Source organism: Castor canadensis, chromosome 14 (genome assembly GCF_047511655.1).
Source record: "Castor canadensis chromosome 14, mCasCan1.hap1v2, whole genome shotgun sequence".
Taxonomy (NCBI): Eukaryota; Metazoa; Chordata; class Mammalia; order Rodentia; family Castoridae; genus Castor; species Castor canadensis.
This window is the reverse complement of record NC_133399.1, coordinates 38,616,080-38,688,168: the sequence shown is the minus strand read 5'-3', so window position 1 is coordinate 38,688,168 and position 72,089 is coordinate 38,616,080.

Here is a 72,089-nt window from a genome sequence, read left to right as displayed (position 1 = left end):
CATCACTCTATTAATAACAGAATTGCACAATTGATCCAATGGAAGTTCGATTATGAACTGCTCAGAAAAGGGCATTGACATTTCTGTCTCTGGGATTCATATCAGAATGTGACACCTGAATCTTGCACATTTACTTGGTGAGCCTGACGAAAAACACCCACAGAATGATACACCTCATGGAAACTGAATGAAGCCCTGACACATGTTTCAGTATTTTTTCTAATTATGAGAGCCTTGTAATGAAATATAACTCTCCATATTGTTTTGGAATATTAGACTTTGAGTGACTCTATATTGGAAACTAAAATGTTGTCACTGATGGAGTACAAATATCTCACAATTTCCTCAAAAATTGAGGTAATTTATACTAAAAACATGGACACTAGTGTTGCCTTAGAAGAATATGATGTACCAGTGCCTAGTCTCATTCTAAATTTTTGCACTGTTGCCCCCTCTGGGGTGCAACTGACATAGTCTTAATCATGCAATGAAGGAGAGACTCTTCTTCCTACATATGAACCTCATGTGTCTTAATCTGATGTTTCTACCCTGTAGTCTTTTCCCATTTCTGAGGCTTATCCCTAAAAATGTCATGAAACATATATAAAATATACAAGGAACTCAGCATCAAAAAGCTAATATTCCAATTAAAATGATCAAGTTACCTAAATAAAAGTTCTCAAAAGTAGTTATACTACTAATATAGTCAAGAGGATGTTTAAAAGCTACAGGGGTGAAGTAGCATAGAAAAAATAATTTCTACCATAATACAGCACAGTAAATTAATGACAATTAAAAATGATTGTATATTTCAAAATGAGAGCACTCTCAAATATCTCCAACAAGAATGAGGTAATAAATGTTTGAGGTGGTAGCTATGCTAACTACCCTATCTCTTAATTATTCAAGCATACCTGAACCTAATAAATATTTATAATTTATACTTATTAATAAAATAATAGAACTATGCATTTGTATTATAAATCACAAACCTAGAACTCCCAGCTCTCTTTCTGATTCTATGAACTGTTTAGAGAATTGAAACCATTATTCAAACATCACAAGTCTGGAGAGAAAAGCAAAGTCAAGCAACAAATCCAAGATGAAATATATTTAGTGTTAGTACCATCAGACATTTTAGAAGAACATGGGAATGAAAGAGTCAGGCATTCTGACTCACTGTGCTTTATGCTAGAAATTGATCCCAAAGCAAATAATGCATCAAAACATAGAGGGTATCCCACCAATGAGTTTCCACAAGGCTTCCTCCATATCCCTGTTCCTCAGGCTGCAGATAAAGGATTCATCATCTGAAGGACCACTGAGTACATATCTGAAGCCACTGCAGTCTTCCTGAGTGAGTCAGTAACTGCAGAGCTAATGTAAACTGCAAATCCTACTCCATAGAACAAGGACAGCACTGAGAAGTGAGACCCACATTAGAAAAGGGTTTATACCATCCTCTCACAGAGGATGTTCTCAAAACAGAAGAGACAATTTAGAGTAAGAGAAAAGTATTCCAGAGAGGGGAATACCACCAAATATGAAAGTTGCAGCATATGTCAGGATGTTATTGATGAAGGTATTAGATGAGGCAAGCTAGATGACCTGAGCAAGTTCACAGAAAAAGTGGGGGATTTCAGAAGGGCAGGTGCAGCACCATCAGACCAAGAAGAAGAGTGCTCACAATACTAATGAGTAGGGAGAATAAAATGAACAGGCCCCAGAGGTGTAGTTTCATGATGAGTGTGTAGCTCAGTGGGTGACAAATGGCCACAGAGTGGCCATAGGCTGTTACTGCAAGGAGACAGCTTTCCAAGAAAGTAAGACTGACCTGAGTTAGACAGCTTGTGTAAGTGATGCTTTGATCTTGGGCTTGAATGTTACCATCATCTTTGGGACTGTGATTGTACTTAAACAAATGTCAGCAAAGGACAGTTTAGAGAGGGGTTTGGAGATGGAATTCAGTGGTAACAGTCATAATGATAACCAGGTTTCCAAGGATGGTGACCAGTTATATTGACAGGAAGATGCTGACCACCAGAGGCTGAAAGTCCGTATCATCTGTCATTCCCAGTAAAAAGAAATGAAAAACTGTTTGGTTTTAAGCTTTCATGCCACTGATGAATCTGGTGGAAATGTGGATTAAAGTCAAATGCATAGACCAGCAGCTGGAGCATCACTTATTAACATGCTACAAATACAAGTTATTCATCTGAAATCCAAATTTATTCTACTTAAATTCTGGGGATGAGAACCAGTAGTCTATTTTTTAATGATCCTTCCCCATGGTTTTTATGTATGTGAATTGTGAGGAAATGTATATTAGATTTGCAATTCCCCTCATGTGCGCAGTGACTACAGGTCAATATGCAAATATTTTTCTCTGATAGTTTCTTCCTCCATCCTATTTTATGAGTCTTTCTTCTACTTTCTTTATAGGAAGCATTTTTTATGGAACATCAGGACTGTTTTCAGCACTATGAATTATTCTAGAACTTGCACAAACAAAAAAGATGAGAATAAAGTTATGAAATCTACTCTGTGAAGAAATTGTCCCCTGTGCAGAAATTTAGCAAAAGTAATGCCATGATCTAAGCCTTAAGGACAATCAAAGTCACTAAGGTCCCTGAAGATGGCTACAAATATTGAATTGAAAAAGGAAAATCCACAAACTTTGGCTTGCTCAGAAACATAGGAATGTCTTGCCCAATTGAAGATATGTTAGTTCATACTACCACCCTACTTACCCAAGCAGCTACTGAGGTTAGGTAAAGTTACATCATGGTGGTGAAGTAAACACTTCCTGCTTGGCATGGACAGAGTCATTGCTGAGATTGTGGTACCATGGAGTTGACTCACTTGATCAACCTCTGTTCACACGCCTGGATTTTACAGAATTAGAAATCCTAAATGAACACTTATATCTCTTAACTTCCCTTTATCAATTTAATATTTATTCCTTAGCAAAGCCCTATTTTTCCATACCTTCAAATATGACTACCACTACCTATTAAATTTGATATAGGAGTTGAATGGCATCCTTATAAGTTGACCTGAGCAAAGGTTAAAAAATGATAGCTCTATACTTGAAGTTGATAAGACAAGTCATCTCCTTTAGCAATTAATTCTAGGAGAATCTGAGCAATGGTATGCATTAGATTCTCTGTGTCATCCCAAGAGAGTTCTTCCATAAGATGAGATGTGGAATATCATTATCAAAGTAAAACAGGTGAATGCAAGAAAGAATGACATTCATAGACTTCTAAGGTAGCAGATAAAAAAAATCAAACAATATGCTGGTATTCAGAAAACAGACATTTGCAACATAAGATACTGGTAATTAATTTATAAATTAATGAGCATCCTACTGGGAATGTCCCTGTAGAGAATTTTTCTTTGTCTTGAGGGGGAAAGAGAAGTTTCTGTGCTACGAGTATGATTTACACTGACTGCCTCACTCAGGTCTACTTCCTTTGGGATTTTGTTTTCTTAGAAAATTTTTCATGACTGCTATGTAAGTGCTGTAGCTGCATTTATTATTTGATGTGCTTTTAGACTCATAGACTATAAACCTGATCCAGATCCAAGCATATGCTTTGTAAAGGGAAAATCAACAAGTATATGAGATTATATGTCCTATTTGCACAACAGGAAATGCATACTGGATATGTTAATTAGCTTGATATTAATAATCATTTTGAATGGATATGGATATCCGCCTACCATTCCATACACCTTGAATACCAATATTTTTTCCAATTATAGTCAGTGAAGCTGAAAAAATCTGTGGGAATATTCCATAAGTGAGTGCCATACAAATACTCAGCACAGAGCTTGCCATATGGAACCCTCATACTAATATTTATTACTGGGTTCTTTTTTTATTGTCATGAATACTGTCACGTATGGCAGTATTTGTTCCTCAGAAAGATGCAATGTGTCAGGGCAATTGAAGAAATAGGAAAGAAAAAGGACATTGCTGGCATGATCGATGCAAATATGAAGTGTTTACATGCTGGACTCTCCTGGTAATGCTGGTGAAAATGGGAAAAAACATAAACAATATCAACATTCATTGGGCATACATACATGATGAAATGTACAGCAACTAAAATGAATTAAGCAATAAGTGAAATTGATGCATCACACCTGACCTCACTACCAAAGAACTAATAAAGGGGCTTTGGTTTGTTTGGTTTCAAGAAAAATGATGTTCCACATCTCATCTGAATATGGAAATTTTTTTCTCCTGAAATGCAAAGAGATGAACAGAGTCAGTGGGTTCTGGTGTAGAAGGATCATCTCTAGAATGAGGCGCAGTTGTTGCTTCGTGACTAGGGTAGGGATGTTAAGAGACTGGGTTACAGGATGATACCTACAATTTCTGCCTCCCCTGTCAGACAATATCGTAAGGACTTCATTAGGCCAGATAGTTCACTGCCATTCTGATCTTATTTGTCCATATCCTGAGAGAGGAAGAATAGAAAAATGAGGAATTCAGGGCAGTTGATTTTCTGATGGCTGAGCTCATTATTGCTTCATTCATTTCTGTTATTTCCCATGATTTATCTGAATGAGGCTCATTTTCAAAATATAGATAAGACCATTACTAACAGATTAGAAATTAATTAAATGCTTTTCTATTCAATATTTTATTAAAAAAGGGGACAGTATATTGTAATTATAGTTCTTCATAGTTAATTGAGGTATGAATTTAATTTCAAAGTCACCAGTATGCAGTAATATGCAGAGGTATCCAGACTCAAGTTATTTGCCCATATTTTAATCATCATTTCATAGGTACAGATAATGCTCCATATTGGTGTTCACATCAAAACATTTTGTTTTGATGAAATTCAATATTTTCAGGTAGTTGTAAACATATTTTACACTGTTATTATATGTGAATTCATAACTTTCAAAAGTGCCTATAGAATTTCAGGCTAGGGTGGCACACTATGATGTATTTCATCACCATCTCAACCCTATCCAATTTTTAAAAAAGCAATGTGAGAAAAATGAATGAAAGGCATTAATTGGATTATTTGGAAAATGTAAGTCTTTCCAAGAACCACAAAGAAAATTGTAACAAATACTAAGACAAATTTTCCCTTTTCTTACCCTCCCAAACCTGTAATCATGACATGGTGATTGAGCTGAAGGGTTCTATGAAATTGTCTTTATAAGCAAAAAATGAGTCCCTTTCTAAAATAACATTTGCACATTGTTGGTGGGAATGTAAACTGGCAAACTGGCACAATGACTATGGAAATCAGTATGGATGCTGTTCAAAAACATACAGATAAGTCTACCTATGACTCTTGAAGGGGTGTAAATCATATGTAAAAGAGATACATGCATACTAACGTGTATTGCAACTCTCTTCACAAGAACTAAAGTCTGGAATCAGGAAAGGTAACCAACAATAAATTAAAAGATAAAGAATAGGAAGGGATTGTGTCTCAAGTGATTGAGGGCCTACATAGCAAGTATAAGACCCTGCACTACCAGAATATTTAGATAAAAATTCCAAGAAACAGCAAAAAGAATATACACACACACATAGATATATATATATACAGATATATGTATGATATATTTGATAACAAAAATAAACGAAAGACATAGACTATCAAAACTTTTTCACAGACAAAAAATAGACAATTAGAACCAGATGTGGTGGTACATGCCTGTGATCTTAGCTGCTTTGGAGGTGGAGGTAGGAGAATCACCAGCCTTAGCCAAGTTCATGAGACCCTGTCTCATGCACAAAATAAAAATCAAAGGACTGGGGGCTTGGCTCAAGTTGTAGATCACTTGCCTAGCCAGTTAGAGGGTCTGGGAATCAATCTCCAGTACCACACAATAAATTAATTAATACATGAACAATCACCATAGACCTATGTGTATATTAAAAAAGTTAAATTAGTAAAGAGAAAGCACCAGACACTGGACACCTCATGATAAAAACAAAACAAAACAAAACAAAACAAAACATTAATTAAAGTGTCCTTTGATAGTCAACCTCTTCCTGGCCCCTGATCCTATAAACCTAGCAACCTAGTCTCCATACTGAAACATGGCCTTTTCTAGACTGTTACATAAATGGAGTCATATAGTATTTAGTAGTTGAGTGTTGCTTGAAGGAACTTAGCAAAAATGTAATTGAGATGCATCCATTTGTTTGTGTGAACTAATAGTTCTATTTTATATCTGAGTAATATTGTACAGTGTGCTCTTTTTGTTTATCCATACTGCATGAAGGACATTTGAGCTCTTTCTAGTTTGCAGCAGTTTTAAATAAAGCTGCTATAAACATTCATATTTGGGTGCATGACTGTAAATATTCTTTTCTCTTGGGTAAATATCTAGGAAAGGGTTGATCATATCACATAATAAGTGTACATTTAAATATATAAAAATCGTCAAATTGTGTTCTAAGGAGGGAAATAAAACTGACCAGCTGAAATCTACAGAAGCAGTTAGGGCAAGACTTTGGTAGAAAAGAAATGAAGACACCCCAGGAATTGGTAACAGAAGGTATGGTTTAATTCCCACTTAGAAAGGCGACTTGTCCACTGCTTGCATATATCTTTAATTACAATGTGTAATATATTTAAATGGATTAAAGATTATTTTTCATGACAGACATGTATGATTTCTCCCTTTTTGTTGGAGAGAAGAATGGGGCTTAATATGATAACAATGCATGTGACAATTATTATCCCTCCACCTTCCCCTTTTCCATGTTTAATCTGAGAAGGGGAGAATTTAATCAACTGAATTGAGTACAATTATAGCCTAATAGCATAATCAGTGTAATGAAGGGTCATTCTGTCTCAAACAGATGAGATGAACTCTTTTAATAAAGAAAAAGTAGGCCTTTGACCTAAATTTTTGCATTTAGACCTTTTAAACATTCTATTCATAATATTTCAACCTTTGTGTTAAAAATTGGAGAATTAAAATTATAATTTTGACCCTATTGAGTTAGGATAAAATCTCATGATCTGGTTGAGTGCTACCTTCTAATCTAAAATAAAAAAAATAAGTTACAAAAATACTAAAGTAGGACTATTTAAATAATCTAATGAAATATTGCCTTTTCCATATCAAATAACTCAGTCTATTATAGTTTTTCAAAATTGGAATATGGTAATATAAGGGTTATTTTGAATCAGCATTTTGATTTTGGTTTCCTTTGCTATTAACGTTCTCCTTGTCCATGATAGTAAATAGGATGGTATTTGATGCCACTGCTTTATCATATTCAAGATAAGTTTGGCATCGAGATTATAGTTCCTAGTGATATCATTATTCAAAAAGGAGAGAACCAAAAATGTATTACCAATCACTTACTTAGTGTGAGCAAATGTATTTCCCGATCTCTTTCAATGGTATTCTGTTTCACAATGCATGTGATAAAACAATGTTCCTTCTTGGTACATCCATCCTACTACCAATATAATACCATAGCCAGGCCCTTACTGCTTGGTTATCTAACATAACCCCATTATACACCGAGTGTTCTAGGCTTCTAGCTTTGAAATTCTCTAGTCATTTAATTCCAGATCTTCTGTGTATTATTTGGTACAGTTTTACTTGAACATCACTCAGAAGTTTTATTTAACTAATACAACATGAGCGATACATTTATTTAAATTGTTAAGTAAGAAGCCTAGTGTGGTAGTGCACACCTGTAATCTCAGCACTCTGGAGACTGAGTCCAGAGGACTGTAAGTTCTAGGTCAGACTGGGCTACACAGCCAGACCCTGTCACAAAAACAAAAACAAAACAAAACAAGTAATTAGTGAGTACTTTAAAGCTGAATAAAGAATATAGAATACCAGATGATTCAGAATTAAGGGAACTAATAGTGTAACTTGGGCTCTTTCTTTTGTGTTAGAAATTAAATGTTGACTCTCAATACAAGAAAACTTTCACAATGGGCATTTGTCTATGGCAGTATCATACTAGCTGTCTGCTTGAAACATCTTCTACAGAAGGATCCATTCATGTCCTCTAAACTGTATTAATTTTGTTTGCCTCTTAGAGAAGGCATCCTATCAACTGAGGGAAGCTATAACTCTTCTATAATAAAGTTATTCTGTGCGCATTTGGAAGTGCAAAGATAGATCTAATTCATTCCTGCAATAATTCATCCAATTCATCTGCTTATAATCTAGAGAAAGTGAATGCCAACAGAAAATACGTGCATATGTTTTGTGGATAGAAAAAGTAGCATATATGGGATAGTACACAAAAGTATAGACAAATTAAGGAAATTTCATGCCTCTTTCTGTACAATTAGAATGGTACAGATAATTTATCCTTTTAATTGTTAATGCTGAACTCTGTAAATAAAGTAATAAAAAGATAACCTTAGGGTCTTTAAATTATATGTTATCTCTCTCAATATTCTGATAATGAAAAAGTTATATTGTACTTGGATTTTAAGTTAATGTACAAAGAGGAGCTGGAAATGACTATAAGGCCAAATTGTTTATAAAGCATCCAGTACACTTGGTTGATTCACTGCTCCAGGAAGTCTATCTTGAGTCTATGCCTTTGTTACCTAACATGTTGGTTATATTCTATTGCATAAAAAATCCAAAAGTTATGTTTAAATAACATAAAATCAAGTCTCTGAGATTTCAGTGGAGTCATCAATGGATTTCTTACCTTGTGTTCTCGGTACCATTGAAGTCAGATGGCAGCCCAAAGTGGAGATATCTGTAGACCAGGCTGAGTTAGAATTCAAGACAGCATCCTCACTCACAGTCTTGCATGGGATATTGATGAATGGAGCAGCCTGGAGCTGACTAAGCATCTTGTTCTCTTCCTGTGGCTTCTATTTGTGCTTAGCCTCACAATATGTTGATCTCAGCAAACTCAGACTTCTTCCATGCTGGCTGGTGTTCTAATCATGTATTTCAAGAGCTCCAGATGGAAGCTGCAAGATGTACCATGACATAGCCTTGAGAAATTTAGCATCACATTTTTAGTGTCTTCACACTAGTTAAAATCCAGCTAAAGAGCCAGTATACCTGTAAGGAGAGGTGATATGTGAATACCAGGAGGGGGATTCATCAGGAATCCATCTCTAGAGAGTAATAAAAGACCTCCTTAGATCATGGAGCTTGTGTATAGAAGGTTAAGGAAGGCATCGCTTGAGTGAAGTCAGTGAAGTGCCTTGGTCACAAAGGTAGATTTTGGAAGGAATTCATTCACAACTGATTCTTCATATAGAGCAATGCATAATAATTAATGAAACAAACAAGAACCTGCATCTTGTGCATTTCCTGGGTAGATTATCATAAACTATATTTCGTCAATTCATATGAAGGTTTAAATTAAAATGTCTTTCTATTGAAACAAGTGATGCTGAATATTTAATATTCATAGTTCATAATTCATACTTTAAATTTGAAAGCAACAAAGGCATCTTTCAGTAATGAATGGATAAATAAATTGGTTCATCCAGGAAACAAAATATTATTCAATGTTTAAAAGACATGAGTTATCAAGCCATGAAAAGACATGAGGGAACTGAGCTAAGTAAAAAAAAAAAAGCCAAACTCAAAAAAAGGCGATATACTGTATGATTCCAACTATATGACATTCAGGAAAAGATATGAAGACAGTAAAATATTGATTTCCAGAGGTTAAGTGGGAAAGGGGAAGATAGGTAAAGGATGGGGAGATTTTAGGTCAGTGAAAACATTCTGTCTGAAGTTAGAAGGGTGGATATATGTGATCACGCAATTTTCTACACCTATAACATGTTGAACACCCACAGTAAAACCTACTGTAAACAGTGGATTTTTGGTAATAATGATGTGTCAATGTAGATTCATTAATTGTAGCAAATGTGCCACTCTAATGTGCCTCATTGATAAATGAGGGAAGACATGTACAGATGGTGGTAGGGGGTAGAATGAAATCTCTGTACCTTTCTCTCAGTTTTGCTGCGAACATGAACCTGTGTTAAAAATCAATCATTTCAAAAAATGGGAAATTTTTGAATAGATGTTTCACTAATGAGTGAATTAAAACAACTGATAAGCACATGAAACGATTGGTCAGTTTTTTATAGCGTTAAATACAAACTTACCATATAACCCTGAATTTCTAATAAACTATCCAAGAAAAGTAAAACATGGGTCCATACATCAAAGAAATTTATCAGATTATTCATAGAATTATATATATAAGAGCTTCAAATCGGGAAGTAATCTAAATATTTGTCAGCTGGTGAGTGTATAAACAAAACTCATTTAGCTATAAACTCATCTGGTACTATTTAGTAATGACAGGAAGTAAACTAATATATGCTACAATATGAATAAGCTTCAAAAACATTATAATTGACAGCAGTCAGATAAATGAATATACTAAATAATTCCATTAATATGAAGTATCTGTAAAAGGCAAATTTAAAGAGACAAGAAGAATATTAGTGGTGTCCTAGGTTTTGGGTTTTGAAGGAGGAAATGATGTTAAAATCTCAGATCCTTAACAGTTCTTGATGCTTTGCTCACAGTGTATTTTACTGAAGCATGTGGAGAAGACAAGTCTAAACTATAAAGCCTGATCTCCATTACTCCTTCAGGGTTTTTATTACCAGAATCATATTACTTGGTCCCTATGACCAAGTCTTATAAAGGATAAATTTTTATGGCCATGTGGTCTAGAGCAGTGTGTCATAAAGTTAAAAAGATGCAAAGGTTGAAAATACTAATTACAACATTAATTCTGTACTGAGGAAATGTCAGTGTGTTGTATGTGTTAGGCCTTCCTTTCAGGTATCTCTATCTGCTGGGATGTGATCCAATCTTGGAGAGAAAGGAGCTGGTGTCAGCTCTCAGAGTCATTGTGTGGAGAGTACTTCATTGTGGAAAACTTTAAAGGCATTTCATAAACCTGACACTCTGAACAGTCATCATCATCATACTTGTCAAGGCTTACTGCGGGTTAATTATGCACAGGCACTGAGAAAATGCTTAACAATGGATTATGTCATTTATTGCTTTCGACAGCTCCATGGGACAAACACCTGTATTCACATAGGCAAGAAACAGGCACAAATGTGTAAGGTCATGCTGTGTAACTACAGAAGCACAATCTGAACCCAGTCGCTCAGACTTCAGTACCTCATGGCCCTATGCCATATTCCTAGCAGAGGTACATGAAAGAAGAGACAATGAGGTCTGTGGTGAGTTGAGGACATGGCCCAGAGAAGAGGCCCTTTATTCCACATGAGGAAATGCACCATGCCAGGCTAAGCACAGGGACATTCATTCATAGGGGACGAGCACCCATGTCTTGTGAATGTCTTAGCACAGTCTACCTCATCTTAAGGATTCAAGAAGAATCAACTTACTATGTAACACATATGTACATGAAAGCAATGTGAGGCATCTCCCTGTATAGCTATCCTTATCTCAACTAGCAAAAACCCTTGGTCCTCCTTATTAATGTTTATACTCTCTCTTCAACAAAATTAGAGATAAGGGCAAGACAGTTTCTGCCTGGAAGCGATGGGGTGGGGGGTAGAAGGAGGGGGTGGGGGGGAAGGGAAGAGATGGGGGTAGGGGGGAGAAATGACCCAAACACTATGTACATATGAACAAATGAAAAAAATTTTAAAAAGAAAAGGATTATGTCATTTCAAAACTGAAGAATGATACAATTGCTAGTGCATGCTGTGAGATGACAGGATATGAAATTATGCAATAGCTATTGATTGTGGACCTTTGAGAGGTAAAAGGAACTTACATATGGGTTTCTAGTAGGTCACTAGATAATGATGGGATCACTTTTTTTTCCTTACAGGGTCTTCTGAGCCTCTACTACCTCATCACTGAAATGCTGCTTTCATTTGATGAACAAGAATAGAAAGAAACTATCCTGCTTTGTTTCCTATATTTTTGATAAGTTTAGAAAGTCTGTCAGAGGAAAGCTCTGGGGTACAGTCTAGTGATTGGATCCAGTTAATGGAGTTGGAACAACACACCTTACTTATATTTAAGTGGCATTAAACAGAACAATGTTTGAAGTGCTGAGAAATTCCCTTTATTTCTTGGTCATCTCTGATTAATGCTTTGATACAGCTACATGGAAGTGAATGCAGTTCCTAGATAGGTTTCAGACTTCCTTGTCTTAAGGCCATTGCCAATTCCTTACCCTTTTACTGGACCTCCCTGTCCTCTCCCACATTTATAATTTATCCGTATGTTAATTAGCTTTCCATCACTATAACAAATATCGGAGATAATTTTTTACACAGAGAAATCATTTATCTTGGCACATACTTTTGGAGAACTTGGGGAAGAATTGGGCAGCCTTCTTGCTTGTGGACCTCATGTGAGGCACTACATTACAGCTAGAACTTGTGTTGGAGTAAATTTTCTCACTGCATTGCCCAGAAGTCAAAAAGGAGAAGTGGAAGGGTCAATGATCTTACTTTTCCCTTCAAATGCATTGCCTCCAATAAACTAAAGACCTCCCACCAGGCCCAATTCTTAAAGGGTATTACTACCAACAGCACCATGCTTTTGGGACAAAGGCTTTAGCACTTTGGAAGAAACTTACCCAAACTAAAGCAACCCCTGACACCCTTCCTAATGACATACCATGACCATGAGTGGCTCAAGCTATAATAAACATATACACATATGTTTATATGCATATACATATGCATTGTTTATTTTATATGTATATATATTATATATATATATATATATACACACACATATATGCTGATAGAAAAAGCCTTAATGGAAATACAATAAAAGAAACATATATAGTAGTTTTCAGATTATAAGTGAATGCTAATATTATTTTGAATACAATTGTTTGTAAGTTTTAGCGAGGATTTATTTTAGTGTAGCAGGATAAAGTATAGAAAAGGGGGGCGGGGAGAAATATATAGAGAAACATCTCCTGTTCCCCACAGGAAATGTGAGCAAATACCCCTGAAAACAATTTTAGTGTTAAAATTTGCATAATTCTCAATTTGACAAATACAAATGAATCTACCAAAAGATAAATGTCTTCTTCCTATGAAATTCCACTTATATTCCACACCCTCATTATAAAATGGTGACATCAGAACAATTTACTAGTTTATAGAGTCTGTGTGGCAAGTTCTGAAGTTAGTTTCTGGAGGAACTTTAACAGGTTCAAATAAGTTTCCAATTTCACGTGCAATGAGTATCTTATTTTAAGACACTGACATAGTATCAATATTTCTATTACTCATCAATAAGAGTGTTAGGTTTTTCCACCAGGGCTAAGGCTATGGAGAGGTTCCCTTTGGTTTCCCCAGAGTAACTGGCAACAGGTCTGTCCACATGAGTTTTGAGATGTAAGTGCCTCACAAGTTCTGTGGCCACTTGTAAAGAGCCACTGCCCATGATCACACCACCAGTAACAGCCCTGACTCCCATTCCTTCCTCCCCTCACACAGATAGTCAGGTACATCTCCGGACCACTTTCCTTCATGATACAGGAACCAACGGAGGAAGAAAAGAATGCAGTGTTCTGTGCCTGAGGTCATAAGATCTGGAGCTCAGAGAATAAGTGGGAAAGAAACAGGGCACCAAGACTGGGTCCAGATGAATATCTACATTAAGGAGAGCAGAAAAATGAGAACCAGAAGAAGACTGAAAATAAACTGTATAGAAATGAAACCAAGGAAGTGAAGTGCCAAAAACTCAAAGGAGAGGAGAATTGAAGGGAGGAATTTGAAGTCTTATTACAAGTAAAGAAATAATCCCCTTTACATTAAGAAGACATTGATAGAGTTTATGGAATCAGGGTTGGGGTTATAAAGTAATGTGAATGCAAAGAATGGGGAAACATTTCCTACTCACAGCTGCTGAGGACTGTTTTATTAAGTCATGCACATGGTGATTTATTCACCAAATCTCAGATCTCAGTCATAGGGGAATTATGACACACCTCCATACAACCTCAGGCTCACAGCTTCTATCCTAGAACCTGGCCATCTTCCACCTGGCCATCTTTTCACACACCCTGAGAGCCCAGCTCCTCTCCTCACCTCTTTAGGGTATCAGGTGTGTATTAGGGTTGGCACAACCCACTGTAATTTGCAGAACTGTTTCCGGTTCTGTCTGTTATGCAGAGTCCAAAATAATTCAATTTTTTTGTTTCTAGCTGTCAAAAAAATTTCATTTTTTTCAATAAACTCTTGTGACCAGAGAGGAATTAATTCAGAACAGAGATTCATTTTTGTGACATGATCATTAACATAACTGGCCAATATTATACCTTAATTTAAATATAGGAAATGGAAAAAACTATCAGAATATGAATATGAATTAATTATTGTACATCCGAAAGATCTGAATGGAACATAGCTTTAAAGCTAATGCACATACTTTTTATACAAATACAAAAAGCTGAGATAATATTATGTTGATAATTTCATTCATTAAACCCTATGTACAATTAGAATACATATGTTTTCCAATTAAAAACTCACAACATAAATTATTCTCTTCATTTAGAAAGTGAACTAAGAGGCTCAAAGACTGGTCTTTGTGATCAGAAAATGTACATGAAGAAAACATAGACTTAAAGGCCCAAAAGACTCATGAAGATGGAATCTTGAACCTCCTATGTACCCGACAATGTCATCTCAAGGCCGATCCTTCGTCATTTCCCCAGATTACTTTATACGAACCATTCTGTCCAATTATTTCAATTAAAATAGCTTGAACAAGTTTATTCACACAAATTTTTAAAATCAAGCAAGCTTTTTAATCCAAACAAGCAATCACATATATTAATGGGAGTGTTACATGAATGAAAGAATAGAATATATGTCACTGCAGGAATTAGAGAAGGTATAGATGTTAATGTTGGTCCACAAAATCTTTTTTTCAAGAAGACAAATATGACAGACTAGTCCTGGGTGACAATGAAAGATGCAGAAAGTGACCCAGGGTGGCTGCCTGGAAGAGGAGACCTAAGAGTATTGTAGACAGTGTTGGGAAGAAATGTCTTTTGGACACAGCAAATACTAACAGCCCTGAGGCCAACAAAAGTAACAAATTGGGAAAATGCAAATTTTGGTGATTTTTAGGCACATAAAATTACTAAAAAATAAAAATATAATGTATCCATATTAGAATTTTATTTGCCCTCTTGCATTTCAATAAAAACTAAAAAGATGAAATTTAATAAAGAAGATGGATTAAAGTAGTAACAAAAGCTTGGTTCTATAGAAATGTGCATGAGAATAATAAATTTTGAATAAATTTGCTACAATATTATTGCATATTTTTATGAAACCAGGAAATGTATATAATGTTTTCCAATTTCACAAAAGGTAAATTGGGGCACCCACAAGCCTGGACTGGGTAATCATAGGAAAGAGTCCAGAATGTACAGAACCAAATATATCAAATGTAATACTCTCTGAATGTCACTGTTTCAGCTAATAACAGGAAATGGCCTAAGGATTGTTTTATTGCTGTCTTTTCTACACTAAAGAGCCATAAGCAATATAAAGGCAGACATGATTCCCCAGTAATGGTGGGTAGCTAAACACTGTCTGCAGCCCAAATGTCATAAGCTGCAGAATTTCCATTCTCCCAAAGCAACAAAATGACATATTCCAGAATCCTTTTTCTTCTCAGGGAGTTCTACAAATTGTACCACACTTAAAATAAGAGATTGGGATACATCCTTCTTTAGATCTTCCATGGTTTATCACAGTGGCATGTGAAAGGACTTTTATAAGCCTCAATGAAGCTAAAACAGATTGCCAAAGAGGCATACATTCACTTATTGGGTTACAAAGCCAAAGATATCCACTAGTTATATATATGATGAGTGCAGCGATATTTTCCAAAAGAATCAAGACCAAATGAGTAGTTATGTAGAAAAAAGGAGGTAAGGTTTTCGGGTAGAAATGGCTGTCTTCTGCTCTTGCTCTATCAATCTCCTCCTCACACTCATTCTTCCCATCTACAGCTTTTAGCTACTTGCAAATCTGATTCTGAATGAAAAACAAAGAAACAAGCACAAAGAACTATGAGACAAAAGTCATGTATCTAGAGAAAATATTGGAAAGCAATCCACTGTACTTTTCCCTGGTATGGATTTGAAGTCTTACCAAAAACAAGGCAGGAAAGGAACCTACTTCTCCTATCTCATGGAAAACTAAAATGCAGAATTTTCTAGTTCTTATTTCAATGAGAAGTGTTATTTGGCCTTTAGGTATGGTATTATTCATGAAATCACTAACTACCTTCAAATTCTTTTTACACATACTCTACAACCCCAGGCTGTATGGTCTTTGTTCTGGCTATAAATTGCTATGAAATTCTTTTTCTATTTATTTATTTTTAATATCATATTTCTGTTATACTGGGAGTACAGTGTGCCATTTACAAAAGTGTTTACAAGTGTTTCAAGTGGTAAAATGCCTGCTTTGCAAGCATGAAGCCCTAAGTTCAAAACCCAGTCATACCAAAAAAAAGAACAAAAATACTTGCAGTATAGTTCAGATAAATTCACCCCTCCATCATTCTACTGTATTCCCCTCTACCCATTCTTAGAATAGTTTAAAAGGCCAATTTTTCCCAATTTCATACATGAGCAGATAATATTTCCACATACCTACCCTCCTACACCTTTTCCTTATATCTCTCCCCCTCCCACTGGGACCAACCTCCAGAGAGGATCTGTTTCATCTTCCTGTCTTCTGTTTTTTGAACAAAGACAATTTTGTTTCTTTAAGGTATCTATACAGGGAATGTCATGACATTTCCATGTATACGTGTATTATATCCCAAATTGGTTCATCCCCCCCATTTTTCTCCTTTTTATTTGACTCCCATTATTATGATGATTTCAACAGGTTTAAAAATGCTATATTCATTATTATATACAAAATATATCAAACATACTTTATTTACTTCCTTCTTTTACCTTCCCCTTCCCTAATAGTGTCTTCCCCTTAGTGTGACTTGTTTTTCATTCTTGTACTTTGTTGTTTAGGTGTCTGTCCATTTTTCATTGGAATTGTGCCTTGACATTAAACCTGTACATGCATTATGCTTAATTCAGTCTAACCTCCTAGCACTTCCTAGCCATTTCCTTCATTTGGGGATGAAGACACAGATACAGCACACCTGGAACTTCCCCAAGGTCTCTTAGCTCAGACCAATATTATCTGCCTGTGCCTCTTCTTAATTTTGCCCTTCTCCCAGGTTCTAGAACACTGATTTGGCTTCCTACAATGTGTTGTTTTTGTGTCACATGCATGAATTTTTCCAGTGATATTTCTGGTGACACAATCACTAATTTTATGTCTCATTTTTGTGGTTGTGCTATGGTTTGAGCACAGGGATTTTTGCATATTAGGCAAATACTTTACCCTTGAGCTACATCTCCAGCTAGACATTTTTTTTATCTTAGTTAGAAATTTTTATCTTAGCTAGAAAGATTCCAGTAAAATAATATAGCCACTTGGAAACTTTTTAGCAATTACTTAGAAAAACAAAAAGTTCCCATAAGATGCAGGAAATCCTCTTCAAAACTGAAGAAAAAAAATTTCTGAAAATGTCCACACAAAGATCTATATGTGAGTGCTCAGTGCTGGATCCCTCATAATATACAAAAATTGGTAACACTCCAAATGCCCATTAACTGATAAATAAACAAAAATGTTGAGTATTCATAATATAGAATAGTACCCATCAATAAACTGCAAAAGATTACTAATATGTATTACAATATAGGTTGTTCCCTATACATTAGGCTAAGAAAAAGCAGCTGTATGCAAAAACCATCTATATATGCAACTCATTAAGTGTCCAGGAACCATAAATTTAAATTTAGAAAACAGATCCAAGGTCACTCATGATTAGATGTAGAAGAAAGTTTAACAGAAAATGGGAATGGAAAGATTTTCCAGAAATGAAAGTGTTCTAAAATTAATTTGTGATGTTGATTGAAAGGCTATAAATTTGGTAAAACTCATGCAACTTTTACTCACAAAGGATGGATTTACTTTAAAAAATAATACCTCATTGAAGCTTTTAAAGGATAAATGTTGAAGATGGCGAATAGAGGGAGGAAGCAGAAAGCGTGCTTCCTAATGTAAACTCTTGGAGAGACGCTGCAGATACACCTGGCAGGAAAAACCACTGAGAAGAGGCAAAACTCCAACACCTCCACACCCCCAGCCCGTGCATAACATCCCCCCTCCACATTTAATGGAGAAACCAGGAGGGCTCCTGTGCTGTCAGACGCCAGCGCCTAACCTGCCTGGGAGACCACCAGGTGAGCAAATAAGCAGCACAGCCTCCTAGACAGACTGACCCCTGCCCAGGATAAAAAGAAAAAAAAACCTGAGTAATAAACAAGCAGCTGAAAAAAAAGACACGTAACAAAGAGGGCAGGGCACCCTGAGCTCTGGAGACAGGGGGAGGGGCACTCCCCCGACCCGAACTGTAAATAAACAAGCCAGCCAGAGAAGGCAGGAGTGGCGGCACCCGCCCAGCAACCTTGGAGCAGGGAAAGCTTGTAACAGTGGCTGTCTTGAGGAAAGCTCCCCGGGAGAGGGGGAGGAGGGACGCTCCTCTACCTGAACTGTAAATAAACAAGCTGGCCTGAGAAGGCAGGAGTGGCACCACCTCCCCAGTGTGCTTGGAGAAGAGAAGGCATCCAACAGCAGCTAAAGTGTGGCATGCTCCACTGGAGAGTAGGGGAGGGGCACCTCCCCACTCGGATTCTAAATAAAAAAGGACTGCAATTGCAACAGGTGAGTAGGGCTGTATACTGGAGAAAACAAAAGGGGCATGCATCCAGGAGAACTCTAAATTAACAAAGCCTGCAGGGCTAGGTGAGAGTAAAGCTCATTCCTGAGATCTGCAATAAATAAAGCCTGGAGCAGCAGCTGGCTGACAGTAGGTGACAGGTGAGCTGCAGCCTCAGATAGACATTCACAAAGGTGTCCCCAGACTCCATTTGTTTTTTCCTTTGATGAGACTCAAACTGTATTGCATTTGAACTTGGGATATTTTTTTCCCTTTGATGAGATGACAGAACCTCTACTCAGACACCAACACCAGGACTGGATGCTGAAGGACTAAACCAAATCTATTAAGACTGAAACTTTATTGCATTTGAACTTGGAAAATTTTATTTTATTATTATTATTATTATTATTATTATTTATTTATTTTATATGCTCTCTCTGTCTCTCTATCGTCTGTTTAGCTCACTGTTGATTAGTACACCATCTCTCCCTGTTTATTTCTTCAGCTCTGTTTTTTGTTTTATTTTTTTCCCTTTTTCTTTACCTTCTTTACTTTCCCTCTCCTCTCACCCTTCCATTCTACAGATCATCATCATTACTATTATAAGCTAAACAATACTGAATTACACACAGTACAGGGACAGCAACAGTAGCAAGGGCAATGATGGGAAGATGGAAACAAGAGGGAAAACATTTTCCCAACAATAATAAGTTAGTACAGGAACCAGAAGGATACGAAGAAAACAGATGCCCAGATCCAGACCCCAACAAAACAAAGATAAACTATGCCAAAGAACCCAATGAACAAGAACCATCTGAAAGAAGAAATCTTGCGAGTAATCAGTGAGAATTTTATAGAGATGATACTGGATATGGTCAACCCAAATGTACAGGAGACACTCAAGAAATTCCAAGACAACAAAAATAGAGAATTTGAGAAAGAACAAGAACAAATAAAAGAAACTATAGAAGCACTGTATAAACACCAAAATGAAACAAAGAACACGATAAATAAAAAGATAAATGAACTCAGGACTAAAATACACAATATTAAAGAGGAAGCAACTCAGGATATGGAAAACCTCAGAGAAAAGAATGAAACAGAAAAGCAAAACAAAATGGGAGGCCAATTCAGCAGAATAGAACAAGCAGAAGACAGAATCTCAGAACTCAAAGATGAAATGGTAATTAAAGGAAAAACTGATCTATTAGTTAAACAACTCAAGACCTGTGAAAAGAAAATGCAAGAACTTAGTGACTCCATCAAAAGACCAAACTTGAGAATCATGGGCATTGAACAAGAAGAAGAGGTGCAAGCAAAAGGAATGTGTAATATATTCAACAAAATAATAACAGAATATTTCCCAAATCTAAAGAAAACTATGCCCACAGGGTACAGAAATCCTCCAGAATACCAGACCTGACCAAAATAGAACTACCCCACAACAAATTATCATAAAAACAACAAGTAAGAGAGAAAAAACAAATAAACATACAAAGGTAAACCCATCAAAATCACAGCAGACTTCTCAACAGAAACATTAAAAGCAAGAAGAGATTGGGGTGAGGTCTTCCAGGCACTGAATGAAAAGAACTTCAACCCCAGGATACTCTACCCAGCAAAACTATCATTCAAAATAGATGGAGCAATAAAAGTCTTCCATGATAAGCAGAAACTAAAACAATATGTGACCACAAAGCCACCACTACAAAAGATTCGTCAAGGGATTCTGCACACAGAAAGTGAAACCCAACATAACCGTGAAAGGGCAGGCAGCACCCAATTACAGGTAAAGAAAAAGCAAGAAAGTAGAGAGTAACATCGATTTAGCTACACACAATCAAACCCTAAAAGAACTAAGACAACTAAATGACAGGAATCACCACATACCTATCAGTACTAACACTTAATGTTAACAGACTTAATTCATCCACCAAAAGGCACCGTTTGACAAACTGGATTAAAAAAGAAGATCCAACAAATTGTTGCTTACAGGAGACCCATCTCACAATAGAAATAAGCATGGGCTTAGGATGAAAGGTTGGAAGATTTACCAAGGCTATGGCCCCCCAAAACAGGCAAGAGAAGCAATACTTATCTCTGACAAAGTAGACTTCAAACCTACATTGACCAAATGAGATAAAGAAGGACATTCCATATTAATAAAAGGGAAAATCGACCAAAAGGAAATAACAATTATCAACCTATATGCACCCAATGTCAATGAACCCAATTTCATCAAACATACCCCGAAGGACCTAAAAGCATAAATTAAGTCCAACACAGTGGTAGTGGGAGACTTTACACCCCACTATCATCAACAGATAGGTCATCCAAACAAAAAATCAATAAAGAAATCCTAGATCTGAAACATAGCATAGATCAAATGGTCCTAGTTGATGTGTACAGAACATTTCATTCAACTACTACACAATATCTATTTTTCTCAGCAGCCCACGGAGCCTTCTCCAAAATAGATCATATCCTAGGCACAAAGCAAGCCTCAGCAAATATAAGAAAACAGAAATTATACCATGCATTCTTTCTGATCACAATGCATTAAAAATAGAACTCAACAACAAAAATAAAGACAAAAAATATGCAAACAGCTGGAAACTGAACAACTCATTGCTTAATGAACAATGGGTCATTGATGAAATAAAAGAGGAAATTAAAAAGTTCCTGGAAGTTAATGAAAATGAAAACACAACCTACCAGAACCTATGGGAAAAAGCAAAGGCAGTCCTGAGAGGAAAGTTTATAGCCATGAGTGCATATATTAAAAAGACTGAAAGATCTCAAATCAATGACCTAATGCTACATCTCAAACTCCTAGAAAAAAAAAGAACAAGCAATCCCAAAACAAATAGGAGAGAAATAATAAAAATAAGAGCCAAAATCAATGAAATAGAAACCAAAAAAACCATACAAAGAATTAATAAAACAAAAAGTTGGTTCTTTGAAAAAAATAAGATCAATAGACCCCTGGCAAACCTGAGTAAAATGAGGAGAGAAAAAAACCCAAATCAGTAAAATCAGGAATGCAAAAGGGGAGATAACAACAAACAACATGGAAGTTCAGGAAATCATCAGAGACTACTTTGAGAACCTATATTCAAATAAATTTGAAAACCTTGAAGAAATGGACAGATTTCTAGTTACTTACAACCATCCAAACTGAACCAAGAGGACATTAATCACCTGAGTAGACCTATAACAGAAAATGAAATTGAAGCAGCAATCAAGAGTCTCCCAAAAAAGAAAAGTCCAGGACCTGATAGATTCTCTGCTGAATTCTATCAGACCTTTGAAGAAGAACTAATACCAACCCTCTCTAAACTGTTTCATGAAATAGAAAGGGAAGGAAAACTGCCAAACACATTTTATGAAGCCAGTATTACACTCATCCCAAAACCAGGCAAAGACCCCTCCAAAAAGTAGAACTATAGGCCAACCTCCTTAATGAACATCGATGCAAAAATCCTCAATAAAATAATGGCAAACCGAATTCAACAACACATCAAAAACATCATTCACCACGACCAAGTAGGCTTCATCCCAGGAATGCAGGGGTGGTTCAACCAATAAACATAATAAACCACATTAACAGAAGCAAAGACAAAAACCACTTGATCATCTCAATAGATGCAGAAAAAGCCTTTGATAAGATCCAACACCATTTCATGATAAAAGCTCTAAGAAAACTAGGAATAGAAGGAAAGTACCTCAACATTATAAAAGCTATGTATGACAAACCTACAGCCAGCATTATACTTAACGGAGAAAAACTGAACCCATTCCCTCTAAAATCAGGAATGAGACAAGGATGCCCACTATCCCCACTCCTATTCAACATAGTGCTGGAATTCCTAGCCAGAACAATTAGGGAAGAAGGAATAAAATGAAGACAAAATAGGTAAAGAAACTGTGAAAATATCCCTATTTAGATGACATGATCCTATACCTTAAAGACCCAAAAACTCTACCCAAAAGCTCCTAGACACCATCAATAGCTGTAGCAAGGTAGCAGGATATAAAATCAACATAGAAAAATCATTAGCATTTCTAAACACTTAATAATGAACAAAATGAGAAAGAATTTATGAAAACAATTCCATTTACAATAGCCTCAAAAAAACCCCAAATACCTAGGAGTAAACCTAACAAAGGAGGTGAACAACCTCTACAAGGAAAACTATATGCTCCTTTTTTTTTAAAGAAAATTCACATTTTATTTAGATTGAAATAAACTATACAAAATTGATTTTTTTCACCAAAAATAACAGCAATCTTTTCTGTATTATTTCTAAACAAACCACAAAACATTTATTTTTGTAGTTTTTTTCTAATAAGTCAAGATGAGGCAGTATATATAATCATGGAAAAAAGACAGCACAGACAAGCCAGTTGCCTGTCGGGATGGCATAAATTCTGTCTTGAAGCAGAAGTGTCCTCCAACATTGACCTGATGAAAAGCTTATGAAATGTAGGCTCAACAAAGGAATGTAAACAGCAACAACCACGTATAGAGCAACAATGCAGGCCCTTCCAGTCCAACTTGAACTGCAACTGTTCCTTTAAGTTCATTTGACAAAGACAAAGTCTACACTGAATTTTTGTTGGGTGAGCTCACAATTCACTCTCTGGTAATTCTCTTAACTGTTCATTACAGATTTTATCTTTTTTTTTTCATTGCTGGGATGGAATCTAGAGCCTTGTGCATGCCAGGCAAGCACTCTACCACTGAGCTACCATCCCAGTCCTTGGTTTTTTTGAGACGGGGTCTTGCTATGTAGCCCAGACTGGGCTTGATATATACTCCTGAAGAAAGAGACTGAGGAAGACTATAGAAAGTGGAGAGATCATCCATGCTCAAGGATTGGTAGAATCAACATAGTAAAAATGTCTATACTCCCAAAAGTAATCTACATGTTTTATGCAATTCCCATCAAAATCTCAATGACATTCATCAAAGAGACTGAAAAATCTACCATTAAATTTATTTGGAAACACAAGAGACCACGAATAGCCAAGGGAATACTCAGCAAAAAGAAGAACGCTGGAGGTATCACGATACCTGACTTCAAACTATATTACAAAGCAATAACAATAAAAACAGCATGGTACTGGCACAAAAACAGACATGAAGACCAGTGGAACAGAATAGAGGACCCAGATACGAAGCCACACAACTATAACCAACTTGTCTTTGACAAAGGTGCTAAAAATATATGATGGAGAAAAGATAGCTTCTTCAACAAAAACTACTGGGAAAACTGGTTAGCAGTCTGCAAAAAACTGAAACTAGATCCATGTTTATCACCCTATACCAATATTAACTCAAAATGCATCAAGGATCTTAATATCAGACTCCAAACTCTAAAATTGGTATAGGAAAGAGAAGGAAATACTCTGGAACTAATAGGCATAGGCAAGAACTTTCTCAATGGAACCCCAGCAGTACAGCAACTAAGAGACAGCATAGATAAATGGGACTTTATAAAACTAAAAAGCTTCTGCTCAACAAAAGAAATGGTCTCTAAGCTGAAAGACCACCCACATAGTGGGAGAAAATATTTGCCAGCTACACATCAGACAAAGGACTGATAACCAGAATATATAGGGAAGTCAAAAAACTAAACACACCCCAAATTAATGAATCAATAAAGAAATGGGCAAGTGAACTAAACAGAACTTTCTCAAAAGAAGAAACTCAAATGGCGAAAAAACGCATGAAAAAATGCTCACTAACTCTAGCCATTAAGGAAATGCAAAGCAAAACCACACTAAGATTCCACCTCATCCCTGTTAGAATAGCCATCATTAGAAACACCACTAAAACAGGTGTTGGTGAGGATGTGGGGAAAAAGGAACCCTCTTACACTGCTGGTGGGAATGTAAACTAGTACAACCACTCTGGAAAAAAATTTGGAGGCTTCTTAAAAATCTAAACATAGATCTACCATATGATCCAGCAGTACCACTCTTGGGGATATACCCAAAAGACTGTGACATAGGTTACTCCAGAGGCACCTGCACACCCATGTTTATTGCAGCACTATTCACAATAGCCAAGTTATGGAAACAGCCAAGATGCCCCACTACTGACGAATGGATTAAGGAAATGTGATATTTATGCACAATGGAATTTTACTCAGCCTTGAAGAAGAATGAAATTTTGTCATTTGCAAATAAATGGATGGAACTGGAGAATATCATTTTAAGCAAAGTTAACCATGCTCAGAAGGCCAAAAATCTTATGTTCTTCACGCCAGGCTTTATTGTGTGATGTGTTCATTGGTTGATCCATTGACATCTAAATTTTGTTTTGTAAAAGAACAATGGGTTACATTATGAAATTTTCAATCATGTTTAACATGCACTTTGACTTTGAGTTTGGAAGGCATGCTGGGGTGGGCTCGGTTGTTTTGACATCCCAATAGGTAGGGACTGGCACATGTGCAGTTGAGCATCGCAGACTACCAGCTGTCTGAGGCTGGTGCTCCACTGAGATTTTTTCCTCTTTTGTATTACAAAAACATGTTTAATAATGACATTTTGATAGATGTATATAATACACTTTGAAATTAGAATGCTCTTCAGCCCTCCATCTGTGATTTGATAGGCTGGGCCTGGCACATGCGCAGTTGGGCACTGTTGGCTGTGGGCCGGTTACAGCTCTTTGACACGCGCATGCGCATTGGCATTCACCAAACGCACTTGCGTTTATTTGTGTTGCTTGGCGACGACCGTTAAGCCAATTGTTTCTGCCACTTGACAGTTACTCCTCACAGAGCTCTGTGATGGGACGCTGTGGTGAGAGTTGCTTCGCTAATCCGGAGACAAAATTATTGGATTCCGAAGTCCATGAAATCTGATCGGGAGGGAAGGGGCCTGTGAGGCCGGCCGCCTCAACCATGAAGAAGGCCTTTGGTTACGGGGTAAAGATTAGAACACCACTGGGCTTCTGCGACAAGCAGAAGCCCTTGCTGGGTCTTGGACATCACCGCCCTAAGCCTTATAAGCTCACTTACACAGGTGAGCTTGGAGATTGCTTCATCGATGCGGTGTATTGGGGTGACCCAAAGGCCATGAGGAAGATCGTCTACCTAGGGTTGCACGACGTGGATTACACAGACAGGAAGCAGAGGTAATAAGGCCAGCGAGAGAGGGACAGGGAGGCGGGGACACCCTCCCCAGCTCGCCCCAGGGCGAGGAGGCCAGGCTGTGCTGCACGCAGGTGCCGGCTCTCTTCCCACCGCAGGCTCCTGGGCACCTGGGACCTGCACACCTGGAGGGGCCGGCGCCAGGCCATCTTCACCAGGAGCAAAACAAGACCAAGGCTTTAGCTGGTTTCCTCTCTCCTGTAGCTACCCTTTTAATCTCTTTATCCACTATTTAAAGTGACTTAACTAACAAAATTAAGTAATACTGCATTTTATTTTAATGCACACAGTAAAAATCATTGTTAAATTAGTGGTAGAAAAGTGCACAATGAGGAAACTGTCTCCCATAGTGTATCAATTTCACACAAAAATTACAATATGATAATCAAAATCCATTTTATGTCAATGTTTACCCATGTATGTATGTTCTTTAATGAAGGACCATACAAGGAAATCTGAAGCGGAGAGATTTATCTCCCCCTCCTCCTTTTTTCACTTATGTCACAGCTGTTTAGTACAAATGCCATTTTCACTTCTCAGTACATATTTGTATTTCTCACCTATTTCTTCACTCATTAGTTTATGTATTTCTGAAGGGAGAATCTGCATAACTTACTTCCTCCGATAGAGGAGAGTAGAGCTCACAGGCAGTTATCCCACTTTCCATGCACCAAGATCATGTTACTTTTTCAATTGATTCCTAAATTTAGGCAGGCTACAGTCAACAGCATCATCCAACTTCGAGTGCAAAATTTCTGAGTCTCACTGTCCTTACACCCTTGTCTATGGGTATGCATTTAGGATTCTCTGTGACTATTTGCCCTGAGAGCAGAGTGTCTAGCCACACTCTGTCTAGACACTCAATGTCTAGTTCCCACTGCCCTCCAGGCCAGGGCCCTGATTTGCAAGCTGCCGCAGACTTTTAGCCTGTGTTGAAATGCTCCATGGTAGTCACAGCGTCTTGTTCTCAGAGTAACAAGGCCCATCATTCTGTGCCCAGACCCTGGCTCTGTGTTCTTGAATAAGAAAATTCAATGATCTCCAACTATGCACTCTTGTTATGAGGATCAATTTTACATGAATCCTATAAAAACCAAAGATCTGACCTGGGTGCTGGAAGCTCATACCTGTGATCCTAGCTACTCAGAGGCAAATATCAGAAGGATCGAGATTCAAAGCCAGGTTGGGCAAATAGTTCGTGAAAACCTATCTCAAAAAATCCATCACAAAAAAGGACTAGTGGAGTGGCTTAAGGTGTAGGCCCTGAGTACAAGCTCCAGCACAGGACAGAAAAAAAAAAACAAAAACCAAAATTTGTTTAAATTGCAATGACATAGGAGAATCTCATGTTACTTAATGTGAGGCAACATGGGTTGTGTGAGAATCACTCATTTTGTATATTTATTAAGAAAATTTAAAATCTTCTGCCAGCTAGTTGTAAGACATCATGAATTGTAATTCACATTTCAGAGAAAACATTCTGTCAAGCTAGGCACAGTGACACACACCTATAGTCCCAACTTCTTGGATACTGACATTCAAGATCCGAGGTTTGAGGCCATCCTGGGCCACAAAGTACAAGGTGTCTCATTCTTCTTGAAAAAAATAGCACCTTACATTCATTGAAATGCATAATCCTTAAAAATATCTGCAAAATAGGAATAATTGTATCATTCCAATTAATTCAAATATTGTTTGCTAAGTAATAGAAATAATATTTAAAACTTGTTGAGCTATTATGTGCAATAAACTGTTGTAAATATTGTGTACGATAGATTCTCATTGCAACATCAGAGTTGTGTGACCAAGATGAGAAGTGTTTTTGATTCCCATTTTTTGGATGAGGAAATTGAGGCCTAAAAGTCCTTAGCTCGATGGATTTGAACCGAGGGAGAGTTAGATGTAAATGTCATGTAATTTTTTTTCAATCAGCTTCTCTGGATGGAGGGTTATAGAGCTCAGTGGGAGAGCACTTGCTTAACTCGCTAGAGGCCACATGTTCTACTTCCAGTGCCAAAAATTATTGTTCAAATACCCTGTGTTTTCTTTAATGTAGTTAGTTAATAAGAGCTAATAAGTGTTTTCTTTTCTTAGAAGAAAGAAATATTTGTTTAGAATGCAGAGGAATTATAAGCAATGTTTACAATTACATGAATGATTGTGTAGCTTGAGATATCGCTCTATAATTTTGTAAAAATCCCTTTCATTTCCACAGGACAGTTCTGCATTATGCCAGTTTCTATGGACACACACAGTTCGTGGATTTCCTACTGCAGAATGGGAGTCAGATTAACGCCCAAGATAAGGATGGAAGTACACCTATGATTAAGGTAGACCACAGCCACCATTTTGGCATGAGCGGGATTTAATTTAAATACTCAGAATGAAAGTAAATTTACCTTCCTTAAATATAACCAATCAGTGAAATCTGTAGAATGTTTTATTTGAGTTAATTGAATTGACAATCTGTATTTTGGTACACTACCCACAGGCTGTACAATCCCAGAGTGAAGGATGTATGACCGTTCTTTTACAAAATGGTGCAGATCCAAACATTACGGACTTGAAGGGCAACACTGCTCTCCATTATGTCCTGTACAAAGGTCCGGAGACAATGGCTCTCAAACTTCTTGAATTTAAAGCAGATACTGAGATGAAAAACCAGGTATGCATCAGTGAACTTTAATTCTAAACTATTTGAAATGCATGTTTTTGCAGTGTCACAGATAGGGTCAATTTTCAATGCTTGGAAGTTTAAGCATTTCCCTCCACGATAATATTTTGAAATAATTTAATTGTTCAAGATGCCACTCTAAATACTTATGCTTTGAAAGATGCAATAGCAGGGACATTATTCTTCCCTTCATTCAGGACAAACATGTGAAAGCACTTACTTTCTAAGGTAATTTTTAAATTTTCAAATATGTTCTCACCAACATTTTGTGAATCAATGCAAAACAACATGGAAAACAAAATTTGCTTTAGAAGGGAATTTTATCTTAAAACTTTTTAATAGTATCTTTCTCTTGTTTCTTTTTTTTTAGTTTTTTTAAATTGTTTTATTATTCATATGTGCATGGCTATTCTAACAGTGGTGAGGTGGAATCTTAGTGTGGTTTTGATTTGGATTTCCTTTATGGCCAGAGATAGTGAGCATTTTTTCATGCATTTTTTGGCCATTTGAATTTCTTCTTTTGAGAAAGTTCTGTTTATTTCAATTGCCCATTTCTTTATTGTTTCATTGATTTTGGGGGAGTTTAGTTTTTGTGAGCTCCCTGTATATTCTGGTTATCAGTCCTTTGTCTGATGTATAGCTGGCAAATATTTTCTCCCACTCTGTGGGTGGTCTCTTCAGTTTAGAGACCATTTCTTTTGTTGAGCAGAAGCTTCTTAATTTTATGTAGTCCCATTTGTCTGTCATTTCTCTTAGTTGCTGAACTGCTGGGGTTCTATTGAGGAAGTCTTTGCTATACCTATTGCTTCCTGAGCATTCCCTGCTCTATTCTGTACTAATTTCAGAGTTTTGGATCTGATATTAATGTCATCGATCCATTTTGAGTTGATACTAGCACAGGGTGATAAACGTGGATCTAGTTTCAGTTTTTTTGCAGGCAGATAACTTTTCCAGCAACATTTGTTGAAGAAGCTGTCTTTACTCCATCATATGTTTTGGGCACCTTTGTCACAAATAAAGTGGGCATAGCTGGATTCATATCTAGGTCCTGTATTCTGGTCCACTGGACTTCACATCTGTTTTTGTGCCAGTCCCATGCCATTTTTATTGCTATTGCTTTGTAATATAGTTTGAAGCCGGGTATTGTGATACCTCCAGCATTGCTCTTTTTGCTGAGTATTGCCTTGGCTATTCAGTCTCTTGTGTTTCCAAAAGCTTTTTTTTCCCAAGAACTTTGCAGTAGCTTTTTCAATCTCTGTGATGACTGTCATTGGGATTTTGTTGGGAATTGCATTAAACATGTAGATTGCTTTTGGTAGTATTGCCATGCTTACTATGTTGATTCTACAAATCTATGAGCATGAGAAATCTTTCCACCTTCTGTAGTCTTCCTTGATCTCTTTCTTCCGGGGTTTGTAGTTTTCCTTGTAGAGGTCATTCACATCCTTTGTTAAGTTTACTCCTAGGTATTTGATTTTTTTCAGACCATTGTAAATGGAATTGTTTCCATATATTCCTTCTCAATTTGTTTATTGTTGGTGTGTAGAAAATCTAATGATTTTTGTAAGTTGGTTTTGTATCCTGCCACCTTGCTGTAGCTCTTTATGGTGTCTAAGACTTTTTGGGTAGAGTTTTTGCATCTTTAACATATAGGCTCATGTCACGTGCAAATAGGGATATTTTGACGGTTTCTTTACCTACTTGTATTCCTTTCATTTCTTCTTCTTGCCTAATTGCTCTAGATAGGAATTCCAAGACACTGTTGAATAGGAGTGGGGATAGTGGTAACCCGTGACTTGTTCCTGATTTTAGGGGAAATGGCTTCAGTTTTTCTCCATTAAGTATGATGTTGGCTATAGGTTTGTCATATATACCCTTTATAATGTTGACATACATTCCTCCTATTCCTAATTTCTTAGAGCTTTTGTCATAAAATGGTGTTGGATATTATCAAAGGTTTTTTCTGCATCAATTGCAATGATCAAATATTTTTTGTCTTTGCTTCTACTAATGTGCTGTATTACATTTATATATTTGTGTATGTTGAACCACCCCTGCATCCCTGGTATGAAGTTGACATGGTCGTGGTGAATGAACTTTCTGATATGTTGTTGGATTTTGTTTGCCATTATTTTATTAAGGATTTTTTGCATCAATGTTCATTAAGGAGATTGTCCTACAGTTCTCCTTTTTGGAGGTGTTTTTGTATGGTTTTGGGATGAGTGTAATACTGGCTTCATAAAATGAGTTAGGCAGTTTTCCTTCCCTTTCTATTTCATGGAACAGTTTAAGGAGGGTTGATATCAGATCTTCTTTAAAGGTCTGATAGAATTCAGCAGAGTATCCATCAGGTCCTGGACTTTTCTTTTTTGGGAGACTATTGCTGCTTCAATTTCATTTTGTTATAGATCTATTCAAGTGATTAATAGAGTCATAGCTATCTAGAAATTTGTTAATTTTTTAAAGATTTTCAAATTTATTGGAATATTGGTTCTAAAAGTGCTCTCTGATGATTCCCTGGATTTCTCTTGTGTTTTTTGTTATCTCCCCTTTTGCATTTGTAATTTTACTGATTTGTGTTTTTTCTCTCTGCATTTTAGTCAGGTTTCCCAGTGGTCTGTCAATCTTGTTTATTTTTTCAAAGAACCAGATTTTTGTTTCATTGGTTCTTTGTAGGTTTTTTTTTTTGGTTGTTGTTGTTTGTTTGTTTCTATTTCATTAATTTCAGCCCTTGTTTTTATTATTTCTCTCTTTATGCTTATTTTGGGTTTTGTTTGTTTTTGTTTTTCTAGGAGTTTGAGATGTAGCATTAGGTCACTGATTTGAGATCTTTCTGTCCTCTGAATATATGCACTCATGACTATAAACTTTCCTTTTAGGACTGCCTTTGCTGTGTCCCATAGGATCTGGTAGGTTGTGTTTTCACTTTTGTTAACTTCCAGGAACCTTTTAATTTCCTCTTTTATTTCATCAGTGACCCACTGTTCATTGAGCAGTGTGTTGTTCAGCTTCCAATTGTTTGGATATTTCCTGCTGTTGTTTTTGTTGTTGAGTTCTAGTTTTAATGTATTGTGATCAGATAGAATGGATGAGATTATTTCTATTTTCTTATATTTAGAGAGGTTTGCTTTGTGCCCTAAGTTATGATCAATTTTGGAGAAAGTTCCATGGACTGCTGAGAAGAATGTATATTGTGCATTCTGAAATATTCTGTAGACATCAGCTAGGTCCTTTTGATCTATGGTGTGATTTAGTTCTAGAATTTCTTTATTTGTTTTTCGATGGATGACCTATCTCTTGGTGATAGGGGGTATTAAAGTCTCCCACAACCACTGTGTTGGAGTCTATATATGCTTTTAGGTCCTTCAGAGTATGTTTGATAAAATTCGGTGCACTTACATTGGGTGCATATAGGTTGATAATTGTTATTTCCTTCTGGTGTATTTCTTGTTTTATTAGTATGGAGTGTCCTTTATCTCATTTGATCAATGTAAGTTTGAAGTCTATTAAGTCTGAGATAAGTATTGCTACTCTTGCCTGTTTTTAGGAGCCATTGGCTGGGTAAATCTTCTTCCAGCCTTTCACCTTAAGCCAGTGCTTGTTTCTGTCAATGAGATGAGTCTCCTGTAAGCAACAGATTGTTGGATCTTCCTTTTTAATCCAGTTTGCCAAACGGCATCTTTTGATGGGGGAGTTAAGTCCGTCAACATTCAGTGTTAATATTGATAGGTATGTGGTGATTCCTGTCATTTAGTTGTTTTTGTTGTTTAAGGGTTTGATTGTGTGCAGCTGAATCAGTGTTGCTCTCTGATTCCTTATCTTTTCTTCTCCTGTGGTTTGGTTCTGCCTGACCTCTCATGGTTTTGTTTGCTTTTATTTTCTTTGTGCGGAATTCCTTGAAGAATCTTTTGTACTGGTAGCTTGATGGTCATAGAATGTTTTAGTTTCTGCTTATCATGGACAACTTTTATTGCTCAGTCTATTTTGAATGATTAGTTTGCTGGGTAGAGTATCCGAGGGTTGACATTTTTTTCATTCAGTTCTTGAAATGCCTCACTCCATGTCTTTCTTGCTTTTAATGTTTCCGTTGAGAAATCTGCTGTGATTTTGATGGGTTTACCTTTTTAAGTTTTTTGTTTTTTCTCTCTCACAGCCTTCAATATTCTTTCTGTATTCTCTGTGCTTGTTTTAGTTCTATTTGGTCAAGTCTGTTTTGTGTCCTTCCTGTACCTGAATGGGCATAACTTTCTCCAGGGTTGTCACATTTTCTATTATTATTTTGTTGAATATACTACAAGTCCCTTTTGCTTGCACCTCTTCTCCTTCTTCAATGCCCATGATTCTGAAGTTTGGTCTTTTGATGGAGTTGGCGAGTTCTTGCATATATTCTTTTCACAGGTTTTGAATTGTTTGACTAATAGCTCTTTAGTTTTTCCTTTAATTTCCATTTTATCTTCAGGTTCTGAGATTCTGTGTTCCACTTGTTCTACTGTGCTGGAGTGGCCTTCCATTGTTTTGTGTTTGTTTCATTCTTTTGTTCTGAGGTTTTAAATATCATGGGTCACTTCCTCCTTAATATTGTCAATTTTTGTCCTTAATTCATTTATCTCTCTGTTTATAGTGTTCTCTATTTCACTTTGGTGTTTATTTAGGGCTCCTATGAATTCGTTTATTTCTTTCTGTGTCTTCTCATATTCTTTATTATTGGTGTCTTGAAATTTCTTGAGTGTCTCTTGTATATTTTGGTTAGCCATCTCTAGTAACAAGTCCATGAAATGATCAGTGATTACTTGCAGGATTTCTCATTTGAGGGTGTCATTGTGAGCATCGTTGGGTTCCTTGGCATTGTTTTTCTTTGTTTTGTTGATGTCTGGAACTGGGTATCTATTTTCTTCATTTCCCTCTGAATCCTGTATTAAATTATTTTCTGGTGGGAGAAATGTTTCCATCCCTTTTTCTTCTTCCCATCACTCCACTTGGTACTGTGCAACTATGTTCTTGAAAGGGTAGTTGGTGGTTTCAGTCACCTGTTTTCTTCCCCTTGATTTAATTTTGTTTTGTGGCTGTATTGGGTTTTTAGCTAAGTGTGTGTGTGTGTGTTATTTCTGTCCCTGGTCTGGGTGTAATTTAGTATTAACTAATTGACAATAATAAAACTAACAAAAAAACCCACAAAGAAATCAATGGGGAGAGATGAACAAACAAACAAACAAGAAGCAAAACAAACAAAAAAACCCTCCAGGTTCAGGAGCAATGGAATTTCAGTCTTATTTTCAGTTCTGGTGTTACTCCTCCATCATCATCCTGGTGTTGGTATTTAAGCCAAAACTCTATGGTAGTCTCACCAAGTGGTTGGGTTCTGTTTTTTTTTTTCTTCTGTTTTTCAGAAGCAGCTGCTTGGTCAGCTCCTCCTTCAGTGGAATGTGGTAGTTTAAGTTAGTATGTTGTCCTCAGGTTCTGGAATCAGCTCTGTAGCCCACCAGCTGTCCTGCTTTGGAGTTGGGTTTTCACTGTGCTTGATTACAGGGGGCTTGTTTCTTTGCCTTGCTCCCTTTCTCTGGGGCAAGGTCAGTGATCCATCAGCTGGTCCCCTGCTGTCAGCATGTTGTGATGGTTTGCTGATTGTTTTTCAATTTCACAGTGTCATTTGACTTTGGATGTTGCTCCCTGGCTTCCTGAGCCAGGAAGTCTTATCACCTGCCCACTGTCAGCCTTCCTGCCTTTCCAGACATTTGTTTACTGAAAGTTCATGCAGAGAATAGCTCCTTGTCCCTCGCCCCTTCTCCGGTGTGCTTTCAGCATTTCTGCCCCCTCAGCTGTGTAGTAGTTCTCAATTCCTTGCTTATCCAATTTTTGGGGTTTTTTTTTTGCCGGGGGTAAGTCTGCCCAGCGGGCTATGCTGGCTTATCCCAGGAGTGGCTGGGGGAATACTGCATGATGCTTGGTGATTACCTATTTGTTCTGTCAAATGTCTCCCAAGCAGGTTTGGAGCTGGCATCTGGCAGCAGTGGGAGCCCCCCTGTTTTCTCAGTGTAACGTGGCATGGAGAAGCTTTCTGTGGGCTAAGGGTTCAGTGTGTCCAAGATTTGATTCTCCTTTGTGCTTTATTTCTTCCAAGTGTGGTTTCAGTCTCAGCAAGTTTCTTGACTCATGGAGCTCACGCTGTCTGCTTCTGAACCCTACTCTCCATCTTGAATCCTCTATCTTAAAGTTAATAAAAAAAATAAGGATTTTAGTGTGTCTATTAAGTTCATTCAACTTGGTCATAATCAGGCTGGCAGTTGTAAACACTAAATTTTAGTAAAAATAAAGATGTGAATTATTTGAATAATTTAGCTTCTATAATCCCATGCAATTAATTATTCATATAAATAATACTCTGGAAGAATTGAATACAAATGGAATATAAATCCTTAAGTGCTGGAAAAATTTTTGACTTGGTATTATGAATCCATTTAATTTCCTTTGGGGTTCTGACTTTTTGGTAATATATGGTATCAATAAAAAAAAGATTTCACATTCCGATGCTTACTTTTTATGCACTCTTTGGGAAACATCAATGTCAAAGAGAGAAACAAAGGGTTGTGACTTGATGTGACATCCAGAAATGGTTTCTCCATGAATTTAGCCCACAGCTAAAATTCAGGGCAAACCAGAAATCTGTATTTAAGATGTTCTTAAAAATAGTATTCATTCTCATTTGACCCCAATTGACTGTTGTGTGTCTGTGAAGAGGGTGCCCTCCTTACTCAAAGACCAACTGTCTTCTAGCTTGCTACTGTTCCTTATCATCATTTTCTCATGTCATCTACTTTGCCTATATGTTTTTGAATCACACACTCCTATTTATATAGTGTATTGTGGTACAGATGGCAGAGATTTCAAGATTATATTAATTTTTAGGAATATGGTCTTTAGTTTATATTAGTCTCTTAGAAATGGGATTGAATTTTAGAAGTTACAAATTAGTACTTTAAACATTTTCTTCCCACTCTAAATAATGACATTCCCATTGGAATATCGTAGGTTAATCACCATTATTAGAAAAATAGAAGTTTGCACATCTTCCAAAAAGCATTCTGTCTTTCTCCTCAACATTGTCTGTTACTAATTGAAATGAATTAGTGTCTTTCATTATGATAAAATAATACACTCAAATCATATTAGAATTTTCATTGATAAGACATTTTATTTCTCATTAATGATTTGAGTGAAATAAAAATAACTTATTAGTAATTAAAATGCATCCAGAGTACAAGTGAATTAAAAGCAGTAGATGAGCCAGCATGGTCATGGATGCCTATCATCCCAGCACTCAGAAGACCAAAAGCAGGGGAACCATGAATCCTAGGCTGGCCTGGGCTATAAAGCTAGAGTCTGTTTCAAAACCAAGTGAAAACTAACAAAAAGACAGACATGCACGAGGGCGACAGCATTATTATAAGCGAGAATCAAGTTTTACATTGAATTTTCTAACAGGTAAGGGTGGAATATTTCATCTTATAATGGTAGAAACCATATGTAATTGCAATCAGAATAACTTTGAGATTTATTTCATTTGGAGCAGGAGCTTGACATTCGTATCTGGGGTCCTGATACCTCAAATAGATGAGAATCAAGGCAGCTTCCTCCATGACATGCAGGAAACAATTTCTCCGCACAGTGATACTGAATACAGATCATCAAATGCTAGTGCCTGCCACAAGAAAGCACTATCAAATGACAATTTAACAAAACTAAAGAGATTTCCTTAATACCTGACACATAATTCACAGATGACCATATATTTCACAGATGGTCATGTATTTCTCAGGTGACCATGGAAATCTTCCTGTTAGGTACTGATAGTTTTTGAAAGTATGTATTATTCAGAATATAGACCAAACCCCTGATCTATACATGAAAATTTCACTCTTCCTTTCAATAAAATACTGAAAATCTTTGCTACTGTGTTTGGGTGTAAGGCTCTTGTGATAAAGATATTGCCCTGTCCACAAGAAGCTCTTTGTTTAGGTGGGAGTAGTCACATGACTTCAGAATACCATGGCATATAGATTCTGTGGTAGGAAGAAAGGTTCACAGAACCAGTAAATGCTTACCGTGAGTTAGGACAGGACTGGGCTTCAAGTGACAACTCTAGGGACGGCATGGCATTTCCAGGAGAAGTAGCAGCATGTGTGAAAGCAAACTGAGGTGAGAGAAGAGAACACAGTATAATTACTCTGCATTTTATGATCATGCTCATTGGGTCTTTCATGAGATTTTCAATTCAGTTGAGAAATATGTAATTTTTGAATTATCAAGTAACTTTGTTGTTTTCCAGGAAGAGCTCACACCACTTTTGCTTGCTCTGAAGGAAAACAAAATAGGCATGGCAAAGTTATTGATACATAATGGAGCAAATATACATGCAGCTGATGATCTTAACAGGTATAGTGCCTTCGACGTCTCTGAAAAATATCCTAGTGCTGTTCCATAGTGGTAGTAATTGCTCGACTCAGAAATATTAAACTGAGAGGAAGATTAACATATAGTGACAAATATCAACACAAACTTCAGTAAGGTAAAAAGCAATTATTCATAGTGAGCAGCACAAAGAATTGTATACAGTGGTTCATATCCCCTTTGAATATTGATTGGTGTCAGAACTTTACAAGCTTATTTTGTCAATCACATGATTTTATGTTAGCTACAGAAGCTCCATATTAGTTTATTTTCTTTAAAATACATGGACTTTTACTTTGTTTTGACTGAAAATTAAACTCTGAAATCATAGTATTTTTCAATTGTGTTTCTTATATAGTTTTATTCAAAATGATTTATTAAGCACAAATAGGAGTTGAAAATCATAAAGTACTGAAGGATCCTTGCTTTAAATGACTTTCTCTGAAGAGTGTTTTTAGGTCATCCCTTAGTGACTATTAGTTGCTATTACCAGGTGTTGCTAGTTTCCCCCCTTTTTCCTCCAAATTTTCTTAGAGGTTTTGAGTTTTAATGGAATGAGCAAAGGAAATAAAAATAGGTTTAATTGAATAGCTTTAATGAAGTTAAGTCATGGACTGGTGATAAAGACAAGGCTTTATATACATGAGGCTGTTTACTCCCCGTTTCCTCACTTGCTTGGAGTGTGGCTTTGAGAACATTACTTATCACCTAATTTCCCTGATATGATGAGGAAGACCCTACAACTGAAGGGTGGATGTAAGTTTATGTATAGTGAATTTAGTTCAGTGTCTAGCACATGGTTAACCAGGTCACTAACTGAAACTACTAAGACTATTATTATCAACATATAACAGTGATATTTTCTCTATTATTGTTTTAATTAGGCAGATAGTTAAGACCTTACCCTTAGCTAGGAATTTGAATATATCACACCATACAAGGGAATAAATGGACAATTCTTTATTTAAATCATTACCTTACGTACTTCAGGAAAATGACCTCAGCACATTTGTTGTCCATTGAATGACATTAAATTAGGAATTCTGTAATGTAATTCCCTGTAGTTCAAAATAATTCTTATTTATTTTCTCCATGTACCCTTAGAAAAAGTTTACAATGATGAGCAGTAGTGCTTCTAAGATTTGCATTTCTGTTCACAAATGGACAATTCTACACAGACAAGCAAGATTCTACATTGGTAAAAATGTCAAATCATTTGTTAGGTAAATGTATTGAAGTACATAAGGAAGAACTTATCTCTCTGTAATTTTAGAAATGCCCTCATGTATGCTGTAAGATGTGATTCAGAAGATTTAGTAAAGCTTCTTCTTGAGAAAGGTGTTGATTTCCATTTTCAAGATGCCCATAGATGGACTGCATTAAAATACGCTATTGAAGGTCGTTGTAAGGTGTAAGTTTTTACGTTAAAATGGTAATTATCATAAAATTAGGTTCAAAATACTTACAGTTTTGCATTTTATACATCCAGTGGAGTTTAATTGTTTAGGAAGTTTTGGAATGACAGGAATGCAAGCGAGTTAGTTCATTTCATTAGCAAGAAAAGAAGCAAAAGGATAGACTATTTAGAAGTAGCAATGGTCACAATATTCTTTATCTCAGGACTTTTTATTAGCAATTATGGGGACAGCATCCAGGGCCTTACCTGTGTTAGGCCAGTGTTCTATCACTGAGTTTCATCCCAAGCCTGTCTCAGGAATTTTATGTTCCTTCTCCTATGGATCCCAGCATTCTCCATTTCTCGCTAAGCGTAAGCACTATGTATGTGGTACAAATGGTGTCCCATCTTTCATTTTTCTACTTAACTGTTTGGTTCATGTGTCTCCTGTGCTAAGGAATTAAGAGAGGATTTTTTCTTTCAAGTCAGTTGGAGATTAACGTGGAGATTAAACATCTTTCCAATAGTGATCTTTTGGTTCAGAACTCAATTAGGCAGAGAAAGACTAGTAGTAGTTCAAGCTGGGATTAGTTTCCTACACCTGGTGCAATAGATTAATTCAATAATAGTGAATGGTTTCTTTAATTTAAAAGTTTATATATTAATGCAAAGTAGTTACAAATTGTTAAATAGGTGATTTGCTGTGAAGTGCAAACTCCAAAGAATTGAACACCTAGTAATCAAAATTAGAGCTTAGTATATTCTGACAGCTATACCAGTAAAATATTAAACCTTGAAAAAACACATTGTATTTCAATTGATACTTTAATGCAGTTGAGCATTAAAAAGCAAATTATTCCACTGCTTATCAAATCTTCCTAGCAAACTGGTGAAGTAAAATGATAAAATCCTTAGGGGTTAGAAGACTTTGTGCCTAAAGAACGGCAACTTGTCAAAGAACAAAGAGCTGTTGGTTACAGAGCTAGGACTTCTTCTGGGAACAGGTCATTTCCCACACAGCAGCTAATCCAGTGCATATACATGCTCTTCTGCCCTTGATTCATGACCATTTCACCTTATTCTTCCTTCATTATTTAGAGGCTTCATAAAATGTTGTAGAACATCCAATTTGACCAATATGGTTAAATCTCTGATACTTCTGCTAACATTGTCTGAATTGTTCTTAAGAATTTAAAGCATGTGTTAAACATTCTTCCTATAAATATTACAGTAGTAATTTTATTTTTTTTTTGTGTTTGACAGTCGTGAAATGCTTTTGAAATATAGTGAAGAGGAATTTGAAAGTATTCTAAGGAGCACCAAAGGTAAGAATTGTGATCATGAATTACTCTTGACAATCTTATCTAATTTTAAAAAGTCTGACAATAAAATTGTGCTTCCAAAAGAGTGGTTTAAAACACCAAGTGTAAATTGTATTTGTATTATTTTCTATTCTCTTTCAAAGTAGCCTAGAGTTCAGAAATACTTAAGAGATTAAATACAGGTAACACTGGCTAACACCTTTAATTGAAGCTCCCTGGGAATTGGAGATTGGGAGCATCATATTTTGTGGCCACCCCAGGACGTGGGGGGAGTTCATGAGAACCCATCTGAAAAGAAAAAGCTGGGTTTTGAGGTCTGTACCAACCTCCCAGCTACTGCAGGAAGCACAAATAAGAGGATCACAGCCCAGACCAGCCCAGGCAAAAGCAGGACCCCATCTTTAAAAAAACAGAGCAAAATGTTGGAGGTGTAGAAAGTACAAAGCCGTGAATTCAAAACCCAGTACTTGCAAGTATTAACTTATGAACTTTATGAGCTGAGGGCTGAAGCTGTGTCTCAAGTGTTTGACTGCCTATGTAGCAACCATGAGGACCTAAGTTCACTTCCCAATACCACCAAAAAAAAAAAGAAAAAGGAAAAGAAACTTACAATCTGAAATTCATGCCCCAAAAAAGTGTTGGCTCATTTATTTAATTACCTTTTTATAAATTAGAAAAATATGTTTAAAATTAGTGTATTACATTTTTCTCATTAGTCACATAATAGTGAATTGGACTTACTATGATAATGGATATTTAAATTTAATTCTTGAGTGAATATTATTGCATTTAATGGGTATTATTACATAGCTATGTGTGTCTCTAAAACATGATATGTGTCACTAACTTGACAAATTATTAAACAATGTAATTAGTCATTACTTACATAACCTCAAACTTAAAATAGTATGCTCTATGCACTTCGAAATTCTTCAATTTAACAATGCTAAATTCTGTTACTGGGACACTTGTCTTCAATTTGAAAATGACTACTCTTTTCTATCATATAAGGGAATAGTTGGTTCATTGAATATATTCTTGAAAAATTAATAACTTTTTTGATGGTCTTAGCTATTAAACCCAGGCTCTAGGCATTTTAGGCAAATGTATAATAGCCATATGACTATTATCAGACTGACAGAAAATGGTGTCATTAGTAGAATCTGTATAACATTCTATGCCAACAATGTCCACCAAGTAACTACACCAGGAATCCTTTTTCCTTTTGGGTTTGTTCATCAGTATAGCATATAACGGAAATGCTTTATGTGCTAAAAAAACCCCATTATTTCTATTGAGTTTGCCACATAATAAGAAGTGTGAGAAATGACATCATTCTGTACTACACACCACTAACTGGACCATTTTTACTCTATTTATACTAAATAGGTGCTTTAATAATGGAAGGTGCTGATCTCCAGAGGTTTTACTTTGAAAACTTTTATCACAAAGTGTGTCATACCTACTCTGCTGCAGGAAATGAGAGTAGAGTTTACTGTAGATGAATCAGTATGGTTCTCTTCCTTTGAGGGATGAGTAGGAAAATAATCTGTGGCTTTATAACAAGGCTGTTATTCTTAGTATTATTTGTGGTGCTGAGGATTGAACTGAGGGTTCTCCCTCATGCTGAGAAGCATTCATTACTAAACCACAACCACAGTCTTCCTTATTTCAGGACTAACACTACCACAGACATACACCATCACCCTTCACCTTCTATGGGTAGATTCTGTATAAAGGTAAATATATATTGGGTTTCATTGTTTTCATACTTTATACGAAGTGAAAATGATTTATTGCTCTCACTAGGGAGAACATCTTTATGTATATGTATTTTTATTCATATCCATATCTAGATATCATCTATGGAAACTTGTTCCTAAATCCCAAGCCCTTTAAAAGCTTCTCTCTGATTGTATTAGTTGAGGTTCAGAATAGAGGAGCTCTTAAGGAAGTGATCTTCTCAGAGATGCTTTCCCTGGATAAACTTGAAGGTACATTTGATCCCTGTGTGCACTACAGACAAGAATGAGAAAATAGATAGAAATAAGCTATCAGCATCTTCCCCAGAAGAAGATTAGTGAGAGTGAGCAACACAGTGATTTCTCTGGAGCTCTTCTCCATGGAAGCTGGAAAGTCTTTGCAAGGACACTTATCCCTGGTCTTTCCCCATGCTGCAAAGTATGAGGTCATATACAGATTAATCTTCCATATGATTGGGTGTTTCCCTCTAAAGTGAACATTTTTGATGGACTATCTGGAGAATTTGTGCTGTGTCATAACAAGGTAAGTATACTTAGAGTTGTTCCTTGTGCCATCAGTCCAGAAAATCTCATGCTACTGTTGACATTGTCAAATGTGATATGATACAGATTCTGCTAATGAAACAATTTCTGTCATTCTGATAATATTTGGTTAGGATTGTTGCCACTGGACACAGAGGTTTACTTTTAGATGTCAAAGTTTGATGAATTTAATTGTTCCTATTTGCATTTGATCAATTCAATGTAGAAGAAAAGTTCTTGCATTAATTGCCTAACACTGGTGTATGTATTATTTAGAATATTGTTTAGGTATGGTCCAAAATATTTGCTAACAGTACCAAATTCTTATATTTTAAATATTTTATATTGTGTGCTCTCAAATTAAAAATGAATTTTACTTTATATAGATAATGGGAATGCTGAAGACTTATCTTTAGCCAGGTAAGATCTTATACATTTTTTTAAGAAAAATTGTATGTTAACTAATCGTGAAGGGCAGATTTACGAAAATAGTTTTGTTTTTGCTATGTCCTGGGCTACATATTCCTTTATATATAGAAAGAATAAAAAACACAAGGGTTTTAAGGACTATAAGGAGCCCTAGAAACATATGAAAATACCCTCTAGTATTTCACCCTGTGTTTCACCAGTGGAAATGGCTGTTCTGATGGAAAATCAGACACTCAAAGGTATTAAAGTCATCACTCTGTATATATTACTTGGCAAAGTGAGATTTAATCTTTAGCTCCTTCGTTTAATTGGCAGTTATCCATAAAATAACTATCACTATCTAGGTGGTAGCTTGAGTAATAGAATGGGAAACTGAGTCTAGAGGTCCTAATGGAAGAGGATGAGAAGGGACTTAATAGCGGACAAGGGAGTGTTTGAAGAGCAAAAATATTGGGTTGGATAGGAATAAGTGACTTGGAGAAAGATCAGTATACTTCAGTTTACAAGTTTGATAAAGACAATGTAAGAAACAAAAATGTAAGATAGTTAAGTTATGCAGAAAGGCATACATATTAAAATTGGGTGTACAAGTGAGTTTGAAAAATATGTTGCTTTTTGTTAACTGTAACAGAAAACATAAAAATTTCTGTTGGAATATGTTAACAATAATTTGAGGGAATGGAAAGAATCTGTAGTAAAATGTAATGTGGCATCATCTTCTTCACCTCGATTTACAGAGGGTGACCTAGCGCCTGTTAAGTTTCAGGGGAATGGAAGCTGCCTCATGACATGTATCTGTGCCCTAATCACTGAGATCTTTCCTGTGTCTGTATAGGTAGGGGAGCTATAGAACTGTCTGGCACAGCAGGGACACATGTTCTCTGACTTTTGCACAGTTAGATTTGAAACACAGTAAATGTTTCAGTTTCAGAGGACTGTCTTTCCTGTTTTGTTGAAGGAAGAAATGGATTCTTTAGAAAAGATGGTTTCTATGAAGCAGAAAACAGGGCTATTATTTCTTTATATTTGCACAGGTGGATATTGGAACTGAGAACAGACAATAGAGAGGGGACAGTATATCTTTCAAATTTATTTAAGTCATCAGGTTTGCTTTTGTTCATGAAGAAAAAAATATACTATTTATTGGATTCTCAGTTTGGTTTAATGGAAGACCAATTTGTGAAGACCATATTCTCAAGCTGTGCCAATATATTGGCTGTAAGTATTTGACATGGAACAGAGAGTGAGTCTTCATTGACTATTTCATAGATAGGGAGGATACAGAAAGAGAAAACTAAAAGGCGATACAAAATACAAGTTAAATCACAATTTATCAATAAAGTAACGTCATTTACTAAGCAACTAGACAAACTTCTAGCAGAATTTCTAAATAATTTTACCCATCCCTTTCTATTGTTTCTTTTGCTTTAAAGCCTTTTTGGTAAACCTGGTCCTGAGGCTCCCTCAGCTACATCAAAGGAAGAAGATAATTCCTACAGCAAGGTGAAATGCTCTTGTGCAGTTATTTTTCTTCCTCAAAGTTTTGTGTAGTGTTTACTCTTAATATTTAGCAATGGTCAATCTATCATTTCTTCATATGGAAAATTGGTTAGAACAAAGTGTCTTATAGAATTATGATTAATTGATTTTTTTACTTTGATAAGAAACAGAGTACTAGTAAATTGTTTGAGGTAGTGGGGATTAAAGAATGGAGCAAAAAACAATACTGACAGGAAAATTAGATTAGGAACTATTTTCACATTAGAGGGACTTTGAAATTTGAGCAACGGATTATGTAGATAAATGTTACTTCCTGTGATTTTTAAATTATACTAACATAACTATTATAGCATGCATACTCTAATAATCCTCTAACAGACTGATTAATTATTATAGTAATCAAGGGATTTGTCTGATGCCTTAAGTATCAAAACTATGATGATAGAGCATGTAGTTTCATATTTTTCCTGGACAGTGTTATTTTAGGATCATATAGTTTCTGGGAGAGCTTTTTCTCTATTCTTAACTTGGATTCTGTGTTTAGATTGAAATAACATTACAAACTGTAGAGAGTTAGAAATTCAAAATCTGCTTCTTAAAAATTATATTACAAACAGATTGAAATGTGCTTTCTAAATTAATCCATTAAGAGTATATTGAAGTCTCTTTGTTTAACTGAAGAATACATGTTTTCCCCCAGTAATAACTAGTTCTAGAAATTGAGACTCTTAATAACTGTTTGGGAACACTTTGATTACAGAATTTGTGCATTCTAGTTTTTTTTTAAATCTACATCCTTGTAGATACTTTAATTTTTCTTATTGTTGTGCGATATGGGGGTACAATGTGGCATTTACAAAAGTTATTAAAATGTATCCAATATATCATACTTGAATTCATCCCATTCAGAGTTCTCCTTTACCACGCCCTTCCTGAAAAGTTATCATTGTTGCATTTACATACATATATACACAGTTACATACATATGTACACAGTTTTTGCACTGTGTTTACCCTCCTACACCCTTTCCCCACCTCTTACCCCCTCTCGCTTGTACCAACCCCCTGCCCTGGGCAGGACCTGTTCCATCTTCCTATTCTGTAATTTTGTAGAAAAAAGAAAGAAAAATGTCGTTATTTGTTTGTAGTAAAGGTAGCTACACAGGGAGTTTCCTTGTGATATTCCCAAGTATATATGTATTATAACTCTAATTGGTTCATCTCCTGTATTTTTCTTCATTCTACCTTAGTCCCTTTCTTATGGTGGTTTCAGCCAGTTTATGAATTCTGTATGTGTTCTTGTATAGCAAATATATCAACCATACTCATCTTCTTAGTTGTGGCTCAAGTGGTAGAATGCCTTCGTAGCAACTGTGAAGTTCTGAGTTTAAACCACTGTGACTCCAAACAACAACAACAACAACAACAAAATCCCTGCATTCTAGTTTTAGAAGTAGTCAAATCCCTTTTGTCACATAATGACATTTCAATTTTTAGAAGATTTTCTTCTTCATAACTTAGATATTCATTTAAAGATCTCACTAATCACTATGAGTTAGAGGAGGTTAACAACCTATTTATGTATATTCTGGAGCTCCTAGACAATGGCTTTGTATGTGTAAAGGATTTTAATAGATATGAATGTGAAGAAATGTATGGAGTTCTATAATGGACTGTTACAAGAGGTATAATAACCATGATACTTTAAGTAGTTAAGTCTATTGCATATCTAAAATCTAGCCTTAAATTTATATTACTTCTTAATATTTAGATTATACATGTTTAAATAAGTCATAATAAAACATGACAAAATTAGAGAAATTTCTTAAATAGGAAAGAAGGTCTGCAGTATATTCATAGCATCCTCCAACTATGAGTTGAGAAAAAGGAATTTTAGATTTAAGTTTCTGAAACTCTAACTCCAATCCATGTTTTTTAATTTCTTTTTGCAGTACTAGGGCTTCACCTCAGGGCCTATACCTCGAGTCACCCCACAAGCCTTTTTTGTGATCAGTTTTTTAGAGATAGGGTCTTGCAAACTATTTGCCTGAGCTGTCTTTGAATCACAACCATCCTGATCTCTGCCTTCTGAGAGGCTAGGATGACAAGCATGAGCCACTGGTGCCCAGCTCAAATCCATGTTTTTAAAATAAATGTTTTCAAGGTATGCATTACTCTTTAAAATTCCAATCAACAGGATGCAGCCCAATGGTAAAGCACTTACCTAGCATGCATGAAGCCCTAGGTTTGATCCCAGCACCAAAAAAAAAAGAAGACAAAAAAAGATATAAAATTCCAATTAACAATCTGTCTCTAAACAGAGAATTGAAGGAATATTTCTCTTACCAATTTCCTTTCTCTGTATTAATAATATTATAGCTTTCAGATAGTAGTAAATATATTTAATGAATCAAATTGCTTATGTTACAGTAATAAAATTAAAGTTTAGTAATATTTACAAAATATTTGTAGCATAATAAAAATCAGTCTTAGGGAGATACTATGAAAAAAAATCACCATTATATTCCTTTACTTACCAATTTTCTGTTGTGTCAGGAATCAAATCCAAGGTGTTACACACTACGGACAAACACTCCACTTCTGGGAAACACCCCAGTCCTTTGCCAGATTCTTCAACTATGTCCACTAATCAATAAAGTATATTATAAGTTTTCACCTTCTTCATGAAAATGTGTAGGAATTATTTCCTTTTGGAGTGATTCTTGTTACTTTTGTCTAGTCGTATTGCATTCACTGGACAAATGTGGGCAGTGAATGAAGTCACAATTTTTGATTTGAGATTATTTTTCAGAAACAAAATACCTATTAACATATGATGATAGGGAAGGAAAAATTTCCAATGACACATACAGGCTTTCTGCATTTTTTTTATCTCCAGCAACAAAGATATTTCAGACGGTGCTTAGGATACTAAGTTTAGTATTCACAACTGCTTTGTTGTTAGAATAGTCTTGGAAATTTTGTCATTTCTGTGATGCTAGGGATTGATCTGGGGCCTAATACATTGAAGGTAAGCACTTCAACACTTGCTTCACCCTAATGTCAACATTCAGACTTGCTAAATCCAATACATAGATACCTAGATCTTTGAAATACAGTAATTCTGTCGATATTGATTCTTAGTCCCTTTCTTTAGTTCTCATGTGATTATTGGGTCCAGATAGACCCAATATTTGAAAAATATTTGTAGACTTTACATTTTCTACTTGAAATATGGAAGTTTTATGTTTTTATATTAGATATTTTATCTACCATTCTCTGTGGTATAAATAGGAAATTAGAACTACTTATATGCCATTTATAGGGGAATAGGAGATTTGTATGGCTTTTAAACTAAGGTTTTACATTTCTTTATTATATCATGTGAATAATTTAAAGTGCCTAATTCCATATCCACATTAGAACTTCTCTCCTACAATTAAATACACTTTTGAGGTTACAGTTTTGCTATGATGCAGAGATTGTCCTCAAATTCCCAGGCTTAAGTGTTTCTCCTTCCTCAGAATCCCCAGTGACTGGTACTATAGCCATGTGTCATCAATCTTGGCATGTAATTTCAAACTTTTCAAAAAGTTTTACTCTGAGCCCTTGGGTGGGTGAGTTAGGAAGATTGGGAGTTTGAAAGCAGTTTGGGTGACCTAGTGAGAGACTGAATAAAAACTCCAGAAGAATTATTTCTAGCAAGCAGTCTTCTTATAACTTCCTGAACTGTTCTTTTTGAATTAAAACTTTTCATTTAGTATTAAAATTCATATTATGCTATACAATAGAAAGAATTCTATTCTATATGCAGGTATTATTATATTTGTATTTTCAAGTACTGGCCTTCAAAAATATTCTGGGAAAAGTAAAGTGAGGAAATTCAAGTCTGTGAAATGAAAATAATGATAACTTGACTCCCTGGTATTTTATTAAATAGAAATCAACTCTACAAATGAAATGCACTCGAAAACATGATGGCATACATACCTACAGTTCTGTAAAGACAGATACAAATGAACAATTAAAATCATCACTGTGGAAAGACAGGGTGAAGACCTTATCTCTTAGTGATACTGAACAGCAACTCGTGGTAGTAGCACATTAGTTGAAGGCTGAGATTTTATTAGAATACTGGTGGACCTTATTGTGGCTTCAAGATGGTAAAATAGCTTCTTAGATGCTTGTAATAAGATATGGGGTAAGAAATGTAAGACTATTCTTGAAGTGTAAAGTATGTGAACAATGTATAAAGCAAAGTGATCCCAGGTTTATTTAGTGACTTAATAAACACAGAAGATACTTTGTTGAACCTGCCAGTAATAAAATGTCAGCATATTGAAAAGTAAAAGAAAACGTGAAGGCAAAAAGAGACTTCTAATTTGGATTGTGGCAGGTTTCACTAAAATATTCATGGCAATACCCTCCAGGAATCTAGTGCCTTAGTGCTTGAACATTGCTGGTGAGATTCTCAACAATTGATCTCAAATGTGTTTCTGATATGAGTACTCACTGTGAGCTAGGTTAACTGGGCTTCAAAAAAAGCCAGATTAAGGCTTATGCTATAGATTCAAATGGAAAGAAAACAAGTAAACGGTTAACAATAATAAGTCACTATAGGTGAGTAGTATGAACAGAAGTGAGGAAAAATTTAGAGATTATTGACTGAGTTTATGTAGGATGGAGGTGGGAATGCATGTAGAATTTGTAGTCAGAGAATAACTTTCTGGTGGTGATTCAGAAGCTGCCAACTATAGGATAAGAATGTGTGAGCCCTGTGAAGTCTAGGATGAACACATTCTGAAAAGAGAGCAGTGTGGACCATTTGTATTCATGAGTTTACTCCTAACATACTGGAATGACTAGGAAGTAAGACTACTATCACCATAGTCATCTTTCTTCTTAAAATGTACAGACAAAGAGTGTGCACATAAAATGCCTGCTGCAATTCAGACAAACAACAAGTTAATGTTCGTATATTCCCTTTCTTACTATGGCCTGTTACACATTAATGTAGTTCTCTTCTAATTAGGAAAGAGTTACCCACCACATCTAGGATTTTTATTCCCATTTTTTGGTGGGAACTGTTCATTTCTGATGTAGTGTGTTGCTTCCTGTTGCCTTTACTGTGATACTCCTAATTATGCTTCCTGTAATACCTAGGATGACCGTCAAGTGCCACAATGTGAAGATTTTCTGTTAAGACACAGAGTCTAATGAATTTTTTCACTGTGTTCACCTGCAACCATGCTCCTCCTTAGCTCTGACTCCCATGTAGTTAGAATTAGAGGGGTGAGTCCCCAGTGCCCAGCGTCATGCTCTTATTTATATGCAAACTGAAGAAAGGATTTTTTTACTAATTTATTTTTAAAAAACATTTTTCCTATCAGTAATTTTTTTCAAAAATATGAGGTTTTTTTTACATGATATTTTAGTTTGTTTGAGATAAAGTTTGTTTACCTAAATGAAGCAGCTTCTAATATGTTTATTTAACCTACCTATGAACAATGAACTCTCTTCCCAAGTAAAGTACCTCATTTTCTTACTAAAGCGATTTGAGTCTTTGGAAGTATTGTAAATGGATAATGATTTATTGAGCCAAGTGTAGTTTTCCAGAATTTAGTTAAACAGGCACTTCTAAGGAAAGATATATTCACAATTTTGGAGTGTTGTTAATGGTTAATGATTTGTTATATCAAATCAATTTCCTTGTTGAAATATGCTCATTTGTATTTTGTTAATGAACTTGTTTCTTGTCAACAACCTCATTGGTTTACTGAATCAATAGCCACCTGAAGTGCAAGACTGGCTCAATCTAGAGAGCATGTGTGAGGTTCATTATTGCAATATTCTGAGTTTAGTACATTCTTTCCTTATTTTAAAATTTAGTTGATTTCAAAATAGGTTTAAATCTTTTCTTAGAAAATGATTGAAGAAACTGTGCACAACTCATTAATGATAATAATTGTAACAGGGACCATCTGAGAGTATTCCTGAGAAGAGTGTGGGTAATTTGCCTGGGACAGCAGATCACACAGAAAATACAGTAACAGAGCAAGTGAAAGGTAAGAAGTATATTTTTAAAATTCATTTGACTTATGTCTTTACAACAGCATCACTGCTCTATTCTAACAGCCCAAAACTTATGTATTAAGTGGTACCCTAGTGGAAATGAGAAGTGAAATGCTAGTAAGTTGTGTGTGTTTCCTTTCAACTTTCACCAACGTGTGTCAGTAAAGGAACTGAGAGTATCAGTAAAGGAGTTATGAGTGCCATTTCAAGATATGCCCATATCCAGGAAAGTTAGATTTTTTATTAGCAAGATGAAAGAATAGAAGATGTAGGATAAGAAAGGAAAAAGAGAATGGGATAAATGAAGGAAAAGGGCAGTTCTGCAGAGTGTGAGAAATAAAGAAAATCTTATAAAATAAATAGAAGGGCAGGGAATTAGCATAGTTAGAAAAAGATAAAGTTGGCTTTAAGTATCTAAACCAGGTTGAGAAGTAGGGCAAAATGTGCACATCCTTCTTATCTTCCTTAATGTTGGGAAAACATTAAGGTTGGAAGTACCTGATTATTCAGAGCTATGTTGTCTTTACCATAGACAAATAAAAACACATGTGGCCAACTATATATGAATATAAGTTAATGTCATTTAAATGTTGTTTCCCCACATGAAAAAATGCTCACTATCTCTAGCCATAAAGGAAAAGGAAATCAAACCCTCACTAAGATTCCACCTCACCCCAGTTAGAATAGCCATTATAAAGAACACCAACAACAACATGTGTTGGCAAGGATGAGGGGAAAAAGGAACCCTCATACAATGTTGGTGGGAATGCAAGCTGGTGCAACCACTCTGGAAAACAATTTGGAGGCTTTTAAAAAATTTAAGCATAGATCTGGAATATGTTCCAGCAATCCCACTCTTGGGGATATACCCAAAGGAGCCTGCACACCCATGTTTGTTGCAGCACTATTCACAATAGCCAAGTCATGGAAACAGCCAAGATGCCCCACTACTGATGAACAGATCAAGAAAATGTGGTATTTATGCACAATGGAATTTTACTCATCCATGAAGAATGAAATCTTATCATTTGGAGGTAAACGGATGGAACTGGAGAACATCATTCTGAGCAAGGTTAACCAGGTTCAGAAGACCAAAAATCGTATGTTCTCCCTCATATGTGGACTTCAGATCTAGGGCAAATGCAGCAATGTTGTTGGACTTGGATCACATAATGAGGGGAGAGCACATCCTGGAGATATAGGAAGAGGTAGAAAACCCAAAACATGAAAGCGTTTGATGTCCCCACTCAAGAGGAACTAATACAGAAACCTTAAAGCAACAGAGGTTAACATGAGAAGGGGATCAGGAACCAGTGTAAAGATCAGTTAGACATGAATCAACTTGGATTGTAACACATATATACATGAAAGCATTGCTAGGAATCTTTCTGTATAGCTATCCTTATCTCAACTAGCAAAAATTCTTTGTCTTCCTTATTATGCTTATGTCTTCTCTTCAATAAAATTAGAGACAAGGGTAGAACAGGTTCTGCCTGCAAGTGAGGGGGGAGGGGGGAAGGGTGGAGGAGGGTGACAGGGGGGAGAAATGACCCAAACAATGTATGCATATATGAATAAATGAACACAAAAAAAGAAAAAAAAACAAATGAAAAATAGGACTAAAGGAAAAAAATAAATGTAGTTTCCTCACAGAATTATATTATATGCAGGGCAAAATAAGAGAATTGGAAAGAAGCACATCATAGGATTAATACTGGAGTGGTCAAGAATGTTGATGTGAGAGGAAAAGCTGATTGGAAATGTATGCCTTCTAATGACATTTAAATTTGGGGAACACGATAGGGAGGAACTTGAGGCTAGATTCCAAGAACATAAGCTGTAGGAATTTGGAAGACAATTCCATAGAGACAAGTGCTTCTCAAACTTTAGAGGACTTTGAGATGGTGTTAAACATTGCGATTCATCTTCTCAGGGGCTCTGCATTTCTAACAAGTTCTGAGGCAAAGGCAAAACCTAGGATCACCCTGTTTGTACTAATAGGATACTTCCTTCTAGAGAAATCTAGGCAAAAAACCACTGGATAATTGCTTGAGACACAAGAGGATTATGAAAAGCATACATTTTGGTTCCTTTCTGTGCATCTTTCTAGCAAGAGTGGAAGGAATAGAAAATATGATTCAGACATCCTACTCTTAAAGAGTAACAGGGATTGTATCAAGATTACAGGTCTAGAGATTACTTTTGAAAAGAAGAAGAACATTTTAGGAAAAAGAGGGAGGAAATGTATGCTTTAATAGGTAATTGTTAAGTTAATGATGAGGAGAATTGAGAGAACTCATTACATATGTATTCAAAGTAAAGAAGCAATTACCACCGCTCCAGGTTTTTTTGGCTGGTGAAAGGAATGCTAGAATTGGGGTAAACTGCAGACACTCATTTCCCCTCTCCATCACTAACAGGCTTCAATGATGTATATTGCATGGAGGTTATTTTATTGTATTACTTATCTTTATCCTTAAATTCATCTGAAGTTAATCATTATCAGCTTTCATAAGGAAGGGTATCTGTCTTGGTAAGATAGTGTTTCTAAAACACTTTATGTTAACACTACATACCAATCCAACCTAATTGAGAAAAATTTAGAGAACTTGTTACTGTAGTGGCAAAGGTGTTATATTTGTAATAATGAAAGAACTCTTGTGAATGGCACAATATACCCCACCCAGCACAACAATAAAAAAAAAAAGAAAAGAAAAAGCAACAACAAAAACCCCCAAACTTGTAAGAAATATAATGGCTTATCAATATATGATAATTCTGTGGCAATTCACTTCTTTCCTTTTTGTGTATTTCAATGTTGAAAGTATATGACATAGATATTTTTTAGAATCAGATCATATAACATTTGGATCAAAAATGGAAGGTGGGTAAAATAGAGATTGCCAGAAATAATGGCAATAGTTCAAATGCCTGCATAAAAAAGGAATATTTTATGAACTAATTTTTCATGATATACTCAAAGTTGATTAATTCAGAAACTTTCTTTGGTAAAAAGTGAATTACAAATTCCATTCTACTGGTATTATAATTTGCCCTTAATAAGTTACTGGACAAAATGAAGAATGTGATGAATTCTTGTGGCATTATGGTTTCTGATGTTTTCCCCTAAAGACGTATGCTGCTTCATCCTACTATCGTCTTTGACACTTATTTCCTTGGGTCATGGTTTGCTCCTCTGATTGGATATTACTTTTACCTGTCAATTAACATGTTTATTTCATATGTGAACACTTTTCTATTTTAGTCACAATCATTTGGAACATCACTTTACTTTTGAAATCCTAACTTTGTATTTCATTCACTCTGTATCCTTATTTTTTCTTCAGTATGTTTCTATCATGTTGCTGTCCTAGCCAGTAAGAAGAATAAAACCCCAAACCCAATACCTAAAGTAACAATGTTGATATCTGAGCATGAGAATTCAGCTCTATCCTAACTATGACTGTGTTGTTTGCACTGTCATATTTATACAGTAATGATTATATTCCCTTTTGCTTTTCAGTATATGCTGAGGAATGTCCTCATTTGAAGGTAAAACTTTTCTGTTGTTTCTTGAATTAGTAAGTACATATTGCTTGAATTTTACATTTAATAAATACCTTGTTTCAAAATCCATCCAGCCTACAATGGACATGAACAATTCCACAAAACAAATGACAGAAGTACAACCATTCATACCAGGTAATATGCAATAAAATTACTCTGAATGAAGTATATTAAAATATTTGAAATTCTCCTAGTCTTCACATTCCTTATTCTTTGTTTCCCAAATTGAATGTGTGATTTGACATAAGTACTGCCATAATGCCAATGTCTATGTTGGCATCCATCTTCCAAACAAGTTGTTCATAAGCACATGAAAAAGATTGTTAAACATAAGGTTCAAATTAGATGCTCTGGCTTTTATGTTTCAGTATCCTCAGCTTCCTAGTTTAGAATCTGCTATGCATGTTGGGGATTTACACAAGATAATGATGAAGCTTGTGAGAGTGTACTGGAATTTAAAATACTTTTCAGAGAGCTGGATGCCATGAAGCCCAAGTGTAGTCATAGACACATGGGAAGCTAAGGGAATTGGCTCCTTGAGCACAGGAGGTCTGGACTCGCCTGCACACATAGCAAGAATGAATCTTTTAAATATATTGCATGTTTACTACTCTAGCTCACTTAGTGTACTCATTAGCTACATTGTGACTTTTTTCAACTCCATGAACCATTTAATTCAGTGATGTTAATCAGGCATGATCATATCTGATCTGTAAGAGTAAATCAAATTTGATAGTATACAGTAAATATAAATTGTAAATCCAGTTATTTACAAAAAAAGTACCTGTTTGCTATTCTTTCTTTTTCCTCCTTTTTCATCTTTTTTAAATTTCTTTCATTTGGTTTTCAAATGGAACCCATAGTCATTTGGTTAGCTTATGCTAACCAAAAACACTATGACTCCCAAGCCTATGCTTGTTTCTAGAAGTGTAGAAATAAGAAGCCAAAAATTTAAACATCTAAATGAGATTCCTCATTTTGATTATTTAAAATAGAAAATGTATAAATACACACAAACAACTAAGAGCTTTGGTAGTTCCTTTCTCGTGTTATTTGATAACCTCTGTCACAAGATAAGAAGAAGTCACACATTGAAAACATCTAAATGAGTTACACCAACCTTGAAAATGTGAAATAGAAAATTGATAAATACACATAAGCAAGTAAAAGTTGGGGAAGCAACTTTCACATCTCATTTACTACCTTTGATTACATAATAACCAGAGTCCAGTTCTCCAAGAATACATTCTTGTCCTTTTTAAAAATTTAACAAAAATAAATGGGCACTGACAACTTTATGGCTTATATGTTCCTGAAAACATTCTCTCAGTTCACTCCCCAATAATTCTTATTTTTACACTGTTGTGTTTTACTAATTCATCTTCCAGTTATTCATACATACCCTCACATCCATCTACCACCACATACAGAGGGACTTATCTCCAAGACAAATCTGTCTGGGCATCTTAGATTTACAAAGAGTGGTATCACAATCTGAGTTCTTCCTAACTCTCCATCTCTAGGCCTAAATGCTGTTTGCCCTAACACCTTTTATTTACAGTAAATCACAGTGCCAGCACATACCAGGAATACAATTGCCATATGCAAAATTGAAAAGATGGCTTTTACAAAAGAGACTGTATGCTCCATTTCAGGCGCAAACAGGATAAACACTTAAACAATTTACATTATGAGTGATAAATGTAGAGTTGAAAAATAAGTGAAATGCTCATGTAGTCTCAAAGAAAGCAAGTCTTGTTGAGGGAAATAAAGCCACAAGGAAGGAAAGACTAGAAATATTGTATGAGTCTAAAAAGAAAAAAAAGTTGATGGAGTCATTTCAGATGTAAGGAACATGGTAGTAGTTAATAAACCTGAAAAAAAAATAACAGTAATTTTGATGTAGAAATTGATCATCGGGTTGTATAACAGTTGCAACTATGAAGTAGAGGATAAAGTGCTGTATGAATTTGTTCATTTCTATGGTGGTACTTTAAGTTTTTATCTTTGAGTGAATGTCCACTCATATGGAGTAGGTGAATTTCTGGATGAATGTTTGAGATTCTGGTGACTTGTAGAATCTATGCAAGTGGTCTCCTGAAGTTCTGGGTAATTACAAGTATTTTCTAAAGAAGTAGATATTCAGCTAAACATTAAGCTTAATTGAAATTCTTAAATGCATATAAAAATACAACTTTTTTCACTAATAATTTAAGTAGTTTCTACTGATATAAAAGACTTATTTTATCTACCTGTTCTAATTATTTCCTTTTTTCTAATTATTTAATTTTCACAAATTGTGTGGATCTATCCACAGAACTAGACTCAGAAGACTCATTAGAGATAAGACCAAGAAGACCCAATATAGGGAAAATTAAGCAGCAAGAGGTATGTAAGAAACTAAATTTTAGCAGTCCTTTCTTTGTCTTAATAATGTTACCTTTTGTTTAATAAAATTACCTTCATGACTACCATAGTCTACAGATCATAATTTATTAATTAATTTTAAAAGCATTTAAACTAGTTATGCTGGTTGGAATGCTTTTAAAATGACAATAACTTCTAGCTCATCCTTAGATTTTTATCAAAAATTGTGTGATTATTGACTATGTTTCCATTTGTATAACATTTTTACATGGTGAAACATATCACCAGTTTTTTGTCTTATGACTAATCAATTGATATTAAGAGCCATATAGCAGTTTTGACCCCTTAGTGATCATTCGCACTGAGTAAAAATTTGTAGTTTCTTATTACTGGTCTGTAATGTCAAGGTGAAAGTTTTAAGTCTTCCTTTCATTCTAATCTTGACTTCAGTGTTGTAGAGAGATTGGATAGGGTCAAGCAATCAAACCCAGGGCCTATCAAGAGACTGATCTCCTGCAGAATGACACTGTGGGTCTAGGGTACAAACGATGTTCAAACTTACTTCATTTCTATGAACAAAACCAGCAAATATTATCAAAATTGTTTGATGCTGTTTTTCATGGACTTTAAAATGTGTTAGAACTGAACTTACCAGAGATATTTCATATATCACTTTAGAATTTGAGTTAAATTATTTAGATTTTCCTATATTAATGGTGATTTAAAACATTTTATAATTTTGTTTCTTCCTTCTTGCACCTTCCAAAAATGATTCACCTGTGGCATAAATGTTACCTTGATAGAAATTTTCAGTGTCTCTTTTTCAGATGATGACTGTCCCAATTGTTGGCAAATTTAGTTACATATTACTATTTCATATCCAAATGTTACTTTGATTTATCAGCCTTGGCCACATAAGATTTATAGATATCATTGTCCTATCTTTTGTGAAAGAAGCTTAATTTTTGTCAGATATTTGATAAATAGAATTGATATCCTATAAATAAGATGTAATAAAAAGTTTCTAATTCCAACCCATCTACTTAAGTTACTACTAAAAAGTGAACTCCCATTATAAGTCACAATAAATAATTTATGCAAATACCAGTCATGCAAACATTCAAACTATAACAAGGAATTAATTTAAATTTCTTAAAATATGAGTATTTTAAACATGCTCTAAACTCAAAAGGATAGACTGTGATCTAATGGATAGTCGTCTATTTGTATAATAATCACATTTTTGATGGCACTGGGGTTTGAACTGAGGTCCTAACGCTTGCTGGGCAGATCCTCTTACCGCTTGAGCCACACTACCAACCAAGTATGCTAGTCATTTTGAAGTATTGGAATAATTTTATGTGGCTCTTTCTATCATCTCTTCCAGTTCTTACCTGTTAGCAGATATGACTGTAAATGGCAGAATGGGGAAATGAATCTACATGTGAATGTTAGAAACATGTGCCCATGTTAGGACATGAATAATGGTCAATAGTACAATCATTCTATCAAATTTGATAATTGTGATTCTTAAAGAAATTTTCAAAAACCATTTTGGTGTACTAAACTTGTATCCAAGGTTGGCTCAAGCAAAGGAAGAACATGAAGAATTATATGTTATATTTGGTGCTAGGATAACTGATTGGTGTTGTGGTCTGTTAATGACTTGCAACCATTTTCAAAAGTTTGATAATTTGAGTACCTCTGGAAAGTAATGTTTCTGGTAACATTAGTGAAATGATGACTTATTTAACAGTGATTGATCTGGAAATAGATTAGAATGGCTGGATCTATTATGTATAAGGAGCTGCTGTACAATGGTGCTAGCATTTTAGTTGAAAGTAAAAGAATTATCAGAATCCTGGTTCAGTCCTTTAAAGTCTACAATTTCTTGGAAAAATTATTTAACCTATTTAAATACAGAGTATTATGTCTCCAAGATGGTACTATGTCTCAGGTGTGTGTGATGATGAAATGGGGTCAGAAATATCAAACCACTTTGTGAAATACAAAATATGTCTCCTATATAAGACAAAATGACCTCAAGGGATATTTGGTGACTTAATAGATGTAGAGGACATTTTGTTGTACCTGAGAACACTGAAGTGGTGGCAGTGCCAAAAGCAATAGAGAAGTTGGAAGGGAAAATATATTTCTAATTTGGACTGTGGCTAGTTTCAGAAAACTTTTCATAGAAATATCCTCCAGGAATGTTGTGCATTGGCAATGGAGCCCTTCCTGATGAGATTTTAAGTGATTCAACCACTTCACCCTCCTACAACATTTCCTTATATCCCCACCCACTTTTACCAACCGCAAGACAGGATCAATTTTACCTTCCTGTTCTCCATTTATGAAAAAAGATATTTGTGTTCATAATCCTTGTTGCAGTGTACAGACAAGAACATGTGCAAGTAAAGTGCTGCTTCATTTCAGATGCATAAAAATTAAAACTTCATATATTTCCCTTCGCATTAAGGTTTGCTACAATTTTATGTAGTTCTTTCTTAATTGGGAAAGAGTTACCTACCATATCTAGTATTTTCAAGCTCTGTTTTAACATCGCCTTAAGAAAAGATTTTATTACTTCTTAATAATTTTTTCAGTTAAATTTTCACCAAAAAATATAAGCACTTATTTACATAAATGAATATAGCTTCTAACAGGTCCTATTTAAATTCAATATGTCATACTCTGAATTTTCTTCTGAAGTGAAATATCTTATTGCAACACTATGACAGTTTCTGACATTGGAACTATTTTAGTTGTCTAATACTTTTATGCTTTTTTTCTGTGGATGGAACCAGAGTTTGAACTCAATTTAAACTCAGGCCTGCTAGGCAGGCCCTATACCTTTTAAGACATAGCCCCAGCTTTTTTAAAAATTATTTTTCATTAGCACATGCCAGTTATACAAAATGGTCTCATTGTGATATTTCCACGCATGCATATAATATACTTTGATAGAACTCATGCTCTCCATTAGTGTTTCTTATCTGCCCTCCCCTTTAATAAAATATTAATTGGTTTGATCCACTTTCACACATGTGTATGTAGTAAGTGCATCATGCCTACCCCTCCTTCACTGTCTCTTCTCATCCTCAAACTCCTCCTGACCTCTGCTCTCAAGCAATCCCCTAGTTTAACCCTCATGTCCTTAATTATTTAAATGTTCAGATTCCATACATGAGAGAGAACATGTGACACTTATCTTTCTCAGTCTGTGTTATTTCACTTAATATGGTCTCTAGTTTCACCCATTTTCTTCAAGCTACATAATGTCATTCTTCTTTATGGCTAAATCATACTCCATTCTGTGTATATATCCTATTTTCTGTATCCCTTTATTGGTTAATGGGTATCTAGGCTGATGCTGTGGTTTGGCTATTGTGAATAGTGCTGCTATACAGATGGATGTAGAGGTATATTTATTCTATGCAAACTTTGGATATATGCCCAGTGGTGGTATAGCAGGATGACCTGGTATTTTTATTTATTTATTTTTTCTTTTATTTATATGTGCATACACTGTTTGGGTCATTTGTCCCCCCTTCCCCTCACCTCCTCCCTTACACCCCCCGCCCCCTCCTTCTCCCTTAGTTTTGTTTTTTTGCAAGAAACACCATACAGTTTTCCATAGGAAGTGCAGTACTTTGTATTACCACCAACAGTATTTCAGGGTTCCTTTACCCTGGTGTTCTGACCAACATTTGATGTTTATTTTCTTGAAGATTTCCAAAGTAACAGAAGTATGATGGAATCTCAGAGTCATTTTGATTTATATTTCCTTTATGGACAAGTAAAGTTATTCATGCATTTATTGGTGATTTGTACTTCTTCATTTAAGAACTTTCTGTTCAATTAATTTGACCATTTGTTAATTGGATTTTTTTCCTTTGTTAATCTATGGAGATCATTATATGCTTTAGATATTAATACTTTATCTGATGATAAAGAACACTTACCTGTGAGTATTACTCCCATTTTGTAAGTTATCTGGTAGTCATTTACTTTGCTGCATAGAAGTTTTTAATTTGATGCAATCCCATTTATCAATTGGTCCTATTTCCTGATGAATTGTAGTCCTATTCAGAAAGGTGTTCCCTAAGCTTATATCTTCAATGGTCTTCTTCAAGTTGTCCTCTAGTAGTTTCAGTGTTTCAGGATTTAGATCTCTGATGCATTTTGAATTAATTTTTCTATGGATAGGGTATAAATTCAGTCTTATCCATGTGAATATCCTGTTTTCCTGGCAGCATTTTTTAAAGAGTCTGTCTTTTCTTCAATATAATTTTTGGCACCCTTCTAAAGAGTCAGATTTCTCTAACTGGGTAGCATTATTTCTATATCTTCTATTCGATTTCACTAGTTCATGTGTCTGTCTTGGTGATAATACCATGCTGTTTTTGTTACTATGAATCTGTAGGATAATTTAAAGTCAGATATTTAGATACCACCATGACTGATACTCATGATTGCTTTGGCTACCCACTGTGTTCTGTGCATGAATTTTAGGATTGACTTTTCCATTTCTACAAAACATGACATTGGAATTTTGTGGGGATGGCATTGAATCTGTAGGTTGCTTTTAGTAGTATAGCAATTTTCACAATATTAATTCAACCAAACCATAGACATCAAAGTTCTTTGCATTTTCTAGTGTCTTCCTCAGTTTCTTTCTTTGCATGTTGATTTTGTATCCTGCTACTTTGTCAACATTGCTTATCAGATCCAAGAAAAATTTGGTGGAACACTTAAGCTCTTTTAAGTGTTAGATCAACTCCAAAAAGCATAATTTGACTTCTTGCTTTCCTATAGGTATCCTTTTATGTCTTTGTCTTGCCTTATTGCACTGCATTGAGTAAGAGTGGAGAGAGTGGACACCCTGGTCTACTTCTGACCTTATAAGAGATGCTTTCAGTTTTTTTCCCATTTAGTATGATGTTGGCTATAGCTTTATCATACATAGCCTATATTATGTTTAAATACACTCTTACATTGTTAACTTGTTCAAAGGCTTTTTTATGCATCTATTGAGATGCTCATGTGTTGTTTTTCTTTATTCATTTATTCATATGTACATACATTGTTTGGTTCATTTCTCCCCCTTGTCCCCCTCCCTATTCCTCACTCGCACACCCCTCTCAGTTCCAGGCAGAACCTGTTCTGCCCTTTTCTCCAATTTTGTTGAAGAGAAGACATAAGCAATAATAAGAAAGACAAAGCGTTTTTGCTAGTTGGGATAAGGATAGCTATACAGAGAGTTTCCTAGCATTGCTTCCATGCACAAGTGTATTACAGCTTGAATTGATTCATTCCTACCTGACCTCTTCACTACTTCCCGGTCACCCTCCCATAGTGGCCTCTGCCAGTTTATGATTACTATATTAGTTCCTCTGCAGTGGGGACAAAAATGCTATCAGTTTTGGGTTTCCTACCTATCCCCATTCCTCCCATATGTGCTCTCCCTTTAGCGTATGACCCAAGTCCAACAAAATTACTGCATTTGCCCTAGATCTAAAGTCCACATATGAGGGAGAACATACGATTTTTGTTCTTCTGAGCCTGGCTAACTTCGCTCAGGGTGATGTTCTCCAGTTCCATCCATTTGCTTGCGAATGATAAGATTTCATTCTTCTTCATGGCTGAGTAAAATTCCACTGGGTATAAATACCACATTTTCTTACTCCATTTGTCAGTAGTGGGACATCTTGGCTGTTTCCATAACTTGGCTATTGTGAATAGTGCTGCAATGAACATGGGTGTGCAGGTGCCTCTGGAGTAACCTGAGTCTCATTCCTTTGAGTGTACCCTAGAAGTGGGATTGCTGGATCATGTTTAGTTTTTTTTAAGAGGCCTCTATACTGTTTTCCAGAGTGGTTGCAGTAGCTTGCATTCCCACCAGCAGTTATGAGGGTTCCTTTTTCCCCACATCCTTGCCAACACCTGTGGTTGGTGATGTTTTTTGGTGATAGGTGAGGTGGAATCTTAGTTTGGCTTTGATTTGCATTTCCTTTATGGCAAGAGATGGTAATCATTTTTCATGTGTTTTTTTTCACGATTTGAATTTCTTCTTTTGAAAAAGTTCTTTTTAGATCAGTTTCCCATTTCTTTATAGGTTCATTGATTTTGGGGGAGTTTAGTTTTTTTCCAGCTCCCTGTATATTCTGGTTATCAGTCCTTTGTCTGATGTATAGCTGGAAAGTATTTTCTCCCACTCTGTGGGTGGTCTCTTCAGTTTAGATACCATTTCTTTTATTGTGCAGAAGCTTTAAACTTTATGTAGTCCTATTTGTCCATCCTTTCTCTTAGTTGCTGAACTGCTGGGGTTCTATTGAGGAAGTCCTTGCCTATACCTATTGCTTCCAGAGTATTCCCTGCTCTTCCCTGTACTAACTTCAGAGTTTTGGGTCTGATATAAAGGTCCTTGATCCCTTTTCAGTTGATACTAGTATAGGGTAATAAACATGGATCTAGTTTCAGTTTTTGGCAGGCAGGTAACCACTTTTCCCAGGAGCATTTGTTGAAGAGACTGTCTTTTCTCCATTTTATTAGAATTTAAGTTTTCAAAGTAGTGCCTAAGGAGCCTGTAAACTTCATTGGTGGCTATAGTAGTATCCCTTCTCATTTCTCATTTTAGAAATTTGGGTATTCTAACTCTTCCTTTTGATTTGTATGATGAAGGGTTTCTCAAACTTTTTTTTATCTTTCAAAGAACTATCATTTTGTTTCATTGATTCTTTGTATTGTCAATTAGTCTCAGTTTTATCAAAGTCTGACTAAATATCATTTCTTTCCCATTATTGGTTTCTGGTTTAGCTTATTGTTTTTTGTTTAGCTTTTTATTTTTCAGAGATTAAGGTGTCTCTTGGGATATTTTTCATATTGCTCTTATTTTTTCATGAAAGAAATCATAGTTATAAAATTCGTTTTTGCTACTGCCTTTGATGTATCCCTAAGTTTCTGATAATTTGTGTTTTAACTTTCATTTCATTCTAGGATGCTTTTTAAACCTCCCCTCACTTCTCTGATGACCCAGTGATCACATAAGAGTGAGTCACTCAGTCTCATATGTTTCAGTGTTTTGTGTAGTTTTTCTGGTTATTTATTTTTGGTTTTATTTCCTTGTTGTCTGACAAAATTCAGAAATTTATTTCAATTTTATTATATTTGGGAAGCCTTGCATTAGGTCTTGTGATGTGATCTATTTTGGGGAAAGTCACATGGGCTGCTGAGAGACATGTTAATTTTGTGGCTGCTGTCTATAGCATTTTGTGGATGTCTGTTAAGGTCATTTTATCTGTAGCATCATTTAATTCCGAAGTGTCCTTGTTAATTTTTGTCTGAATGACCTGTCTATTGGAGATAATGGAGCATTAAAATCACCCAATATTGCTGTGCTGGGGTCTATCAGTGTTTTTTTGGTTTTTTTTGTCCACCAGTGCTTGCCTTTTGAAATTGGGTTTGGAGACATTTGGTACACATATATTTACAATTGTTTTCTCCTCCTGCTGAACTGACCTTTCATCAACATGATGTAGCTCTTCTGACTGATTTTTATTTGATATGTGCTTTATCAGGCGTGAGTACAGCTATTCCTGATTACTTCTGGGCTCGATTTGCTTGGAAATTATTTTCCCACATACTTTCCCTCTAAGTCTACGTTTGTGTATCCCAATTTCTTGTAGAAAACAAATAATCAGTACTTTTTTGCAATCCCCCTGCCAGTCTGTGTCTTTTGATTGAAGAATTGGGATAATTTACATTCATAGTTATTATTGAAAGGTATGTAATTATCCCTATAATTTTATTGGTTTTGTGGTGCCTGGTTCTTCCTTACCAGTCATTTGCCAATCAACCTATATAGTGAGGTTCCTTTCTCTAATTATCAGGGGCTCATTTCTCTTTCCTGTGTAGGATGCTTTTAGATTCTTCTGCAGTACTGGTATCATGGTTAGTAGTTGCTTTAGTTTTGTTTATCATGAAATGTTGTTTTTTTATTTCTTCTTCAATGACAAAGGAACACTTTTCTGGGTAGTTGAGGTTGGCAGTTATTTTCTTTCAGATCTTGAAACACATCATTCTATGTCCTCCATGCTTTCAAAGGTTCTCTTGAGATATTTGCTGTTATTCTTATGGTTTTGTCCTTAGGATTGCCATTGAGGATTTTCTCTTGCAGCTTTAAATATTCTCCCTTTGTTCTCTATGCCTAATGTTTTAAATGTAATATAATGTGGGAGGTTCATTTCTGGTCTTGTTTGTTTTGAATGACAAAGGCCCCCTTTACCAGGAAAATCACCTGTTTCTCAAAGTTTGGGAAGTTTTCTGGTATTTTTAATTGAATATGTATTCTATGCCTTTAGTGTAGACATTTTCTCTCTTCTTTGCCCATGATTTATAGATTTGCTCTTTTAATAATGTACCAATGGTTTTGCTTGATCCATTCTTACTTTAGGTTATTTCCTCCATCTTCATGTGCATGTTCTAACACATCTATGTTTTCTTCAAGTTCTGATATCATCTTTGATTTGATTCAGTCTACTGAAGAGACTTTCAACTGAGATTTTTATTTGACTTCATGAGTTCAATTCCAGAACGTCAATTTCATTTTTTTTTACAGAATTTCTTTATTTTATTGAATCCTCTTTCATGTCCTGCATTTTCTTCCTTCCTTTCAATCACCTCATTCTTTTAGTTTTCTTGAAATCTGTTAGGAATTAATTCTTTCCTCTTTAATTTCATTGATAATTCTTATAGACATTTATTTTAATTCTTTGAAATTTCTTTCATTACACTGACATAAGTGTTTGTTATAATGGAATTATAACATTTGGAAGGGGTTTTTGCTGCCTTGAATTTATTTTTCCTATTTCTTTTGGTTTTGCATAGATATTTGTACATCATAGAACAAGTCATTGGATTTTAAGTTTGAATGAACAATAGTAGTCCAGAAGTAGAAATATTTTCAGTCCTCATGTAGGACAGTATAGAAGTCAGAATGAGGTGCTATTTCTCACTACACTATAGAAGTGTCCCTTTTTTGTGTTATGAGAACTATTGCTGGCTGAAGAGAGTTTTACATATTGAGGAGCATTCAGGTCCCCAATGGCTCCATAGCCTCCTCACCTACTTTGTGTCCCCAGGGCTATCAAGCATCTACACCTTGATGTCACCCCTAAATGCAACAGAGTGGGGATAGCAAACAAAGGACTGAGTTGTGCACTGCCTAGGGGAGAATTCAGGAACTGAATCATTCTGCCTGCTGTTCCCAAGGCTTACACATCCCATCTAGCCTTTCACCTAAAAGTCTGTGAGAGTTATATGATTCAGAGTCTGTGGGCTTGGGCACTTCACCCAGAGTGCTTTCTATTATATACTGCTTTGCAGTTCTGAAGGTGGGTCTTGATGCTTTCATACCCTTCCCAGCAGTAAACCTCCCTATTTGAGAGTCAAGACTATGGAAATCACATGAGTTGGAAGGCCTAATGTCTGTGTCCCTCAGCTTCAACTGGGAAACACATGCCAGAGTGAAGTGATTTCAGATCCTGCACAGCAGTTTATCTCCCCACTTGTGTGTGTGTGTGTGGTGAAGGAAGCTTTGGATATCATGTGATTTGGAGGGTTTGGGTTCAATGTCCTCTGACATAACTGGTAGCCAACACAACTAGCCAGGTGGAAGGTCCTGAAAGCCAAGGAATGTGTCCTGCACAAGCTTGGTTCTCTATTTCAGCTATGATCCTCATGCAATGGGAAGTGCTCTTTGTAAGGTAAGGTAGGGCTTCTGACAGCTGTGTTCTTTTCTCCCAGTATTCCCTACTCCTTGAACATCACTGCAGGACCATGTCAGACCCTTTCAATCTCTACAACCACCTCTCATAGCTGTCTCTTACCCAGACCCTGTGGCAGGTTGTACTAATGCTCAATCAGCCCTGATCTTTCCTTGTTTGCAAGCCCCCAGATGAACTGCATCTGAAACTGAATCTGAAAAAGTAGGCCCGCAGTCTAGATGGCATTGTACTATACCCCTGTGAGATAAGGGAAGTGACAGAATGGTTTCCTTCATCAAGGTTAGCCTTCCGCACCCAAGCTGTCAATAATCTGACCAAATTCTGCACTGAGTTGAGGATTGCAAGAAATGACATTTTATCTCATAGCTAGGCTTTTCAGTCTGTCACTGGGACCTTGTAGCTTACCCTGTGATTATGTTTTCTCTTTTTTTTCTTTTATTATTCATATGTGCATACAAGGCTTGGTTCATTTCTCCCCCCTGCCCCCACCCCCTCCCTTACCACCCACTCCGCCCCCTCTCTCTCCCCCCCCTCAATACCCAGCAGAAACTATTTTGCCCTTATTTCTAATTTTGTTGTAGAGAGAGTATAAGCAATAACAGGAAGGGACAAGAGTTTTTGCTGGTTGAGATAAGGATAGCTATACAGGTATTGACTCACATTGATTTCCTGTGCGTGGGTGTTACCTTCTAGGTTAATTCTTTTTGTGCTAACCTTTTCTCTAGTACCTGTTCCCCTTTTCCTATTGGCCTCAGTTGCATTTAAGGTATCTGCTTTAGTTTCTCTGCGTTAAGGGCAACAAATGCTAGCTAATTTTTTAGGTGTCTTACCTATCCTCACCCCTCCCTTGTGTGCTCTCGCTTTTATCATGTGCTCATAGTCCAATCCCCTTGTTGTGTTTGCCCTTGATCTAATGTCCACATATGAGGGAGAACATATGATTTTTGGTCTTTTGGGCCAGGCTAACCTCACTCAGAATGATGTTCTCCAATTCCATCCATTTACCAGTGAATGATAACATTTCGTTCTTCTTCATGGCTGCATAAAATTCCATTGTGTATAGATACCACATTTTCTTAATCCATTTGTCAGTGCTGGGGCATCTTGGCTGTTTCCATAACTTGGCTATTGTGAATAGTGCCGCAATAAACATGGGTGTGGAGGTGCCTCTGGAGTAACCTGTGTCATAGCCTTTTGGGTATATTCCCAAGAGTGGTATTGCTGGATTAAATGGTAGATCAATGTCTAGCTTTTTAAGTAGCCTCCAAATTTTTTTCCAGAGTGGTTGTACTAGTCTACATCCCCACCAACAGTGTAAGAGGGTTCCTTTTTCCCCGCATCCTCTCCAACACCTGTTGTTGGTGGTGTTGCTGATGATGGCTATTCTAACAGTATAATGCTGGCTGTAGGTTTGTCATATATAGCTTTTATAATGTTGAGGAACTTTCCTTCTATTCCTAGTTTTCTTAGAGCTTTTATCATGAAATGATGTTGGATCTTATCAAAGGCTTTTTCTGCATCTATTGAGATGATCAAGTGGTTTTTGTCTTTGCTTCTGTTAATGTGGTTTATTACGTTTGTTGGTTTTCGCATGTTGAACCACCCCTGCATCCCTGGGATGAAGCCTACTTGGTCGTGGTGAATAATGTTTTTGATGTGTTGCTGAATTCGGTTTGCCATTATTTTGTTGAGGATTTTTGCATCAATGTTCATTAAGGAGATTGGCCTATAGTTCTCCTTTTTGGAGGTGTCTTTGCCTGGTTTTGGGATAAGTGTAGTACTGGCTTCATAAAATGTGTTTGGCAGTTTTCCTTCCCTTTCTATTTCGTGGAACAGTTTAAGGAGGGTTGGTATCAGTTTTTCTTTAAAGGTCTGATAGAATTCAGCAGAGAATCCATCAGGTCCTGGACTTTTCTTTTTGGGGAGACTCTTGATTGCTGCTTCAATTTCATTTTGTGTTATAGGTCTATTCAGGTGATTAATTTCCTCTTGGTTCAGTTTTGGATGATCATATGTATCTAGAAATCTGTCCATTTCTTTTTTTTCATTTTTCTTTTATTATTCATATGTGCATACAAGGCTTGGTTCATTTCTCCCCCCTTCCCCCACCCCCTCCCTTACCACCCACTCCGCCCCCTCCCTCTCCCCCCCTCAATACCCAGCAGAAACTATTTTGCCCTTATTTCTAATTTTGTTGTAGAGAGAGTATAAGCAATAATAGGAAGGAACAAGGGTTTTGCTGGTTGAGATAAGGATAGCTATACAGGGCATTGACTCACATTGATTTCCTGTGCATGGGTGTTACCTTCTAGGTTAATTCTTTTTGTGCTAACCTTTTCTCTAGTACCTGTTCCCCTTTTCCTATTGGCCTCAGTTGCTTTAAGGTATCTGCTTTAGTTTCTCTGCGTTAAGGGCAACAAATGCTAGCTAATTTTTTAGGTGTCTTACCTATCCTCACCCCTCCCTTGTGTGCTCTCGCTTTTATCATGTGCTCATAGTCCAATCCCCTTGTTGTGTTTGCCCTTGATCTAATGTCCACATATGAGGGAGAACATACGATTTTTGGTTTTCTGAGCCAGGCTAACCTCACTCAGAATGATGTTCTCCAATTCCATCCATTTACCAGCGAATGATAACATTTCGTTCTTCTTCATGGCTGCATAAAATTCCATTGTGTATAGATACCACATTTTCTTAATCCATTTGTCAGTGCTGGGGCATCTTGGCTGTTTCCATAACTTGGCTATTGTGAATAGTGCCGCAATAAACATGGATGTGCAGGTGCCTCTGGAGTAACAGTCTTTTGGGTATATCCCCAAGAGTGGTATTGCTGGATCAAATGGTAGATTGATGTCCAGCTTTTTAAGCAGCTTCCAAATTTTTTTCCAGAGTAGTTGCACTAGTCTACATTCCCACCAACAGTGTAAGAGGGTTCCTTTTTCCCTGCATCCTCGCCAACACCTGTTGTTGGTGTTGTTGCTGATGATCGCTATTCTGACAGGGGTGAGGTGGAATCTTAGCGTGGTTTTAATTTGCATTTCCTTTATTGCTAGAGATGGTGAGCATTTTTTCATGTGTTTTCTGGCCATTTGAATTTCTTCTTTTGAGAAAGTTCTGGTTAGTTCACTTGCCCATTTCTTTATTGGTTCATTAGTTTTGGGAGAATTTAGTTTTTTAAGTTCCCTGTATATTCTGGTTATCAGTCCTTTGTCTGATGTATAGTTGGCAAATATTTTCTCCCACTCTGTGGGTGTTCTCTTCAGTTTAGAGACCATTTCTTTTGATGAACAGAAGCTTTTTAGTTTTATGAGGTCCCATTTATCTATGCTATCTCTTAGTTGCTATGCTGCTGGGGTTTCATTGAGAAAGTTCTTACCTATACCTACTAACTCCAGAGTATTTCCTACTCTTTCTTGTATCAACTTAAGAGTTTGGGGTCTGATATTAAGATCCTTGATCCATTTTGAGTTAATCTTGGTATAGGGTGATATGCATGGATCTAGTTTCAGTTTTTTGCAGACTGCTAACCAGTTTTCCCAGCAGTTTTTGTTGAAGAGGCTGCTATTTCTCCATCGTATATTTTTAGCTCCTTTGTCAAAGACAAGTTGCTTATAGTTGTGTGGCTTCATATCTGGATCCTCTATTCTGTTCCACTGGTCTTCATGTCTGTTTTTGTGCCAGTACCATGCTGTTTTTATTGTTACTGCTTTGTAATATAGTTTGAAGTCAGGTATTGTGATACCTCCTGCATTGTTCTTTTGACTGAGTATTGCCTTGGCTATTCGTGGCCTCTTGTGTTTCCATATAAATTTCACAGTAGATTTTTCAATCTCTTTAATGAATGTCATTGGAATTTTGATGGGAATTGCATTAAACATGTAGATTACTTTGGGGAGTATCGACATTTTTACTATGTTGATTCTACCAATCCATGAGCATGGGAGATCTCTCCACTTTCTATAGTCTTCCTCAATCTCTTTCTTCAGAAGTGTATAGTTTTCCTTGTAGAGGTCTTTCACATCTTTTGTTAGGTTTACACCTAGGTATTTGATTTTTTTTGAGGCTATTGTAAATGGAATTGTTTTCATACATTCTTTTTCCGTTTGCTCATTGTTAGTGTATAGAAATGCTAATGATTTTTCTACGTTGATTTTATATCCTGCTACCTTGGTATAGCTATTGATGATGTCTAGAGGCTTCTGAGTAGAGTTTTTTGGGTCTTTAAGGTATAGGATCATGTCGTCTGCAAATAGGGATATTTTGACAGTTTCTTTACCTATTTGTATTCCTTTTATTCCTTCTTCTTGCCTAATTGCTCTGGCTAGGAATTCCAGTAGTAGGTTGAATAGGAGTGGAGATAGTGGGCATCCTTGTCTGGTTCCTGATTTTAGAGGGAATGGTTTCAGTTTTTCTCCGTTAAGTATAATGCTGGCTGTAGGTTTGTCATATATAGCTTTTATAATGTTGAGGAACTTTCCTTCTATTCCTAGTTTTCTTAGAGCTTTTATCATGAAATGATGTTGGATCTTATCAAAGGCTTTTTCTGCATCTATTGAGATGATCAAGTGGTTTTTGTCTTTGCTTCTGTTAATGTGGTTTATTACGTTTATTGATTTTTGTATGTTGAACCACCCCTGCATCCGTGGGATGAAGCCTACTTGGTCGTGGTGAATAATGTTTTTGATGTGTTGCTGAATTCGGTTTGCCATTATTTTGTTGAGGATTTTTGCATCAATGTTCATTAAGGAGATTGGCCTATAGTTCTCCTTTTTGGAGATGTCCTTGCCTGGTTTTGGGATAAGTGTAATACTAGCTTCATAAAATGTGTTTGGCAGTTTTCCTTCCCTTTCTATTTCGTGGAACAGTTTAAGGAGGGTTGGTATCAGTTCTTCTTTAAAGGTCTGATAGAATTCGGCAGAGAATCCTGGACTTTTCTTTTTGGGGAGACTCTTGATTGCTGCTTCAATTTTATTTTGTGTTATAGGTCTATTCAGGTGATTAATTTCCTCTTGGTTCAGTTTTGGATGATCATATGTATCTAGAAATCTGTCATTTCTTTTAGATTTTCAAATTTATTTGAATATAGGTTCTTAAAGTAGTCTCTGATGATTTCCTGGACTTCCATGGTGTTTGTTGTTATCTCCCCTTTTGCATTCCTGATTCTTCTAGTTTGGGTTTTTTCTCTCTTCATTTTAGTCAGGTTTGCCAGGGGTCTATCGTTCTTGTTTATTTTTTCAAAGAACCACCTTTTTGTTTCATTAATTCTTTGTGTGGTTTTTTTGGTTTCTATTTCATTGATTTCAGCTCTTATTTTTATTATTTCTCTCCTTCTATTTGTTTTGTGATTTGCTTGTTCTTGTTTTTCTAGGAGTTTGAGATGTATCATTAGGTCATTGATTTGGGATCTTTCAATCTTTTTAATATATGCACTCATGGCTATAAACTTTCCTCTCAAGACTGCCTTAGCTGTGTCCCATAGGTTCCGGTAGGTTGTGTTTTCATTTTCATTGACTTCCAGGAACTTTTTAATTTCCTCTTTTATTGCATCGATGATCCATTCTTCATTAAGTAATGAGTTATTTAGTTTCCAGCTGTTTGCATGTTTTTTGTCTTTACTTTTGTTGTTGAGTTTTGCTTTTACTGCATTGTGGTCAGATAGTATGCACGGTATTATTTCTATTTTCTTATATTTGCTGAGGCTTGCTTTGTGCCCTAGGATATGATCTATTTTGGAGAAGGTTCCATGGGCTGCTGAGAAGAATGTATATTGTGTAGAGGATGGATGAAATGTTCTGTAGACATCTACTAGGTCCATTTGATCTATTGCATATTTTAGATCTTGGATTTCTTTATTGAGTTTTTGTTTGGATGACCTATCTATTGATGATAATGGGGTGTTAAAGTCTCCCACAACCACTGTGTTGGCGTTTATATATGCTTTCAGGTCTTTCAGGGTATGTTTGATGAAATTGGGTGCGTTGACATTGGGTGCATACAGATTGATGATTATTATTTCCTTTTGGTCTATTTCCCCTTTTATTAGTATGGAATGTCCTTCTTTATATCGTTTGATCAATGTAGGTTTGAAGTCTACTTTGTCAGAGATAAGTATTGCTACTCCTGCCTGTTTTCGGGGGCCATTGACTTGGTAAATCTTCCAGCCTTTCATCCTAAGCATATGCTTATTTCTGTTGGTGAGATGAGTCTCCTGTAAGCAACAAATTGTTGGATCTTCTTTTTAAATCCATTTTGAAAAATGGTGTCTTTTGATGGGT